Consider the following 72,089-nt stretch of genomic DNA (forward strand, 5'->3'; position numbering starts at 1 on the left):
CTGTACTAGCCGTTGAACTAGCGGAATTAATTACAACAGAGATAAACCTAGAGATTCGAGACACCAAGTTTTATGCAGGGAGTGCAGAATTATTAGGCAAGTTGTATTTTTGAGGATTAATTTTATTATTGAACAACAACCATGTTCTCAATGAACCCAAAAAACTCATTAATATCAAAGCTGAATATTTTTGGAAGTAGTTTTTAGTTTTTTTAAGTTTTAGCTATTTTAGGGGGATATCTGTGTGTGCAGGTGACTATTACTGTGCATAATTATTAGGCAACTTAACAAAAAACAAATATATACCCATTTCAATTATTTATTTTTACCAGTGAAACCAATATAACATCTCAACATTCACAAATATACATTTCTGACATTCAAAAACAAAACAAAAACAAATCAGTGACCAATATAGCCACCTTTCTTTGCAAGGACACTCAAAAGCCTGCCATCCATGGATTCTGTCAGTGTTTTGATCTGTTCATCATCAACATTGCGTGCAGCAGCAACCACAGCCTCCCAGACACTGTTCAGAGAGGTGTACTGTTTTTCCTCCTTGTAAATCTCACATTTGATGATGGACCACAGGTTCTCAATGGGGTTCAGATCAGGTGAACAAGGAGGCCATGTCATTAGTTTTTCTTCTTTTATACCCTTTCTTGCCAGCCACGCTGTGGAGTACTTGGACGCGTGTGATGGAGCATTGTCCTGCATGAAAATCATGTTTTCTTGAAGGATGCAGACTCCTTCCTGTACCACTGCTTGAAGAAGGTGTCTTCCAGAAACTGGCAGTAGGACTGGGAGTTAAGCTTGACTCCATCCTCAACCTGAAAAGGCCCCACAAGCTCATCTTTGATGATACCAGCCCAAACCAGTACTCCACCTCCACCTTGCTGGCGTCTGAGTCGGACTGGAGCTCTCTGCCATTTACCAATCCAGCCACGGGCCCATCCATCTGGCCCATCAAGACTCACTCTCATTTCATCAGTCCATAAAACCTTAGAAAAATCAGTCTTGAGATATTTCTTGGCCCAGTCTTGACGTTTCAGCTTGTGTGTCTTGTTCAGTGGTGGTCGTCTTTCAGCCTTTCTTACCTTGGCCATGTCTGAGTATTGCACACCTTGTGCTTTTGGGCACTCCAGTGATGTTGCAGCTCTGAAATATGGCCAAACTGGTGGCAAGTGGCATCTTGGCAGCTGCACGTTTGACTTTTCTCAGTTCATGGGCAGTTATTTTGCCCCTTGGTTTTTCCACACGCTTCTTGCGACCCTGTTGACTATTTTGAATGAAACGCTTGATTGTTCGATGATCACGCTTCAGAAGCTTTGCAATTTTAAGAGTGCTGCATCCCTCTGCAAGATATCTCACTATTTTTGCCTTTTCTGAGCCTGTCAAGTCCTTCTTTTGACCCATTTTGCCAAAGGAAAGGAAGTTGCCTAATAATTATGCACACCTGATATAGGGTGTTGATGTCATTAGACCACACCCCTTCTCATTACAGAGATGCACATCACCTAATATGCTTAATTGGTAGTAGGCTTTCAAGCCTATACAGCTTGGAGTAAGAAAACATGCATAAAGAGGATAATGTGGTCAAAATACTCATTTGCCTAATAATTCTGCACTCCCTGTACAGACTGTAAAGTGGTCCTGGGCTACATTTACAACCAAACTAGGCGTTTTTACGTTTACGTTAACAACCGAGTGTTAAGAATCAGGAGGTCCACTATCCCAAAGCAATGGCACTTTGTACCTACTGACCATAACCCAGCAGACTTAGCAACCAGGTCAGTTGCTGCCAGTCACCTTAAGGACACAGTTTGGTTCACGGGTCCTGCTTTTCTATACAACTCAGAACATTCTTCTGCCTGTGACTCATATGAGCTGTTAGATGCAGATTCTGACAAAGAAATCCGCCCCCAGGTATCTGTACTACTCACTGTAAATTCATACAATCAGCTTGGTAGCTACCGTTTCACCTGGAAGTCACTTGTGCGAGCTATCACCTGCTTAGCACACGTAGCCCGTTCCTTCAAGCATGCCCCATTTGTTATGGAATGTAACTGCAAAGGTTGGCACCATTGTAAGAACGGATACTCAGTAAGTGAGCTAGAACAATCGAAAAATCTAATTATTTGTTCCATGCAACAAGAGACATTCGCTAAGGAACTCTACTGCATCAACAACAAAAAACCTGTGTCAAAAGACAGTGTGTTAGTGAAGCTCGATCCAGTCCTTGATGAGAATGGTCTGCTAAGAGTGGGAGGGCGGCTTAAAGAGTCCAAATTAGGGTTTAATGAGAAACATCCTATCATAATACCTGGTCATCATCATTTAGCTTCCTTGCTTGTACAGCACTACCACAGTAAGATAAAACACCAGGGCCGACTATTCACCGAAGGGGCGTTACGTGCTGCTGGGCTGTGGGTCGTTGGTGTAAAAAGGTGTATTAACAAATGTATATTCAAATGTATCACTTGCCGCAAGCTACGTGGGGGTTTACAAACGCAAAAAATTGCCAATCTCCCACCCGACAGGGTTAACATGGACCCTCCATTTACTAATGTGGGCCATGACGTGTTTGGTCCCTGGTCCGTTATCACACGTCAAACTAGAAGTAGCCACGCTAGCTCCAAGCGATGAGCAGTCATTTTCAGTTGTATGTCAATTCGAGCCGTCCACATTGAAGTTATTGAGTCTCAGGCGCTTTATTGCAATCAGAGGTCCTGTAAAACAAATCCGTTCTGACAGAGGCACAAACTTCATTGGAGCTGCTAATGAGCTAAAGATTCTCTCCAACTTGGATAATAACAGTGTAAAAAGATTCCTTAGTGAGCAAGGATGCACTTGGATTTTCAATTCCCCTCATTCTTCTCACATGGGAGGAGCCTGGGAAAGAATGATTGGCATAGCCAGCAGAATCTTGAACTCTATCTTCCTACAAGTGGGTAATGCTAGACTCTCTCATGAATGCCTTACAACCTTTATGGCCGAAGTCTCAGCCATTATCTATGCCAGACCCTTGGCTCCGATATCAAATGACCCAGGAGATCCAATACTGCTTACGCCTGCCTCTCTACTTACCCAAAAGACTGGTATAGTGAGTGCTCCTTCTGGAGAGTTTGGCACCAAAGATCTCTACAAACGCCAATGGAGACAAGTGCAAGGCCTTGCCGATACCTTCTGGAATAGGTGGAAGAAGCAATATCTTCCCACTTTACAGACAAGAACCAAATGGCACACAGTTAAGCCCAACCTAAAACCTGATGACATTGTTCTTGTTAAAGACTCTCAGGCTCAAAGAAATCATTGGCCTTTGGGCCTCATTACTAAAGTGTTCCCAAGTGAAGACGGACATGTCCGTAAAGTTGAGGTCAAGATTTTCAAACAAAATGAGACCAAACTGTTTATCAGACCTACTTCCGAACTAATCCTATTGTTATCTGTTGAGGACTCTAGTAGTGACATCGGCTGATGTCAAGCGAGGAGTGTACTGTCTTCTCTGCATAGTTGTTAATGTGAGTGCTCATGTGTGTGCCTTCAGCACCATCTAGTGACCTTTAGCTGTAAGTGCATCTTCTGCCTTTTTAAGTTATGCATATTCATTAGGTCACCTGACTTCCTGCTCACAGTGCTTTCTGGGAAAGAGACAAGCTCCTGCTTCCTTTTCTCCTCACCTCATGGAAGGAGCAGCTGCACATTGTGTGTCTCTTACTAAAGCATCGTCGGTAAGGGATTTATTTATGTTTTTGTATTGGTTTTGTGTACATTGTGCTGTATACTCAGTTATTGTATGTTCATTTTCCTATAGTTTACCTTATCTACTGCCGGTTAATAAAAACCACAGACTACAGAAACAAGTCTCATCTTATTAACTAGTAGAATGGTGATATCTGCCTGTTGAACTGCATACAGACCCCAGGGGTACATGTTGTGAGAACAGGACACGGTAAGAGCAGTGAGACTATGGAACTCTCTGCCTGAGGAGGTGGTGATGGTGAGTAAAATAAAGGAATTCAAGAGGGGCCTGGATGAATTTCTGGAGTGTAATAATATTACAGGTTTTAGCTAATAGAGATTAGCTGTTGATCCAGGGAGTTATTCTAATTGCCTGATTAGAGTCGAGAAGGAATTTTTTCCCCTTAAGTGAGGAAGATTGGCTTCTACCTCACATTTTTTATTTTTATTTTGCCTTCCTCTGGATCAACTTGCAGGATAACAGGCCAAACTGGATGGACAAATGTCTTTTTTCTGCTTTATATACTATGTTCCTATAATACTATGTATGGGGTTTGCACCCCCTCCCGTGCTGTGGTGAAAGGGGGCAGATTACTGTTATGGCAGCCCGAGATGCCTTACACAGGCATCTAACCTTGCCAGCTACTGAAGCCAATGAGGTTGGGTCTCATAAGCACACTGTCGTTGTAAGGGCCCATTCACACGACCGTATGGCCATGATGCTCGTATTGTAGACTGCAAATTGTGGTCCACAATACACGGGCACTGACCGTGTGAACTCAATGCTGCAGATGTGGCCCCATTGACTTAAATGGGTCCATGGTCCGCAAAATACGGCAAAAGCTAGTACATGCCTTATCTTTTGCTTAGTGAAGGCACGGATCAGAAGTCCATGGAAACACTCGGAAGCAATTCTGTGGGCTTTCGGGCCCATGCCTCAGCACCACAAAATGGACATGTTCTATCTTTTGCCATATTTTTCAGATCGCGGACCCATTCAAGTCAACGGATCGGCACCGCAATATGGGATTCATATGGCTGGTGCCTATGTATTGCAGTCCACAACACAGGCACAACGACCATATGGTCATGTGTGTGAGCCCTAATGCTGACAGGCAAAGCATTCCAATACACAATGTAGTGTAATGCATTGTAAAGGGGATCAGAGACCCAAAAGTTGAAGTCCCATAGTGGGTCAAAAATAAAAAGTAAAATAAAATGGAAAAAAAAGTGTTTTGCAAAATAAAAAAATAAGTTTCAAGTAAAAAAATAAAAAAAAACAAAAAAAAACCACAAACACCCCTTTCCTATAATCAAGTCACATAAAATTGTAAAAAGTAGGGATGATCATCAATATCAGATCAGTTTGTCGGACTCAGTATTAAAATCCCAGAAAATCCCTTTCTCAAAAAAAAAAAAAAAAAAAAAAAAAGATATGTTAGGCATTGCTGCGTACATAACGATCAGTTCTGTAAAAATATCACATTATCCATCATCTATCCCATAAGGTGAACACTGTAAAAAAAAAAAAAAAAAAAACAGAACCTCACAATATGCATTATATTGAGCGATAAAAAATGACTATGTACAGTCGTGGCCAAAAGTTTTGAGAATGACACAAATATTAGTTTTCACAAAGTTTGCTGCTAAACTGCTTTTAGATCTTTATTTCAGTTGTTTCTGTGATGTAGTGAAATATAATTACACGCACTTCATACGTTTCAAAGGCTTTTATCAACAATTACATGACATTTATGCAAAGAGTCAGTATTTGCAGTGTTGGCCCTTCTTTTTCAAGACCTCTGCAATTCGACTGGGCATGCTCTCAATCAACTTCTGGGCCAATTCCTGACTGATAGCAACCCATTCTTTCATAATCACTTCTTGGAGTTTGTCAGAATTAGTGGGTTTTTATTTGTCCACCCGCCTCTTGAGGATTGACCACAAGTGTTCAATGGGATTAAGATCTGGGGAGTTTCCAGGCCATGGACCCAAATTTGGATTTTTTTTTTTACTGTAGGCCAGTGCAAACCCCAAAAATTAGGCATTCACCTGGCAGAAAAGAACTTGTGATGATGTGGCTGGAGGTTCATTAGGTGGTCACTGGATACAAATTTTACTGTAGGCCAGTACAGGAACCAGAAATTAGGCATTCACCTGATTGAAAATAACTTGTGAAGATGTAGCGGGAGGTACATTAGGCAGTCACTGGAATTTTTTTTTTTACTGTAGGCCAGTGTAGGCCCCAAAAATTAGGCATTCATCTGACAGAAAAGAACTTGTTATGATGTGGCTGGAGGTACATTAGGTGGTCACTGGATACAAATTTAACTGTAGGCCACTAGAGTAGAGGCCCCAAAAATTCACCTGACAGAAAAGGCATTTTATGCCGCTGTATATACATACTGTAAGACAAGGACCATTATTTGTTCCGGGTGGTGGCGGATATGTGTGGGCTGGCATGAGGAAATTTAATTACTTGTGGTCGTCACAGGTGTTGAATTCCTCCAAGATCCATGCCTCATTCACTTTTAGAAATGTGAGGTAGTCCACACTGTTGTGGGCTAAGCGAGTGTGCTTATTGGTCACGATCCCCCTTGCTGCGCTGAATGTCCTTTCAGACAGGAAACTTGACGAAGGGCAAGCCAAGAGTTCCATGGCAAATTGTGCCATCTCTGGCCACAGGTCAAGCCTGCACACCCAGTAGTCCAGGCAGTGGCGTACACACAATCCATGAGACCCCGGTGCGAAACTGATCCATGGGCACCCCCCCGGTCTCGGGAGGGGAATTTCCCCGGGCAATAGGAGATTATGAGGCCCCTGTGTCCCCACCCGCTCTCAAACCACACCCACACACAGCCCCAACCATAAATCGCGCCTGTACCTCTTACATTCATTGACGTCTCCTTCGATGTAGATGTTCTCTGTCCTCGTCTTCTCTTTTCAGACCAGAGTACCATTACACCATTTTTAATCTCTGCAGTTTGATAAAAAAATATATATTAGTTTACTACTTTTCCATCATCCTACCATCTTCTGGACAAAACATCCTACTACCCCAATACTGTGCCCTGTGGTCCCCAATAGTGCCCCCAATATTGTGCCAGTATCAAGTGCCAACCGCCCCGTGTGCCAGTATCAAGTGCCAACTCCCCCCCCCCTCATTTTCCAGTATCAAGTGCCAACCTTTACCCCCCTCATTTTCCAGTATCAAGTGCCAACCTTTCCCCTCCTCATTTTCCAGTATCAAGTGCCCCTTCCCCCCCTCATTTTCCAGTATCAAGTGCCAACCTCCCCCCCTTATTTTCCAGTATCAAGTGCCCCTTCCCCCCTCATTTTCCAGTATCAAGTGTCAACCTCCCCCCCCCCCCTTATTTTCCAGTATCAAGTGCCAACCTTCCCCCCCTCATTTTCCAGTATCAAGTGCCAACCTCTTCTGGCCTGTGTCCCGCGCTATACGGCTCAGGCGGTGCGATGACATCATTGCGCCGCCTGCACCGCTTTGATAGGAGGGACAGGGAAGGGAGAAGCCTCCCTCGCCTGCCCGGCTGCAGCACAGCAATCTGTATTGCTGTCCTGAGGACGGCGATACAGATCACTATGGAGATGAGCGCTTCCACAATGGAAGCGTTCATCTCCCTGTCACCTGCCGCGGGCCCACACCTGAGTCTGAGTGGCACTACTGCAGGGGCCAGGGGTCCACAGGCGGCCAGGCCCCCTGGAGTGCCGGGCCCGGTCGCAACTGCGACCCCTGTATGTACGCCACTGAGTCCAGGGGTTCCTCACTTCTCAAAGCGTCCACATCGGCCGTTAACCCGATGTAGTTAGACACCTGTCGGTCTAGTCATTCCCTGAGGCTGGATCCGGAGGGTGACTGTCGATTGGTTGCAAGAATTATCTTGTATCCGAAGTGACCAACACATCTTCAAACTGCCCTCTTACAGGTGTGGTAGGATTGGTACCCGCACTTGTTTCGCTGTGGGTGGAAATTTCTCTGCCAGTGCCCGCAACAGCAGAATGCAGTATCTCTCGCAGCAAGGCCTGAAAATGCTGAATTATGCCAGCCCTCTGTGATGCTGGTAACATGTCCACCATTTTGTGTTTGTACCAGGGGTTTAAGTACGTTGCTGCCCAGTACTGGTCCTTGCCCTTTATGCTTTTTATATGGGGGTCCCTCTTCAAACACTTGAGCATAAAGGCCCCCATTTGCACTGAATTAGAAGCGGTGGAGCACCCTGGCTCCTGCTCATCGCCCAGGAGAATGTTGTCCTCGGTCTCCTCCCCCCAGCCACGGACAACACCAAGGATCCCCTAAAAAGTTAAAAGTCCCCCTCAAAGCCTGCTCTTCTTGCTCCTTCTCCCCCCAGCCACTATCCTCCTCTGACTCCTCTTCAGACTCCTGCTGACTTGTCTCAGATGGAGTAACCCCCTCTGGGAATTTAATTCAGCATTTCGACTTCCTCATCTTCCAGCTCCTGCTCCTCGACAGCTTGATCAATGACATGATGCAATGCACGCTCCAGAAAGAAGGCTTAAGGTACGATGTCAGTGATGGCGCCCTGGCTGCGACTGACCAGTTTGGTGATCTCATCAAATGGCCATAGAAGTCTGCATGCGTCGTGCATGAGCAGCCACTGGCGCAGTGAAAAGAAACCAAGCTCCCCAGAACCTGTCCTGCTGCAGAGTTCGTACAGGTAGTCGTTAACGACAGGCTGCTCCAGCAGCAACGTATCAAGCATATACAAGGTGGAGTTCCAGTGCGTCAGTTGTCACAAATCAGACATCTGACAGGCAAGTGGTGTCGCCGCTGAACATTAGCAAGGCGAGCCATGGCCGTGCAAGATCTTCTAAAATGGCCAGAGATTTTCCTGGCCTATCGCAAGACGTCCTGGACCCCGGGGTATTTGGCAACAAATCGCCGCACGACTAAGTTCAGGACGTGTACCATGCATGGCACGTGTTTCATTTTGCCCTGTTTCAGCACGCTCAGCAGATTGGCACTATTGTCGCGCACCACTTTACCAACTGTCAAATTGAGCAGGGTTAGCTACTGATCGGCCTGTGACCCCAGAGCTGAAAGCAGTGCAGGACCAGTTTGGCTCTTGGCTTCCAGGCACAACAGCCGCAGCACAGCATGTCAATGTCTCACCTGGGATGTCGAATAGGTTCTGGGGAGCTTGGGGGGTGCAGTGGAAAAGGAGGAGTCAGCCGAGGAGGAGACGGAGTAGGAGGAGAAGAAGAGGCAGGCCTGCATGCAATCCTTGGCGGTAACACCAAATCCACACGGGAGCCACGGGTTACATGCTTGACGGCCATCAGAAGGTTCACCCAGTGGGCAGTAAAAGTTATGTACCTTCCTTGCCTGTGTTTGCTAGACCACATGTCTGTGCCAGAGATATATTCACTTGCCACTGAACGTGGCCCGTTAGCTCTGGGATGCCCTTCTTGGAGAAATATTTCCTTCCGAGGACCTTCTATTGCGGTGTGCCAATGGCCACAAATTTTCTAAAGGCCTCCTTGTCCACCAGTTTATATGGCAGTACTTGGCCGGCTAGCAGTTACAACAAGCTAGCGGTTAGCCATTGGGCAAGAGGGTTATTCGGTGTCATTAACTTTTTACGCTCAAACATTTGGGCCACAGAAGCCTGCCTTCTGCCAGATGAACACGACGACGGCATGGTGGAAGGTGGAGTGGAGGACAAATGGGAGGAGAGAGAAGAGGCAGGACTTGGAGCTCCGGGAGTGTGGGTTCTGATGGCGTTGCTCCCACTGGGCTCGGTGATGGGAGGCTAGGTGCCTTCTTAAGGCGGTTGTCCCTAGGTGAGTGTTGGGCTTACCGTGACTTATATATTGCCAGCACAGGCTGCATATGGCAACACTATTGTCAGCAGCTAACACGTTAAAAAAAGCCCACACTGTAGAGCCATGTGCCGGCATCCTGGGAGCACCAGAAGTGACTGTGCATGTTGGATGGCTCGCTCCAGATACATTTGCAGTCTGCTTTTCGCCTACTGTGTCCTGCGAGCTCTGCCTGCTTTTCCTCCTTCTCTTATGCACCGTCTCTCCCTCTGAACTCCCCTCCTCTTCCTCTGTTGTGGGCACCCACATGACGTCCATCGACACGTCATCATCGTCACCTTCACCACCACTGACATTTGAGATCTCGGAGTAGGCAGCAACAGCGGGGACCTCCCTCCTTGGGCTTATCTGGGTACTGTTTTCAGACTGCTGGGTGGCGGCCGTTGCTACCTCCTCTTCCTCATCCAATGTCAACAATGGCAAAAACATCCTTTCCACATTTATTCTTCCTAAACTACTATATATAATACAAGTATTGCCCATTGATGTCCCACTTTCTTCTTTTTCGAAAGTGCACACATTGTTTAGAAGATTTCTATGGAATAACAAAAAAGCAAGACTGTCCTTGCTACACCTCTCTCAAAAACCAGCTGGTGGAGGCATTGGCCTACCCAATCTACAGCTATATTTCCAAGCTTCCCAATTAGCTCGATGGACACTATTAGCCAACCCCATTTTGAAAGTCCCGTACCTAGAGATTGAGAGACAGACTATATCACCTGATTATAGACTTTAGCCATGGCTTAAATACCCCCCTTTGAATCCCACAACTGTTCCTAGTAATTTAAAGTGAGGAATGCTGAAAGTTTGCAGGAAACACACTTCTTTGTCAATACATGGAGATTTGATCTCCCCCTTAGCACCTATAAATACATTACCTTCTGTGATAGCACATAAACATGTGTCCACCTGGTGGAATACATTACCTGACATAAAAATGGCTGAAGTTCTAGGTGCTAATACTAATAATGCTGCTTTGTTCAAAATCTCCAAAAGCTCAGGACAGTCACTTTCTAGTCTACAAAGATTTGATATCCTCTCAACGCTTCGTCGTTTCGAGGGTCAGAAGGCGGGACATACATTTGACCCCACCTGGTTAGAAAATTACACACTTCTCGATACGCCACCAGCCAAAATTCTCTCTAAGATTTATAGTACTCTTCTCAAAAACCGCTCTGTCCATTAACCAGCGTTCATTGCCTTATGGGAGAAGGAACTTGGCTGCACATTTATGAAGGAAGAGACTTCCACCATACTTGCACGCTCTCATGGGTTCTCCAAGTGTGTGATAATTCAGGAAAACACCTGATGGATGTGTCATGGGTCAAAGTTCGCCACAATGCAAAAGAATATGGCACCGACGGACATCGACATATGTTTGCATGTTCAGCAAATCGCAAACGCGCAAAGTTCCGTGAAACAAACGCCAGGAGAACCGCAAGGCCATCTCTACTTATAAAGGTATAAGCCAGACAGGAACCAGGTTTTGCTAAACAGCTTTATTATACAACAGGCTGTCTGGTCATGCTCCCAAATGTTATCTTCAAAATATTAAAGTTAACTAATTTCTGCAGGGAAAACAGCCAAGCATGCTTATCCATTGCCTCCCACAAACTATAATGGAGAGTGCTTTTGCATGCATGGCCAACTTGGGATTGGTGGGGTTTCCATCCATCAGATATTTACTCTCTACTATCACTCTCTACTGTTGCACCATCCCTGTGCTGTGTGCATGATACTCTGCTGAGTGCACAAGGCCTTTCACACTACAGTCTTCTCTCAGTGAATAATCAGAATGGAAATGTAACCAGCTTTACTTGTTTGTACAAGCTTTACTGTTCTTTTAGAGAATAAGTCATTGTAAAAACAGTGGATTTGTATTACTATAAAGGCTGACAGTCATGTAGCGTGGCATCACACTTTACATCTCGGGAATGTATCACAACAAAATAAACATTTTATTCAAGTCATTACATCTAAAACACACTTGTAAGAATTGTGTAACCTAAATCCCATCACAGGACTCTTGACCGTGTGCAGATCAACCCACATGCAGAGTCATCACACCGAACATACTTAAAAATTCCAGTTGAACAATTATATACACCCTGGTCAGCTGACCCACAAGAAAGGTCCTCTGTGACTGGCAGCAGTCCTGAGTTCTATCGCCTGCAGGATCTTCATCCTCCTGACTCATGTGATGCCCTGTTTCCATCCTGAAGATTGGGCCATGCTCTTTACTTTCTCCTTCTGATTATCCTTTTTTGCATGCTTTGAAATTATTGCTGCCCTGTAAACAGACAATAATTTTACAATGTCAAAAAATATTAATTTAATAGTAATACAGTCAGTCCAGTCTGTACATATACCGTACATATAGATATTTATATAACCAACCATTTTTTTGCAGGATGGCGAGGGGGGAGGGATATGGCAAACCCAGCTTCCTGACGATGTGTCCTCACTCCTTCTCCTCCCAGCCTGCTGCTGTCCCTCATTGAAAACATCTGATTTGATACTGCCTGCAGCGACCTGCTCCCCTTACATCATGACAAGTGGTCATATGATGCTAGGGGATCTGGTCAACACAAATCGGTTGTTTTCAATTAGGGAACATAGCGGAGCATCACAGGCAGAAGGAAAAGGAGCGGGAGCCAGTGCCGGGAGGCAGGTAAGTAAGCTTCCCTTTACCCCCCCCCACCCCCCACCCCCATCTCCTTTCTTGCACCTTTAGGGCTTCCTGTACATGACTTACAATTTTATATGTGTGCTATCCACATTTTTTACAGACAGCACACTAACCCATTCATTTCCATGGGGCCATGCTGCAAATTAAACAGTTCATGTCCTATTCTGGACTGCATTGCAGATAAGAATAGTCATTTATATTGATGGGAGAGGGAAAAATGCAGAGTGCACATGAAAGGCATCTGTATTTTGCAGATCCATTTATAGATCAAAATACAGACACAGTCGTGTACATAAGGCCTTATAGTAAGGGTGCATGCACACTGTCTTTTGCAGTGTACATTTGCTGCATGCACTAGGAAAAGGACACATGCACATAGGAGAAACTTATCCATAGGCTCCCTTCACCCAATGGAGGCAAAAAGAGTGTCCTTTTGGCCTCCATTGGGCTGTTATATGCAGTGTACCAACTCCTCTATTTTATTAGAGTCTGGCTCCGACTCCTTCATAAACGGCCAATAATTAGAAATACATTTCCTGTAGTAAAATGGTAATATCAAGCTTTTTCTCACCATTATATCAATAAGCAGGCTGCTTTGATAGAACATAAAGCAGATTTGTTGGAATACAATTTCTGAACAAATAACTTAAAGGATAACTGTCACATTTAGACCCTAATTTCAATTTTCATATATGTAGTTACTAATAACATGATATTCCAGAATCAGTTACTATTAGACTGACTTACCCCACATTTAATAAGATTCAGCCCTTAGCAACCAGTCTGCATAAAACTGCAATTTCACTATTCGGTTAAGATGGCCGCCACTGCCCTCACCCTGAGGCTAATCCCGCCTGCCCTCACTAGCCAGTAACAATAGCCCCCCAAAGTGTCAGTAACCAGAGCCCTCCCCCCTAAAGGGTTAATCTACTGCAGCACAAAGGGGTCCTCTTACCACATGTTGCTTTCATTTATACACTGAGCAGATGGCAGTTTTCCCTTCCCTGGTCTGCGGTGCTTCAACTCTACTTCTCCAGCTCTGCTGAGTGAGGGAGCGTCTGCCAAGCGCAGGGACAGGGAGAAGTGCACACAGCCCAGGCACTGGTATAAGCTGCTGGGGAGGACCTGGCTTTAATCATTTACTTACAGTCCCTGGCTGTCTGTAATGTGACCTTGCACGCTGCGTACTTCTGCGTCCTCCGTCCTTCAATAGTGGTGTCCTGAACTATTCGCTGGCGAACATAGCTTGTTCGCGTTCGCCGCGGCGGGCGAACATATGCGATGTTCGGTCCGCCCCCTATACATCATAATTGAGTAAACTTTGACCCTGTACCTCACAGTCAGCAGATACATTCCAGCCAATCAGCAGCAGACCCTCCTACCTCCTGGACAGCATCCATTTTAGATTCATTTGGAAGCTGCATTCTCAGTGAGAGGAGGGACAGTGCTGCTGCTGCTGCTGATTCAATTGGGAAAGCGTTAGCTAGGGCAGTGTTCTGTGTCCACAGACTCATCTGCTGTAAGGACAGCGTCCTGACAGCATCCCAAAAAGCCCTGAAACATCAGTCTGCTTATTTTTTTTATTTTTTATTTATATATATATATTGCAGTTGCCTGGCTGCCCGTGTGTGAGAGGCTGCAGGCTCAGTTACAGACAGCACTGTGTGCACACCATTCATACAGGGTGTGACAGAAAATACCTTGCAGATAAAAAAAAAATTCTATTTAATATTTTTCTGTGATATAATCACAGTTGCAAGCCCGTGTGTGTCAGGCCTACACAGACTGTATTGTGGCCACTGGCTAGTGGCTAGGCCTCCACTCATACCGTTACAGGGTGTCACTCACTCAAATACCTTGCAGATAAAAAAAAATCTATTTTTAATTTTTTTGTCATATAATCACATTTGCAAGCCAGTGTGTGTCAGGCCCACACAGACTGTACTGTGCCCACTGCCCACCACTTATATAGGGTGGCACAGTAACTTGCACGCATAGTACCACTTATCTAAAAAAAATTGACAGGCAGAGGGAGGCCATCCCGCAGGGGCCATCGTGGTCCTGGTGCTGTGATTTCCACTGGCCCTGTATAATAATGCCCAGTGTTCAGAGGCCACGTACCCTGAACCCCAAAAATTCTGAGAAAATAGTTGACTGGCTTACACAGGACACCCAATCTTCAACAGCTTCCGCTAAGAACCTTGACGCTCCATCCTCCTCCAGCTCAGCTTTGGTCATCTGCTCTCAAGTTACCACTCTCCCGCCTGCCGCCACCACCACCACAGCCGCTTCACTTGATACCTCAGAGGAGTTATTTACACATCAGTTGGATGAAATTAGTGATGCACAACCATTATTGCCAGAGGATGTAGATAACAGGGATATGTCTCAGTCAGGCAGCATTACACGCATGGACGTACAGTGTGATGATGATGTTGTACCCGCTGCTGCTTCCTTTGCTGAGGTGTCAGATACAAGTGAAGTGGTTGATGATGACGATGTGTCCGTGGATGCCACGTGGGTGCCTGCTTGAAGAGAAGAAGAAGAGGGGGAAAGTTCAGAAGGGGAGACAGAGAGAAGGAGGAGACGAGTTGGAAGCAGGGGGAGGTCGTCGCAAGGAGCTAGTGGCACAGTCAGACAGCATGTATCGGCACCCAGGGTCAGCCAGACAGCACGCCAATCAACGCATGCTGTTGCCACCACCAGAATGCCATCATTGCAAAGCTCAGCAGTGTGGCATTTTTTTTGTGTGTCTGCCTCTGATAACAGCAATGCCATTTGCAACCTGTGCCAAAAGAAACTGAGTCGTGGGAAGTTCAACACCCACCTCGGTACAACAGCTTTGTAAAGGCACATGATCTCACATCACAAACGCCAATGGGATCAACACATGAGTACAAGCAGCACACAAACTCAAAGCCACCATCCTCCTCCTGGTCCAGCATCTTCAGCCACGTCAACCACTGCTGTCCTCCTTGCCCCCTCTCAACCACCCGCCACTCCGCCTCTCACCTTCAGCAGTTCCATCTCATCTGCCCACAGTCAGGTGTCTGTAAAGGAAATGTTTGAGCGTAAGAAGCCAATGTCACAGAGTCACCCCCTTGCCCGGCGTCTGACAGCTGGCTTGACGGAACTCTTAGCCCGCCAGCTTTTACCATACCAGATGGTGGAGTCTGAGGCCTTCCAAAAATTTGTCGCTATTGGGCCACCACAGTGGAAGGTACCTGGACGAATTTTCAAAAAAGGCAATCCCAAACCTCTACTCAGTGATTGAAAAGGAAGTCATAGCATCTCTGGCATACAGTCTTGGGGCAAGGGTCCATCTGACCACTGACACCTGGTCTACAAAGCACGGTCAGGGCAGGTATATCACCTACACTGCGCATTGGGTCAACCTGCTGACAGCTGCCAAGCATGGAATGCGTGGCTCTGCAGCGGAGTTGGTGACACCGCCACGACTTGCAGGCACGCCTACTGCCACCTCCTCTACTCCTCCTACTCCATCCTCTTCCATAACCTCCTCGGCTGAGTCCTCTTCTGCTGCGGCGTCTGGCTGCACATCAACTGAATCCCCCCAGCTCCCCAGGGGCTATTCCACATCATCCCGGATACGACAGTGTCACGATGTCTTGGGGTTGACTTGCCTGAAAGCAGAGAGCCACACTGGACCAGTACTCCTGTCCGCCCTGAATGCACAGGTGGATCAGTGGCTGACCCCGCACCAACTGGAGATTGGCAAAGTGGTGTGTGACAATGGAAGCAATTTGTTGGCGGCATTGAATTTGGGCAAGTTGTCACATGTGCCGTGCGAATCTCATCGTACAACGCTTTGTGTCTAAGTACCCAGGCTTACAGGACGTCCTCAAGCAGGCCAGGAAGGTGTGTGGCCATTTCAGGGGTTCCTACACGGCCATGGCGCACTTTTCAGACATTCAGCGCCGAAACAACATGCCAGTGAGGCGCTTGATTTGCAACAGCCCGACACGTTGGAATTCAACACTCCTAATGTTTGACCACCTGCTCCAACAAGAAAAAGCCGTCAACGAGTATTTGTATGACTGGGGTGCTAGGACAGCCTCTGCGGAGCTGGGAATTTTTTTGCCATGTTACTGGACACTCATGTGCAATGCCTGTAGGCTCATGCGTCCTTTTGAGGAGGTGACAAACCTAGTCAGTCGCACCTAAGGCACCATCAGCGACCTCATCCCATTTGTTTTCTTCCTGGAGCGTGCCCTGCAAAGAGTGCTGGATCAGGCTGTAGATGAGCGTGAAGAGAAAGAGGAAGAGTTGTGGTCACCATCACCACCAGAAACAGCCTTGTCATCATCACTTGAAGCTTGAACGCTGGAAGAGGAGTATGAGGAAAAGGAGTTAGAGGAGGAATGTGGCTTTGAGGAGGAGGAAGACCAACCACAGCAGGCATCCCAGGGTGCTCGTTGTTGTCACCTATCTGGGACCCATGGTGTTGTACGTGGCTGGGGGGAAGAACAGACCGTCAATGACATCAGTGAGGATAAGGAACGGGAAATGAGTAGCTCGGCATCCAACCTTGTGCAAATGGGGTCTTTCATACTGTCATGTCTGTTGAGGGACCCTCGTATAAAAAGGATGAAGGAGAACGACCTGTACTGGGTGGCCACGCTACTAGACCCCCAGTATAAGCAGAAAGTGGCAGAATTTTTACCAAATTACCGAAAGTCAGAAAGGATGCAGCAGTTCAAAACCAAACTAAAAAATATGCTTTACACAGCTTATAAGAGGGATGTCACAGCACAACGGGAATCTAACAGAGGAAGAGGTGAAAGTAATCCTCCTTCTACCACGACCACAGCGGCAAGGACAGGACGCTTTACAGATGTGTTGTTGATGGATGACTTTTTCAGTCCTACACATCGCCACAGCCCTTCGGGATCCAGCCTTAGAGAACGACTCGACCGACAGGTAGAAGACTACCTCGCCTTAACTGCAGATATCGACACTCTGAGGAGCGATGAACCCCTTGACTACTGGGTGTGCAGACTTGACCTGTGGCCTGAACTATCCCAGTTTGTGATAGAACTTCTGGCCTGCCCCGCTTCAAGTGTCCTGTCAGAAAGGACCTTCAGTGTAGCTGGAGGCATTGTCACTGACAAAAGATGTTGCCTTGGTCAAAGAAGTGTTGATTACCTCACCTTCATTAAGATGAATGAGGCATGGATCCCGAAGGGACTGACAGTGGGGGATACGTTTGACTAAGAAAAGGCCTGATGACATGCCTTAGCCTCAAAATCGTCCCCAGCGGCTGCAACAATACCTAGTTTTTCAGGCATCTGTACATTCCTAAAAAGAAGGGACATACATGTGTCAATTCCCCTTCGTGATCGGTACCTTGTTGTGGTGAAGGGGCTTGCGTATCACAATGAAGCGATCATAACCTCTATGAGTGTGTTGGCAATGTTTCCACACCCCAGATAAGGCCGTTGCTTCATTAGGATCAGACTAAAAGCGATCGGCTGGATAATTTTTCATAGAAAAAACATTATTTTTCATATTTTTTTTAAGTTGTATGGGTTTTTAATACATAAAAGAAAAACAATCAAAATAAAGTCTCTTAATAGTCTATTAGAAATAATGCCGACAATTTAAAAAATCCCCATCAATTCCAATACAAAGCAAGTACAGAGCTCAGAACAAAATTATTTCAGGATGTCGTTAATTCGACAATGATTAATCAATTCGACACACGTCCCCAGATAGGGGACGTAACAGGGATTAAACTGATAGGAATAGTACTAGTTAAGACACCACTCATATAGGGTGTCACAGCACATTGCTCCGTGCACGCGCAGTGCCCCAACTTGGGAGTAAGAGGACCGACCAAGCTGCTTTTTCCATCTCCCTGTTCCTAAAATCAATTCAGTTTGGTGTATCAGAGTTTGGTCTATCACTGTGAAGGCAGTCGAAGGTACCTGGCCAAAATTTTTCACAAAAGGCAATCCCTGATATGGGACGTAACAGCGATTAAACTGATGAGAATAGTACTACAGAAAATACCACTCATATCGGGTGTGACAGTAAATTGCATGGCGCAGACGCAGTGACCGTGGCGTGGATTCAAACAAAGGGGAGGGAGCCAGCATTTTTTTTAACCATCTCCCCGTTCGAAAAATCTATTTAATAAATGGACCCCAGAAGTTCGGGCTTGGGATCGGTGTTCTGTAGATTGTATTATTTTTCCTTATAACATAGTTATAAGTGAAAATTATAGCATTCTGAATACAGAATGCATAGTAAAATAGCGCTGGAGGGGTTAAAAAAAATTGCGCATCCGGCATCTCCTTCTGTCTTCATCTTAGCTGTGTGCAGTAACAGGACCTGTGGTGATGTCACTCCGGTCATCACATGATCCATCACATGATCTTTTACCATGGTGATGGATCATGTGATGACTGGAGTGACGTCACCACAGGTCCTGTTACTGCACACAGCTAAGATGAAGATAGAAGGAGATGCCGGCTGCGCGATCAAGTGGATTAAGGTGAGTTCATTATTATTTTTTTAACCCCTCAAGCGCTATTTTACTATGCATTCTGTATTCAGAATGCTATTATTTTCCCTTCCAACCATGTTATAAGGGAAAATAATAATGATCGGGTCTCCATCCCGATCGTCTGCTTAAGGATGCTTGCGATTTTCACTCAACCCCATTAATTTCTATGGGGCCTGCGTTACGTGAAAAACTCAGAATATAGAGCATGCTGCGATTTTCACACAAAGCACAAGTGATGCGCGAAAATCACCACTCATGTGAACAGTCCCATAAAAATGAATTGGTCGGGATTCAGTGTGGGTGCAAGGCGTTCAACTGACACATCGCATCCGCGCGGAATACTCGCCCATGTGAAAGGGGCCTTAAAGGGTTATTCCCATATTGAAAAAAATGGATGCAGGAATGTCTCCGGCCCCTTCATCCCACCCGGGAGGCCGGAGAAAGCCAAAGCCCCGGAAGCTATGCTGTTGACAAAACTCTCTAGGGCCTCCTGGTGCCCTTTGTCAGAACAAAGAGGCCGGAGAGACCCCAGCAGACATGTTTTTTCACTCTTTAAGTGCCCCGGCCCAACACCTCTGTTGGCATTGCTACACCACACATCTTCTCCCTTCATGATTGATAGACAGAGCTCTCCGAGCCCTGGTGAAAATCTGTGCATGCACCATTAGTGACAGACAGATACAGCTTGTCAGTGACTGTGCGCAGTAAGAGCGGGTCGAGAGCAAGCGGTGTCCAGGGCACATCAGTGTCTCATTAAACACCTCTTTGACCCGTCACAGCGCCAATAAAGATAATTTTTTAGAAGGTCGCAGCAATCGGCAAGTACAATTAAGGTATGTATAGAAGCTATGTAGCCATGTGACTAGTTTTGTACGTGTTTTCTAGGTGATAGTTTCCCTTTAAATCCCTGTAAGTAAATATGCACTAACTGGCAAACTTTGTTATGCTTTTAATAATAAGACATCTATGTATTTACCCTCAGAAAAAGAATTGCCTTAGGGCTCATGCACACGACCGTATGTATTTTGACCGTGTGACATCTGTATTGCATCATTTTATTTATTTTTTTCAGATCCATTGTAACAATGCCTCTCCTTGTCCGCAAAATGGACAAGAATAGGACATGCTCTACCTTTTTAGGACAAAAAATACATTTGTGTGCATGAGCAAGTCCGTTCTGTAAAAAAATAGTCCTATTCTTGTCCATGGTTGTGTGCATGAGCTCTTCATGGATGCCTTGAGAGCAGAGAATAACCTCTCTACTACATTCTGTTGGTGGTAAAGCATTGACCACATGGGCAACATCTCTGACAATCAAATAAGAGCCTTAGGCTACATGCACATCATGCGTATGCAAAATGTGGATCCGCAACAGTGTGACATCCGTGTTGAATCCATTTTTTTGGGGCGGATCCGTTGTAAAAATGCCTATCCTTGTCCACAAAACGGACAAGAATAGGACATGCTCTATATTTTTTGCGGGATTACGGAATGGACAAACGGATGCGGATAGCACACGGTGTGCTGTCCGCATTTTTTGCAGACCCATTGAAATGAATGGGTCCACATCCTATCCGCAAAAATAACCCGGAACGGACACAGAAACAAAATACGTTCGTGTGCGTGAGGCCTTAGATTGATAGAACATAAATATATTTTATTATTAACATTTCTAAAGTTCCGAAGAATGTTAAATTAATTATACAATATTAATAAGAGATTTTTTTTTTAAAGCTAGAGTCGAAGTTGGTACCTTTATTTTCCTGACTACAGCCAAAAATAGCCCGACTCCACAATTCCGACTCCACAGCCCTGACTATATGTTTTTATACCTTTTTTCCTGTCTGGAATAGAGCAGTCTGCTGTGCAATCCCATACAGAGCCATCCAAGTAAAAAGTATACCCTGTGGTATACATTTTTTTTTTTTTATGAGAGCTAATGGAATGGGCAGCAGGTCACAAAAACATTGACCCATATTTTATTCACAGTTGATCACAGAAAACTGAAAGTGAGACATTTCACCATTTTATGAAAAAAATTAACTCTTTTAGAATTTGATGGCAGCAATTCATCTCAAAAAGGCTACCATTAGGTAGTATCCCCTCTTATTTTAACAAGTCTGCAAACGTCTGGGAAGTGAGGAAATTAATTGCTGGAGTTTTGAGAGAAGACTGATGGAGGATTCTAGCTGCTCTACAGTTCTGGGTGTTCTCCATTGGTGAACGCTCTGGAGTGTAGGCAGGCAAGTTCAACACCCGGACTCTTCTTCTGCAAAGCCATGCTGATGGGTGCAGTATGTAGTTTAGGCTACTTTCACACTGGCGTTTCTAGGTCTGCTTGTGAGATCCGTTTCAGGGCTCTCACAAGCGGTCCAAAACGGATCCGTTTAGCCCCGATGCATTCTGAATGTTTAAGGATCCGTACAGAATGCATCAGTTTGGCTCCGTTCCACCCCCATTCCGCTCTGGAGGCGGACACCAAAACGCTGCTTGCAGCATTTTGATGTCCGCTTGACGATGCAGAGCCAAACGGATCCGTCCTGACTTATAATATAAGTCAATGGGGACGGATCCGTTTTCATTGACACAATATGGTGCCATTGAAAACGGATCCGCCTCCCATTGACTTTCAGTGTAAGTCAAAACTGATCCGTTTGCATAATTATGAAATGGTAATGAAAACGTATCCGTTCTGAACGCATACAAGCGTTTTCATTATAGGTGCGGATCCGTCTGTGCAGATACCAGACGGATCCGCACCTAACGCAGGTGTGAAAGTAGCCTTAGCATTGTTTTGCTGAAATATGCAAGGCCTTCCCGGATAGAGATGCCATCTGGATGGGAGCTTATGTTCTAAAACCTCTACATGCTGTTCAGCATTGATAGTGCATTTCCAGATGTGTAAGCTGCCCACACCATAGGCACTAATGAAGCTCCGTACCCTAAGAGATGCAGGCTTTTCCAATTGTATGCTGATAACCAGCTGGATGGTCCCTCTCCTCTTGAGTCTCTAGTACAGGCATCCTCAAACTGACGCCCTCCAGCTGTTGCAAAACTACAACTCCCAGCATGCCCGAACAGCCTACAGGTATCAGCCTACAGCAGGACATTGTGGGAGTTATAGTTTTACACAGAGCTTTTTTTTCTCAGAGAAAAGGTGGTGGAACTCACCCCCCCCCCTCCCCTGGCCACGCCCCTACCCACCCCTAGGACCGCCCCCTAAAACCGCCCCTTTAGAGAACAGGGATGCAAGCAAAATTTGGGGGGGCTATAAAAGTCCAGCCCAGCAAAGAAACCCCCCAGATGGGGATGGCACTGTTAATGGGGGATCTGGGGATGGCACTGTTAATGGGGGATCTGGGGATGGCACTGTTAATGGGGGATCTGGGGATGGCACTGTTAATGGGGATGCCACTGTTATGGGGTGGAGGATCTGAGGATGGCACTGTTATGGGGTGGAGGATCTGGGGATAGCACTGTTATGGGGTGAAGGATCTGTGGATGGCACTGTTATGCGGGATCTGTGGATGGCATCCACAGATCACCCATCCTATAACAGTGCCATCCAAAGACCCCCCCATCCTATAACAGTGCCATCCACAGACCCCCCCACACCCCATAACAGTGCCATCCACAGACCCCCCCCCCACCCCATAACAGTGCCATCCACAGACCCCCCCACCCCATAACAGTGCCATCCACAGACCCCCCCACCCCATAACAGTGCCATCCACAGACCCCCCACCCCATAACAGTGCCATCCACAGACCCCCCCCACCCCATAACAGTGTCATCCACAGACCCCCCTATCCTATAATAGTGCCATCCACAGACCCCCCCCACCCCATAACAGTGACATCCACAGACCCCACCACCCTATAACAGTGCCATCCACAGACCCCCACCCCATAACAGTGCCATCCACAGACCCCCCCACCCCATAACAGTGCCATCCACAGACCCCCCCCACCCCATAACAGTGTCATCCACAGACCCCCCCACCCCATAACAGTGCCACCCACAGACCCCCACCCCATAACAGTGTCATATACAGACCCCCCCCACCCCATAACAGTGCCACCCACAGACCCCCCATTGCCGCTCCAGTACAGTTATAAAATGTGTAATTAAATTAATAATGATTCATGCTGCCCCCTCTGTAGTATAACATTCAATATATTGTACTCACACAGGGCTACTGTTATCGTAATGCAGGCCGGCTGGGCAGACGAGCGGCAGCGTCACTGATTGACGTCACGTGCCTGCCCGGCCTACTTTATGAATGAAGCAGGCGGCGCAGGCACGTGACGTCAGTCAGTGACGCTGCCGCTCGTCTGCCCGGCCGGCCTGCATTACGATAACAGTAGCCCTGTGAGTAGATATATTGAATGTTCTACTACAGAGGGGGCAGCATGAATCATTATTAATTTAATTACACATTGTATAACTGTACTGGAGCTGGGGGCCGGAGCACAGTGAACGCACCGGCCCCCAGCTCCTCCTCCCAGTCCGTCCCCGCTGATACATCGCAGCCTGCGATACTGGAGCATGGCAGGCTGCGATGTCAAAAGGTGGCGGAACGCAGTTCCGGTGCGTTCCGCCAGAAAAAAAGCCCTGGTTTTACAACAGCTGGAGGGCCGCAGTTTGAGGATGCCTGCTCTAGTACATGGTGATAGTGGTTACCCAAAATAATTTTACATTATTATTCATCTGACCACAGAACAGTTTTTTCATTTTGTCTCAGTCCATTTTAAATGACGTTTGGCCTAGACAAGATGGCTGCGGTTCTGGACCGTGTTTATATATGGCTTCTTCTTTACATGATACAGCTTTAACTTGCATTTGTGGTGTTGCACGGCAAACTGTGTTCACAGACAATGATTTCTAGAAGTGTTCCTGAGCCTATGCAGTGAAGTTTGTTTTATTGCAGTTTAGCACCCGGATCAGGTGGCTAGGGTCCACAGCACTCAGCTGTGTGACCCTAGACCACCCAGGGGTGCTGCAGCTTGCCCCCCGGCCCCCACATTTTTTTGGGGTGCAAGTGTTTTTTTTCTTATTTTTTTTTCTTTGCATGTACTCTTAGCGTCCGGCCACTGTTAGCACATCGCCCACCCCACCACTGATCAGCTTCGTACCGCTGATCATCACGTTTGAATCTTTATTTATTTTTTTTGGGGGGGGGGGGGGGGCAATTTTACATTTTTGTTATTTATTATTTTTTTCTGTTAGGTATAGGGCAAAGTCCGTGAACACCCGTCCCCCACACACATTCACACTAAATAAAGTTTTCCACGCACACGCGCGCACACACACACACTCCCCTATGGCCCACCAGATGTTCTCGGCCGAGGAGGCATACACCCTGCTTGCCTCAGAATCCGAGAGTCCCAGTGAGGACGAGAATGACTCCACTTTCATCTTGTCATCCACGTCCTCCTCATCATCTAGCAATGATGATGAGCCCCCAAGGCGGTGGAGACGACCATGCCTCACAAAAATGTTATATAGAGCAACCAAAAATCATATGTACCCTAAAAATAGTCCCAACAAAACTACCACCTTATCCCGTAGTTTCCAAAATAGGGTCACTTTTATGGAGTTTGTATTCTAGGGGTGCATCAGGGGGGCTTCAAATGGGACATGGTGTAAATAAACCAGTCCAGCAAAATCTGCCTTCCAAAAATCCCACGGCGCACCTTTCCTTCCACGCCCTACCGTGTGCCCGTACAGTAGTTTACGGCCACATATGGGGTGTTTCTGCAAACTATAGAATCAGGGCAATAAATATTGAGTTTTGTTTGGTTGTTAACCCTTGCTTTGTTACTGGAAAAAATGGATTAAAATGGAAAATTTGCCCAAAAATTGAAATTCTGAAATTTCACCTCCATTTGCCAATAACTCTTGTGGAACACCTAAAGGGTTAACGATGTTTGTAAAAATCCGTTTTGAATACCTTGAGGGGTGTAGTTTCTTAGATGGGGTCACTTTTATAGAGTTTCTATTCTAGGGGTGCATCAGGGGTCTTCATATGGGACATGGTGCATATAAACCAGTCCAGCAAAATCTGCCTTCCAAAACCACAGGGCGCACCTTTCCCTCTACGCCCTACCGTGTGCCCGTACAGTAGTTTGCGGCCACATATGGGGTGTTTCTGAAAACTACAGAATCAAGGCAATAAATAATGAGTTATTTTTGGCTGTTAACCCTTGCTTTGTTACTTGAAAAAATTGATTAAAATAGAAAATTTGCCAAAAAATCTAAATTCTGAAATTTTATCTCCATTTGCCATTAACTCTTGTGGAACACCTAAAAGGTTAATGACGTTTTTAAAATCGGTTTTGAATACCTTGAGGGGTGTAGTTTCTATTATGTGAGCCTCACAAAGTGGCTTCAGACCTGAACTGGTCCTTAAATTTCAAGATTTGCTTCTAAACTTCTAAGCCTTCTAACGTCCCCAAAAAATAAAATGTAACTCCCAAAATGATCCAACCATGAAGTAGACATATGGGGAATGTAAAGTAATAACTATTTTTGTAGGTACTACTATGTATTATAGAAGTAGAGATATTGAAACTTGGAAACTTGCAAATTTTTCAAAATATTTGGTAAATTTGGTATTTTTTTATAAATAAAAATGAATTTTTTGGACTCCGATTTACCAATGTCATGAAGTACAATATGTGACAAAAAAACATTCTCAGAATGGTCTGGATAAGTCAAAGCTTTTTTAAGTTATCACCACATAAAGTGATACTGTTAAAATTTTGCAAAAAAATGGCCCGGTCCTTAAGGAGTTAAAGGGGTTGTCCGGGTTCAGAGCTGAACCCAGACATACCCTTATTTTCACCCCGGCAGCCCCCTGATGTTGGCATCAGAGCATCTCATTGTCCGATGCACTCCCTTGCCCTGCGCTAAATTGCACTGGCTCTTGTTTTCAATAACACACTGCCTGGTGGAAATTTCCACCCGGCAGTATGTTCGGTGACGTCACCGGTTCTCATGGGCGGGCTTTAGCACCGTTTTACTGGCTAGGGCAGCACTAAATCCCGCCCATCAGTGCCGGTGACGTCAGCGGGGTTCCTGGCAGCCCCATGGAGAGCCTCGGTACGTCACCGGATCTCCAAAAAATGCCTTTGCTAAATCGCGCAGGGCAAAGAAGAGCATCAGAGCATGAACTGCTCCGATGCTAATGTCAGGGGGGCTGCCGGGGTGAAAATGGAGGTATGTCCGGGTTCAGCTCTGTACCCGGACAACCCCTTTAAGCCGAAGGGTAGCTGAGCTGGATAGCAACAAATATGTGTAGGGGACCTAATGTGCCCTTTTTATAATCAGTCATGTGACTTAGGCTACTTTCACACTAGCGTTCGATCGGATCCGTTCTGAACGGATCCGCTCATATTAATGCAGACGGTGGCTCCGTTCAGAACGGATCCGTTTGCATTACCATGAACAAAAAATAAAAAATATTTTTTTTTTTGTTCATGATAGTGCAAACGGATCAGTTTTGACTTTACATTGAAAGTCAATGGGGGACGGATCCGTTTGAAAATTGAGCCATACTGTGTCAACTTCAAACGGATCCGTCCCCATTGACTTACATTGTAAGTCTGGACGGATCCGTTTGCCTCCGCACGGCCAGGCGGACACCCGAACGCTGCAAGCAGCGTTCAGGTGTCCGCCTGCTGAGCGGAGCGGAGGCTGAACAGTGCCAGACTGATACATTCTGAGCGGATCCGCATCCACTCAGAATGCATTAGGGCTGGAGGGATCCGTTCGGGGCCGCTTGTGAGAGCCTTCAAACGGAACTCACAAGCGGAGCCCCGAACGCAAGTGTGAAAGTAGCCTTAGTTGCAAATTACACATCCAGCTATTTTTTTTTATTAGTTCCACTTACCTTTTCCAGACTTTTGTTGCCCCTGTACCAACTTTTTATTTTAGATGCGATGCTGCCAATTTCTAAATGAGTTAATTTTTCTTATTGAAATTTTATTCGGAGTCCCAGCTTTTTGGGAATTTGGGGTTGTACATGAGTGATTCAATGTCTTACCTTTAGGTATCTCCTCTTCTGGCTCCTCATATTCCTCTATATCCTCCTCTTCTTCCTCATATTCACAGCCTGCATGAGATGTATTAATAAACGAAACAGAGCCCCAATGTAGTATTCTCACCCACCATACCTTTTTTTTGCCACACTTACATGTACTAAAATCAAGCCTTTTCAAGCATTCAATGACATACTCAATGTCCAAAGTAAATTGGTCCATATTTTCAAAACCCGGTTCTGTCTTCTCAAGCTGGGAACCTTTAGAGGCTTCCAAGATTCTACAAGAGGAGAAATGGATGATCAATATTATTACAAAAGACAAAATGGCTGCACACCATTATATATAGAAACAATAGAGCTCTATTGTTTGTATATACGGTGTGCAGCCATTTTGTTTTTTGTAATTATGTTCGCTTCATGGATATGCACCTGTGATTTTGAAGGTTCTAGTCTAAATTTTCTTGCTGATCAATATTATTGTCATGCTTTAATATACTGTATACAGGATGTTATGTATTTAATTTGGCCCAAACTATTTGCATGGTAAATGTAATTGTGCAAACTTAATGCATATTTCCTGTATTCTGTTTTGATCATATCTGGCTCCTTTATGCCTAGATCTATTTTATATATACCATGGCTCTTATTGAATCTTGCAGACTGGGATCCTAAGTTTGAATCCAACCATGGGGAACATCTGAATGGAGTATGCTCTACCTGTGTTTGTGTGGGTTTCCCTCTAGGTACTCCGGTTTCATCTCATACTCCAAAGACATACTGATAGAGAATTTAGATTGTGAGCCCCACTGGGGACAGCTAGTGAGAATGTCTGTAAAGCGCAATAGAATATGTAAGTTAGTAAAATAAATATCTACATCTTTTACACTGTCTTTCCCATGTCTGCAGCAATAATTGTCCAGGAATGCTTCTAGATTTTGGATCTCTCTGCTGTCCCTTCCAGCCTTGGCTTATCTGATACTGCTCACTCACTAGTAGAGTGACCTGAGGAATGTCATCTGTCTGTGGAACACAGCCAAGCCAAGTCAAGGGAAGCTGGTAAATGCTGCCCACCTGTGAAGATTCCACCCTTTACATGACGACAAAAAAGCTATTGTTCAAGCTATGCTGTTGGGTAGTAAGTGGCTCATGGTACCTTACTATTCTAGAATATTGTAAAAGTAAAACTTCTAGATGAGTCGCAAATAGGATAGCAGTGTCACCCTCAACTGAGTGCTTGCTTTTCCTATTGCCTCGGCTGCCCTACTAAATAAACAGCCTGATTGTTTTTCTTATAGCATGCATATGACTAAACTGCACTGCAAAATTGGTACAAGTACTTCATTTCAGTTTTCATTGATTTCTTTATATGAATATATTTAAACATGCTTGTATAAAATTCTGAAAACACTCACCTTTTCATTAGCTGCTTGGACGTCTGTAAAAACAAAAACATTGGAAAGTAAAAAATACCATAAAAGATACTAATGGCACATACTGTACACACTAAGGGTCCATTCACACGTCCATAGAATGGGTCTGGATCCGTTCTGCAACGTTGCGGAACGAATTTGGACCCATTCATTCTCTATGGGGCCGGAAGAGATGCAGACAAAACACAGTGTGCTGTCCGCATCCGCATTTCCGGAGCGTGGCCCTGATCTTCCGGTCCGCGGCTCCCGAAAAGAATAAAACATGTTCTATTCTTGTCCACAATTGCGGACAAGAATAGGGAGTTCTATGGGGGTGCCAGCCGGGTGTATTGCAGATCCGCAATACACCACGGACTTGTGAATGGATCCTTAGGGGGCTGAAATACACTTAAATTAAACTCACCGCTATCTGCGACTTCACCCCACTCACGACGGGTCTAAAATTGTGCATGTAGCGTGGGTGGGGAAAGGGAGGGGCCGGAAGGCCCATCTCACTCATCATATTCTGCGCCTGGTTTAGGCATAGAAAATGGTCTAAATGTAAGCTAGAAAGCTGTCTTACATTTAGAACTAGAGCTGGATGTGCCAAAGTTATGGAGAGCCCTGTGCTATGGGGCTTTATTAAGACCAGCGCCTAAAACGACGGTCTTAATAAATGTGACCCTAAGAGCTAAAGAATCTTTTGTGTTAGTGGTTCTGATGGTATATAAAATCACTGCTCTCTAGTGTTAGCTTTTATCATCACTATATCAGGTGATAATATGGTCTGCAATAACTTACCAGAAGGAAAGTAGCATGACCAGTCTGTTCCACCATTTCAAGTGCACTTTGCAATAGATTAGATGCGGTTTGAAGTTGCTCCTGGTATTTAACAACGAGGGAACGTGCAAAACTCAGCTTTTCTTCCTCAGCTTCAGATATCCGCTGTATAAGATCTGCCCTTTTCTCCTCCATCACTTTGTTCAGTTCCACAAATAATTCATTGACAGATTCCCTCTTCCTTTGACTGCTGTCCTGTGCATTAATTAAAGAGAAATCTTTTAATTCCTGAAAATTCAAAGTACTTCTAGGCCAAGCATATCTTCTGCTCAGCTGAACTCAATGTGGAAAATTAGGACCACACCTCAAAAAAAAAAACTAACTCCCCCCCCAAAAAAAAAAAAGAAATCCAACTTCCAAACATGAACTCAGTAATGAGAAGCTCCACCGTTATTGTTTATCACTTCCAAAATTTGTTTCGGCATGCTTGATGCAAGCGTTTCCATGAGGTGAGTGGGAACATTTCTCCAAGTGGTGAAGACAGCTGCACAAAGGCCATCTACTGTATGGAACTGTTGTCCATTTTTGTAAACTTCCCTTGCCATCCATCCCCAAAGGTTCTCAATTGGATTTAGATCAGGGGAACGCGCAGGATGGGCCAAAAGAGTGATGTTATTATCCATTACCCAGTTGTTACCACATAGATGAGGGCCCTCAGTCATGAGGAATGCTCTCTGCAACATCTGGACATAGCCAGCGGCTGTTTGACACCCCTGCACTTCCTGAAGCTCCATTGTTCTACTTAAGGAAAAAGCACCGCAGACCATTATGGCGCCCCCTCCACTGTGGCACGTAGAAAACATCTCAGGTGGGATCTGCTTGTCATGCCAGTAACGTTGGAAACCATCAGGACCATCAAGGTTAAATAAAAATAAATAAAAACTTTCTTGCACCTTTGAATGTCCCATGTTTGGTGCTCTCTTGCAAAGTCCAAACGAGCAGTTCTGTGGCGTTCAGAGACAATGTCTTTGAAGAAGTTTTTTGTTTTTTAAGCCCTTCAATCTCAGATGCCGTCTGATGGTTATGGGGCTGCAGTCAGCACCAGTAAGTGCCTTAATTTGGGTTGAAGATCGTCCAGTGTCTTGACGGACAGCCAATTGGATCCTCCGACTGAAATTTTTTTGGGTCTTCCACTTGACTTTTTTGTTCCATAACCCTCAGGATCATTTAAGAAATTCCAAATGACTGTCTTACTGCGTCCCACCTCAGCAGCGATGGCGCGCTGCTGTGAGAGACCCTGCTTATGCAGTTCAACAACCCAACCACGTTCAAAAAGGGAGAGTTTTTTTGCCATCACAACATGTGACTGACTACCTGACAGAAAATGACAATGAATCCACATCTTTGCACAGATTTGGCCTTTTAAAAGGCATGTGGTCCTAAAATATGGATCAGCTGAAAAACAGCCTGTTTCAGTTTAATCGTTATTTTCAATTAATTGAATGCTCAAAAAAGGTTTTGTCTCACTCTCATTTCTTCTTGTTGCATGTTGAAGCTCTACTTGGAACCTTGTTAAGATCCTAACAATGTAAAATATGATCTTTTTGCCATTTTTCAAGTGGTCTTAAACTTTTGATCAGGACTGTGTATATATATATATATATATATATATATATATATATATATATATATTAAAAGGACGTATGTGTGTGAAAACTCCAACTCAAAAACCCAATCATCAATTTCAACGAAACTTGGTATACACATCCCTTGCTACCTGGAAAGAAATCTTGCGTGCAGGGTCTCAGCTCTCTAGGACATACTGTTCCCGAGATATTCCCAAAAAATACACACGGTCACATGTCCCTTATCAGCCAATAGAAGCTTGCAGGTCCTACTCCAGGTTGACATAACAACTGATCACAGGTTTTAGCAGTTCACAGGTCCTGAAATATTCAGTCATATGACATATGACGGCACAACTACACTGATACATGCATGGGGGGCAAGGGCCACTATTAAACAGACGAGCGCTGTGGAGTTCACTGTTAAAGGGGAGGTCACTGTTAAAGGGGGGCCACTGTGAAAGTCACTGTTAAAGGGGGGCCACTGTGAAAGTCACTGTTAAAAGGGTGGTCACTGTTAAAGGGGTGGCCATTGTCAAAGTTACTGTTAAAGGAGCGGCCACCGTGAAAGTCACTGTTAAAAGGCGGCCACCGTGAAAGTCACTGTTAAAGGGCAGTTACCGTTAAAGGGGCGGCCACCATGAAAGTCACTGTTAAAGGGGCGGTCACTGTTAAAGGGGCAGCCACTGTGAAAGTAATTTATTTATTATAAAATTGCAATAAATAAATACCCGAGCAACGCCGGGTCATCAGCTAATATATATATATATGTGTGTGTGTGTATATATGTGTGTATTTATTTTTATTTTTTTGCTGCAGAAATATAGATGAAAGCGATTTTTTCAATTTTTTTTTATAACTCGATAATTAAATTATTCAGGTTAGTACAGTAGTGTGGATATTTTTTTCATTTAATGTCGGCACAATAAAATGTATTTCACACTAAATAATGGTGATTTTTTTTTTTGGGGGGGGGGGGAGTTAGGTAATTGCAATTAAAAATGTATTCTGTTTTATAAATCTTACTATGGGATTACTATTTTATACGTTTAATGCTTCTCATGATAATACATTATACTCAGTGTGTCCTAACACTAATGCGTCTTAACACCAGGCTTGCATAGACAGTCTGAGTGGGCCCATCATAGGTCCTTTGAACTTATATCTCACCATCCACTACAGCTTCGAACATGAGACTACCATTATTTTATAGACAATCATCTTGGCTATCTCATACATAAATTGGACTTGCAGATTCTTGTTATGTAACTGCATTGTTACTGGTTTTCTCCTGGAGGTGGAACAATCTTTTTCTTCTTGTATACTACAAATTACAACCTGTTCTCAAATTCCCTAATAGCTCAGTCTGTTATTAGGTTGATTCCCAAGCAAAAGGTCTCTGGTTCGTATTGAGGAGCAACCACGAAGAAGATTTCCTAAGAAAAGAGAAACCGCCTCATCCAGCTCATCGATAGTGGTATCTCACCAATAAAATAGCCAAACGGCATCATGTGAGATGTGATGCCATGACATTTGGAAGAATATGAAATTAAATCCATTCATCCATTCCAAAGCCAAGAGGTGGACGTCCAGGTAAAATATCAAAGTCAACAAGTCAACATCGCAAGGTCTATCAGTTCTGGTGCGACAAACACGGCAGTGGAGGTGGCTTGTATGCTTCGTAATAGTGAGATCACAGACGTTCATGCAAGTACCGTGTGATACGCATTACACAAGTCTGGAATGATGGCCCGAAAACAGATGAAGAAGCCTTAACTTCAATATCATTATAAGAAGTGTTGTTGCAAAAAATTACAAACAGTGGACAGTAGAAGAGTGGAAACTGGTGAATTGGAGCGATGAGACAAAAGTCAATAGACTGGGTTCTGATGGGTGCAAAAGGGTCTGCAAGCAATAAGGGAAAAGGGGGCTAATAGATTGAGAAATTAAAGGAACTGTCAAGTTCAGTGGAGGAAGCATGATGATATGGGTTTGTTTCACAGCCAAAAGCATTGGGTACTTGACCAGGATCAATGTGGTCTCAATGCTGAGTTATATGTGAGTATCCTACAAAATGATTTACTTCGTACACTGTACTGCGTACTATGGGTATGAAAAGTATGACATAGTGTTCCAGCAACCAAACTAAAGCATACGTTGAGATTGGCAATGAAATGGTTCAATGACAATGAAGTAAAGGTGTTCGATTGGCCCCCACAGTGCCCAGACCTAAAACCAATCGAACACTTGTGGGTAGAATAGAAGAAAAAGCTGTATTTGTACCCAAGTTAGTCAACCAGTATGGGAACTGATTTAGGTCGAGACATACTTGAATCTGATCAAGAGCATGCCCAGAAGGATTCAGGCAGTGTTAAAAGCCAAAGGGGGATTTACAAAATAATAAAAAATAAAATGTAGAATTTTAGGAGCAAAGCAGTAACAATGCAGTTACATGACAATAATCTGCATAACTACTCATATGCTAAATAGTTGCAAGTTCAATTTATGTATGAGATAGCCAAGAGGATTCTCTATAAAAGCTCGAAGCTGTTGTGGATGGTGAGATATGGAGCCTGAAAGTCAAAAGTTCAAAACATTGTTACCCTTTTGCTCGGCAGTGTATATGGATTTTTTTTTCTAATGAGAATCAGTGAAGATCTAAACCTAGCCTATTTCTAAATAAAACACAGGGACATATGTTTAAGAATCCTGATGTACAGCTATGCTGTATGACCATCCCAGTCAGGAACTGCATATGTCATTTAACATACATAATATGCTATAGCAGATATTTTGTCATTTCTACCTTTATTGTTTTACAGGAGTCCTCCAGTTGGCTTGTTATAGTCTGAATTCTGTCGTTTCCAGCTACCAGCATTGATATACAGCCATTGAGTTCTGTCTGTGAACCAAATAAAAGTAAAAATTAAGTTAATCTACATGCAAGAGAGTCAAAACATATATAATGTGGGCTTGAAAGTACAGGGAAATTACTGGAGACATGATGGGCACATGAATTCTTGTGCTGCTATGTTGAAATCAGTTCTATGGTAGTAAATTGTATTGAAAATGAATGAGCCGCAGATTCTTTCCAAAAAGGTTTGAATGTTCTACAAACCGGATTCCCAAAAAGTTGGGACACTAAACAAATTGTGAATAAAAACTAAATGCAATGATGTGGAGATGGCAAATGTCAATATTTTATTTGTAATAGAACGTAGATGACAGATCAAATGTTTAATCCGAGTAAATGTATCATTTTAAAGGAAAAATACGTTGATTCAAATTTTCATGGTGTCAACAAATCCCAAAAAAGTTGGGACAAGTAGCAATAAGAGGCTGGAAAAAGTAAATTTGAGCATAATGAAGAGCTGGAAGACCAATTAACACTAATTAGGTCAATTGGCAACATGATTGGGTATAAAAAGAGCTTCTCAGAGTGGCAGTGTCTCTCAGAAGCCAAGATAGGTAGAGGATCACCAATTCCCACAATGTTGCGCAGAGAGATAGTAGAGCAATATTAGAAAGGTGTTAACCAGCGAAAAATTGCAAAGACTTTGCATCTATCATCATCAACTGTGCATAACATCATCCGAAGATTCCGAGAATCTGGAACAATCTCTGTGCGTAAGGGTCAAGGCCGCAAAACCATACTGGATGCCCGTGTTCTCCGGGCCCTTAAACGACACTGCACCACAAACAGGAATGCCACTGTAAAGGAAATCACAGAATGGGCTCAGGAATACTTCCAGAAACCATTGTCAGTGAACACAATCCACCGTGCCATCCGCCGTTGCCAGCTGAAACTCTACAGTGCAAAGAAGAAGCCATTTCTAAGCAAGATCCACAAGCTCAGGCGTTTTCACTGGGCCAGGGATCATTTAAAATGGAGTGTGGCAAAATGGAAGACTGTTCTGTGGTCAGACGAGTCACGATTCGAAGTTCTTTTTGGAAATCTGGGACGCCATGTTATCCGGACCAAAGAGGACAAGGACAACCCAAGTTGTTATCAACACTCAGTTCAGAAGCCTGCATCTCTAATAGTATGGGGTTGCATGAGTACGTGTGGCATTGGCAGCTTGCATGTCTGGAAAGGCGCCATCAATGCAGAAAAATATATTCAGGTTCTAGAACAACATATGCTCCCATCCAGACGTCATCTCTTTCAGGGAAGACCCTGCATTTTTCAACAAGATAATGCCAGACCACATTCTGCATCAATCACAACATCATGGCTGCGTAGGAGAAGGATCCGGGTACTGAAATGGCCAGTCTGCAGTCCAGATCTTTCACCTATAGAGAACATTTGGCGCATCATAAAGAGGAAGGTGCAACAAAGAAGGCCCAAGACGATTGAACAGTTAGAGGCCTGTATTAGACAAGAATAGGAGAGCATTCCTATATCTAAACTTGAGAAACTGGTCTCCTCGGTCCCCAGATGTCTGTTGAGTGTTGTAAGAAGAAGGGGAGATGCCACACAGTGGTGAAAATGGCCTTGTCCCAACTTTTTGGGGATTTGTTGACACCATGAAATTCTGATTCAACATATTTTCCCCTTAAAATGGTACATTTTCTCAGTTTAAACTTTTGTTCCGTGATTTATGTTCTATTCTGAATGAAATATTAGAAGTTGGCACCTCCACATCATTGCATTCAGTTTTTATTTGTATAGTATCCCAACTTTTTTTTATTTGTATAGTGTCCCAACTTTTTGGGAATCCGGTTTGTACATAACATAATAGCCGTTTCAATTTTGAACCTAGCAGAGGGTCTGATCCTGGAACCCTACAGATGTCACTATGACATGTCAGAGGATTTCCTTTTAATTTTTTTCAGTTTAACACAATTAAATGCATTTGCCTTTTTAAACAAATATAGAGGGGAAAAAATATCCTGCACATAACCAAAGAATCGACTGATCAGTCATAATCATTTAACAATGTTATGCACATGGTATTTTGATAAGTATTAGAAAAAAATCCAACAAAGCCAATTACCTTTTAAATAGGCATAAATCAAATGTCATCCACTAAGAATGCTCCAAGGTAGGAGACTTTAAAGAGGGATTATGTCAGGAAGCAGGGGGTGTTACCCCTACTCTGGGACCACGGGCACGGCGCAGGGCACGGGTTCCCCTTCAGCTCGGTAGAACACCTGGTGCCTGAGGTGCGGGTGCACGGCGTGTGCGCAGTACACAGGCTGCTCGCACATTTCCGGGTGCATAGAGTTCCTGCATTATCCGGCTGTCAGGTGTGAGCCTTGCTGAGGGAGATTCCCAGTACACACCTTCCACCTTCCTCGCCTGCCATTGGTTCCTGGGGAGGGGGGTTCCTACCTTCCCTGGCTATAAAGACCTGGCCTGAGCTCTGGTTCATTGCTGAGTTATTCCACCTTATGGTGAACACCTAGCCTCCCTGCAGATCCTTCTATTGCCTGTTGTTTCTTTGTATCCTTCCTGGCTACTGACCCCTGGACTGTCTTCCGCCTTGAACCTTCGCTGCCTGCCTCGACCCGGATTGGACATTGACTACCCCTCTTGGATTATCCCTAAACTTGTACCGCATTCTGGGCTGTCAGCTGCTTACTGCCAGTGGGTTCCTCATCCCACTACTGGCTCCCTGGGAGGTTCTGACAGATTATCACCAGAAATGCACTGTTAATTGAAAACTCATTAGCCAGCCTTCATAAAAAATAAAATAAATGATGTAAATACATTTCATTAATAATGTTAAAAAAAACATTGAGTCTTGTCTTCAGTATTCAGTATGCGTTCAGGACAGACTTACTGCAGGAGTCAGGTCTAGACTTCCTGGTTTGGAGATCATGACGGTTACAGGCGACAGGGATTTCTCTGTTCCCTTCTTCCTGCCTGTTTACTGGTATTGTTGGGGTAGTTGTTATGCAACTGCCTTGTACCTGATATTTGGTCAGGTGATTCTTCTTGCTTAGCCTGATTAATTTAGGGAAGAGTTTTGATTGGTTAACCTTCCCTTAAATGCTCATGTTTTCTGCTCTTTTGTTTCTGGGTGCAGCGCGTTTGTATCCAGAATCCTTGGATCGTTTTCTGGTTTCTTTATGTGGTGTCTGTGTAACTTAGGATCTGTAGTGTTCCTGTATTTCATTGCTGCTAGCATTGAGGTTATTGATAGTTGTTTATTGTCTGTTTGCTAAGTTTGTCTTTGTTTTATTACTTTACTGATCAGGATCAGTGTCTGTTCTTTGTCTATTGTTATATCTTTGTTTCTGTTCACCTTTTTTCATCCTCTCTCAATCAGTATTCCTTTACCATCTCCCATGTATTTCATTGACGGTCTACCATCTCCTTCATCCATATTCCCATCATCATTTGGTTCCTTTCATCTATCGGTCCGTTTACTTCTTTGTAGAAACTGCTGCATGCCAGTGTTGATACATTCTACATAATGTTATTGCGACCATCCAATTGTTATCCATTTCATCTCTACCATCTGTTTACCAGAAGATAGTACATGGGAAAGACGACTTCTCTAGGTGAAGTTCAGTTCTGGAGTCTTGAGAACAACCAGCATTGCTACAATGATATGCCTAGCTTATTCCCACAACAGCATACAGAGTCAGAACGAGTGTTGTCTCCTGCATCAATACAGCAGTTATAATCATCATCGGCTCTACACTAGGCATGCTACTGTAGAAAATCTAAACCACGAACTTCAGACCCGACTCCTGCAGTCATTTGCATTCTGAATGCAGACCTTGTACAAAAGTTGTTGTTTTTTATGACTTCTATTTCCAAAGTTTTTTTTATATTTTTTTTTTTTTAGGGGAGTGTTAATTTTTCAATTAAAACAGATATTGCATGCCTGGTGATAACTCTTCTTTAATGTGTAAGGCTGGCTGGATAGCTGTCAGTTATCCGCCAACACATATCTCTGCACACCTCCGCCCCCATGCAAATGTTCGTGGATGCTGAACAGATACATTTTCCCAAGAATCAAAGCACTGGGTAGTTAAAATCCAACTGCCTAATACTTATCTCCCCTGCCAGGGGAAAGTTGGGTTCAGCCAAGATTTATTGAATACGTAGGGCCATCTTAAAGGGGTTGTCTGAGTTATGAAAATGAAATATATAGCACTGTAAATCTGATGGGTAGCAATATATAAAGGCTACTTTCACACTCGCGTTTTGGCTTTCCGTTTGTGAGATCCATCATGGGCTCTCACAAACTGTCCAAAACAGATCATTTTTGCCCTAATGCATTCTGAATGGAAAAGGATCCACTCATAATGCATCAGTTTGCCTCCGATCAGTCTCCATTCTGCTCTGGAGGCGAACACCAAAACGCTGCCTGCTTGATTAAACTGAGCCAAACAGATCTGTCCTGGCACACAAGGTAAATCAATAGGGACGGATCAGTTTTCTCTGACACAATCTGGCACAATAGAAAACAAATTTGTCTCCCATTGACTTTCAATGGAGTTCAAGACGGATCCGTCTTGGCTATGTTACAAATAATATAAATGGATCAGTTCATGACGGATGCATGCGGTTGTATTATTGTAACAGATCCATTTTTGCAGATCCATGACGGATCTGCCCAAAATGTGAGTTTGAAAGTAGCCTAAGCTAAGCAAGTTTTAGGGGGAAAAAAAAATCTATATTTCCTCATTTCCCTTGTTCTCTTCTGGTCCTTTGTTTACCTGCAATAACAACAATCTCTGACCCTCCCCTGCTCTGCTAAGGTAGTGGATACAAGAGCTGCCCTGAGTGACATGACTCAGCAGCATGTTGTATTTGTAGGACTACAGTCCCAGCTGTACAATGACACTGCTGATACACACAGGATCTCCCCCCTACCTGTTCTTGTGCAATGCTCTGCAGAACTCCTCTGTCAGCTCCTGTGCCCAGCATTTGTCGCCTCACTGCCTGCAGCTACTCAGTAAAGCCTTCAGCTTTTTCCTCAAGAATCCAGGGAATGAGCAATAAGCAGCAGCCGGCAGTGCAGGGGAGCGTGGCCAGCACAGTGACAAGATAAGTGAAAAGATTGAGACATATATCTCAAACAATCTGTTAAGAAAAGATTCTGGGGGAGAATTTATCAAAAATGTGCCACTCTTTGCTCGTTTAGGCTACACTCACCACTTTTATAGTAGGTAGGAGGTATGAAATGCCAGTCTTAATGAGTTCCCCTCTCAGTGTCATTTGTGGTTTTTTTCCATTTACATTCCTGCTTTTTCTATGTTTAGGAGTCAAATGGGTGGTCCCACTCATTGACTGACAGCCTTCCAAGTATAAGTGTTTAAGTAGAGATAGCTGTGAAGCACTGACAAGATAAATTTGCTGGACTACTAAACTCAGAATTAGGGCTCATGCACACAACCGTGTGCACCCTGTGCCATGGACTGCAGATAGCGGTCACCGCTATCTTGGGCACCGGCCATGTGTCCGCCATTTGCAAATACGGAGCCATTCATCTGAATGGGTCAGCGGTCCACAAGATTCAGTCTGCATCGCAAAAAAAAAAGAACACATTCTATTTATTTGCGGTGTGGAGGCATGGACCGGAATCCCATGGGAGCGCTCCATAGCGCTTCTGTTGGCTTCCGCTCCATGCCTCTGCTCTGTATCCATCTCTCCGTATCAACTGAATGGATATGGAGCACACACGGCCGGCGCCCGTATATTGTGGACCCACTCTTTGCAAGCCGCAATATGGGCATGGTTCGCACAAGTGTGTATGAGCCCTTAGCAAGGATTTAAATCAATGAACTACTTGTTACACCAAATATTTTCTTTAAAAATGAATATCAATCTGCTTAGTTTATTCTGCTCTAGAAACCGCTGTCTGCGGATTGGTTACCATGTTCCATATAACAGGTTCCCTCTAAATTAAGTTTAAAAATGGAGAAAGCAATGCAACAGTCTTCAGCTTCAGAGTATCTGCATGTTTTAAAAGTTAGTACACTGATTGTACCCATTTTTATTCGTTTTAAAATAAATTATTTGGGGGATAGCTCCAAAAGAATATTTGATATTAATGCTGTATAACCATTAACGGCTTTCATCTAAAATGTCCCTCTTCAACCTGTTCTGCTTCCCACCCCCGCACAGCTGTGTCCCCTGTGAGACCTGGCTGCAGTCTCAAATCTTTCTAAAAATAATAGGTGACTTGGCTGGGATCTGCTTCTACGAGGCCTCTATTGAAACATTGCAAGAGCTCTCTATAGCACTGTCAGTAGTACAGCAAGACTAAATGCATTTGTATGTACGTGCTACATCATACTGTGCATCATACGTCTAGACCGTTATGGGTCACTAACCTTCTGAGTTTGATATATGTTCTGGAGGGGAGAAACTTCGCAGTCTTTATGAGCCCCAAATACTTTGCACATGGAGCAGGTTGCTACTTCGCAAGTTATGCAGTAAATATTTATCCTCTCATCTTCATGCTTTTCGCACATCGGATGATTTTCCTTTTTTTTCTCAGGTCGACTAGTCATTTGTAAAGGAGAACAAAGGCGTTGTTAACAGACATAGAAATGGGATAATACAAAATGTTATGTTAAAAGCATACAGAAATAACAGCTTAGCTTTTGTGTATAATATTCTTGGGATGCTTACCTATTGCAGTCTTGTTTGTAGATATCTATTATGTTCTCTACAAGCAGGTTTCTCTGAAGCCCATAAACTCCATGACGGTCTAAAATGACCTCATGACGACACGTAGGGCAGCGAAATTTTCCACCAGACACAGAAGATCGTGTAGGCCAGTATGGGTTTCCAGCCTACAGTGATAGAACAAGTCAGTGTTAAAAAACAAATCTGTGTGAAAATCTCTATATCATGATAAAACAAAAACAGTATAAATTGCTGTTTGATATCTAAAAGGTAACAATATGTGCATCTGCACAGTGTATAAAAAAGCTATACACAAGGACAAAAGTCAAAACTGTGGTTCACATGACGCATTCATAAAACACATGAAATCTATGATCTATAGAGGATCCATTTTGGTACTAACAGGTCACATATCTCCTTACCTGAAATACATCATTGGCACATTTCCGACACAGGTTGTGTTGGCATGGCAAGATCACCACAGGTTTGTTGAACATTTCAAGGCATATAGGGCAAATTAGCTGTTTCTCCAAACTGTCCATAGGATTATTGTCCCGGATAATGTCTGCATTGTAATCCATAGTCCTTTATAATCCTACAAAGTCTATAGACTTGAAACTTTTTTCTTACTCTGATTTCTGTTTCTCCAGACCTGTGAAGATGTTTCTTCTCCGTATGTGACTTTTGTCGCAGAAGTCCTTCCTATGAATGTCTCTTACTCCAGGGTTAGCTTGTGTTTTCTCTGTTCCCCACTGTGACCATCCTATATATAACTTGTGTGCTGGTCACATGCATATGGTGGGGAAGGACATGTCACACATTCCTTTGTCTGTCCTGTGGGTTCAAGTTTCTTGTGGTCCCTGACAGTTCTCCGAGCTGTCACATGAAGCAATGAGTAATCTGTGGGAGCACATTCTGTAAACAGGATCGCCCTGCATTATGTGAACCTGTTTTTCCTTGCCAAGCATACAAACAGTTCCACAAAGGTCTAGATTTATGGCAACTGCATCCATGATCTTTCCAGCTTCTGATAAGACTGAAAATATATCAATCATTTTAATGAAATCAGTGTTTATATCTCCTGGAAGCAAACCTACATAGCAATTTAGTTTAGCTTTAAGTAGAAATCCCGAATAGTCTTTGTGTCACGATAGGTAGGTAAGCGGGGAAATAACCAAACACAGGAAAACAAACAGAACAAATGACTAGGGCCAAAAGCTAGGGAGAAAAGGGTCACCTCCTAGTGATCCCTAAAAGTTTTTCCTAAACTGCTGTGCCCATGTGCATACCCTAATGGTGGATATGCACATGCCCTCGTACCTAAACCTATAAACCCTGGGCAAACCCTAAGCTGTAGGAAAAAGGGAAGAGGCAACTTGCTTCTTCAAACCCAGAAGAAGCAAGTGTCTCCCTAGAGGCCTAGATAAAAGACCCAATGGGAAATAACAGAGAGGACTTATCTAGAGCAGAGCTGGAGCAGACGATCCACAACACATCCAGAGCTCACAGGAAAGAACTATAACCCACACAGGCCACTGAGGGAAGGAGGGATTAATAGCCTCACTAACAAAAACCCAGTACACCTAAGGGAAGGTGTATCTGTTATGGACTATTGATACAAAATGGATACTTGCTTGTTGAGGACTATGTTTAGCTAAGATGGTGGCCAGGCATTCAGCCAACACCTATAAACTAGAATCTTACTTTGTGTTTTTATCATGTGTTTCTTTGTGGTTTCCGTTCAGCTCAAGCAAGCAGTTACAAAGAAAGAAGAAGTAACGGTTTCACCCAGGAGCAAGGGGGGAGGGAGGAGGAATTTCCTCTGGCCGTCAAGGTTACAGAAAAGTATAGAATTCATAGCCAATAGAAAAGATAACCAGAGATACTGATTAACTCCATGTAGTGGGTTGTCTGTCTGATCTCTCCGTGCACGTATCTTAATTAATTTGGAGCAGTACATCAACCGAACTGGCAGCTTGGCCAGAACCAGAACAATTTTGGCGCCCAATCGTGGGGCTCGAGGATTGGACCCTCTGTTCCCGTACCCCCAGAGACCAGACGAGGAGAGGCGCACTAACAGACACCGGGATCGTAACCCGTGATATGAGGTAAGAAAATTGAGTCATCTTGCCCATAAAGTGTCCCCTGGTGTAGCCTCTTGGTGTTCGTCTGAGGGAGGGGTGCGGAAACAGTCTGGGACGTCCTCGAGGGCATGAAAGTAAGAACCCCATATGTTTTCTTAAAGTCTTGATGTACTGTGTTGTGCCTATAAGTTGTGAAGACCCTGTTGACAAGTATCATTGACTGAGACACTGAGTTCTCCTGTGTACCTGTATCGGAGTTCAGCCCGGTGTCTGACTCGAATCTCCATAAAGGGGACGATCACAGATGGGTGGAGAGCGGTTCGCGGTAGCCCAGAGTGTGCTGACCGGGACTCAAAGGTCTTCACGTCCAGTGATTACTCTATGCAGAGGTCTTAAGGCGGCTTCAGTAGGTACGAGAGATAATGGGAAATGAGGAAAGTGTCCCGAAGGGCTACTGTTCACCTGAACAGTACGTGGCAGACAGGAGAGGCAAACGTTTCATAAAAGGATTAACTAAGTTGGAGAAGAGTTATAGTGTCTGTAAAGGAGGCATCCTATGTAGTGCTACCTGGCAAGTGTTGTTAAACGAGAAGAGGGGGAAGTTAGAAGATGATAAATTGATAGACATGGTCCGTGTGTGGTTGGACTGTAGTAAAGAATTTGAACGGACCGGGGGGGGGGACTAAATTTTGATGAGAAAAGACAGAGATATTTCTGTAAGCCTGGTGTTGCATTGATACATGACTTGCCACCACCCTATAATGGCGCCGGGAAGAAAGCAGGTGGGTGGACCTGCAAAACATGTGGTCAACAGAATCCCTCCTCCCGTGATACGTGCCTTCCCTGTGGGGTTCCCCACCCACAAAACCACACCTTGGTAACTACTCCCCGGCACGTCCCATCACTTCCCGTGTTAGCTACAGCGCCATCTTGTCCCCAGGCAACGCCGATGAACGGACCTTTAATATCATTCGGTCCGGACCCCCCCGTCACTCCTATGTCACCCTTGCCCCTTCCTACTACCTTGTACCCCATGGTTAACCCGGACGGCACATTCATGCTACCCCACTCACCTGCCACCCTTACTCCTATAATGGTAGGGGGGCAACCTGATGAAGCAGAACAGGGGGATGCAGACGGTGCTGCAGAATCCACAATGGGCATACAAAATGCACCGGGTAATATGCAGACTCCTTTGCGGGGTACCCTGACAGACTACGGGGATCCGCCAACTTTATCCCTGGCACCACAGTGGACTGTACCCATGACCGTGCGCCCATCACGACGTTCACAAGATCAAATACTGCAGGGTCAGATTACAGAGTTACAAAAGAACTTACAGAAAATTGAGCAGGGAAACCTTGAGACACTGAAAGAAGCCCTAGCACTTAACCGGCCACAGGGACCACCAAAATATGTGTCTTTCACCCCACAACAGTTATTCACCATAGTGAATTTACTGCCTGACCCTGAGACCCATCCCATGCCCTTTTTCAGGAAACTGTCCCAAGTGCATCAAACCTATGGGTGCACATGGTTGGACCTGCAAAGTATAGTGGAAAACAAGACAGATGAATACTCCTCACTGATAATGGATCAAATCCACATCCCTGAACTTAAAGGTGCTAACTTTGACCCCTGGGATCATGAGTCTGGAGAATTCTTTATAGAACAACTACAGAAATGGGCGAAAGCAAGATTAGCAGACCAATCCATGACATTACAGGATATGACACAGGAAAAAGTTGAAACTGTCGAGAAATTTGCTCAGAGGATTAAACAAAATTACAAAGACATGGGTTTTAGTCAGAATGAGCCTGTTCATCTCAGACTCTTGGCCCGCTCGTTTGTCGATGGTCTACAACCAGAGATAAACAAAGCCCTTGTGACCTGTCGCCCTGAGTGGAAATCCTTGACACTAGATATGTTGGAGCAGATTGCAAAGGGTCTAGAGAGTAACACAAAGAAAACCCGTGCTGCTGTGATAGCCGTAATGTCAGGAGAAGATGGTGGAGAACACCCACCCCCTTATGTCTGTTATGGGTGCGGCAAGCCCGGACACATAAAACGGCACTGCCGTAGCAAACATCTGTGGCCAACCAATCAACGGCGACAGGGGGGCACTCAGCCCCCTTCATCGCAATAGGATGCTGGCAAACCAGTGCAGGGAGGGGACATTCCATATATGACAGTCTCTACCCCTCCTACCGGTCCCACCCCTCGAGTGACTTTCGAGGTTCAGGGAAGGAACTTTCATTTCTTGTGGACACTGGTGCAGCCCGCAGTGTATTATGTGAGACTGCCGTACCTCATTCTTGGCTCACTGACATTCAATTACCTTGTTCTGGACTGGAGGGGGTTGTGCAACATAACTCCGTGACCAAGCCACTCACAGTCACTCCCCCTAGATTCTCCCGGACTAAAAACCCCCAACTCCACCCCCCTGCTGGAGTCATGTCGCAGTTTGTTGTCAGCCAAACATGCCCCTTCAATCTGTTAGGCTCTGATTTTCTTCAGAAAATCCAGGCTAACATACAGTTCAAAGAGGATGGAACAGTCACCCTCGGTACAGCCCTACACCCGGAGGATACTTGCCTCCTTATGGCATTAACCACACTTCAGGACGCTGACTCATATGAACAAGGGGATTCGCTGCAAACCATTTTGCACCTCATCCCCGATACTCTCTGGACCAAAGGACCCCAGGATATCGGACGCCTCAATGTCCCACCGGTCACTGTGACCCTGAAGGATCCCAAGGTTCTGCCATACAAAGCGCAATATCCGCTTTCTATCTCACAACAGGATGCTATTACCCTCCAGGTGCAGGCCCTCCTGCAGAATGGGGCAATCAAGATCACTACTTCTCCCTGTAACTCACCCCTTTACCCAGTACGGAAGAAAAGGGAGAAAGGACAGCCTCCAACGTACCGCATGGTGCAGGACCTCCGAGCTGTCAATGAGGCTACTGTTCTTGAGACACCTATTGTCCCCAATCCGCACACACTCCTTGCTGGCATTCCACCCACTGCCACTACTTTCACTGTCATTGATCTGGCCAATGCATTCTTTTCTGTTCCCTTACATGAGAAATGTCAGTTTCTTTTTGCTTTCACATCATGCAGGCAAACAGTACACCTGGACTGTTATGCCTCAAGGGGCTCAAAACAGCCCTTCCTGCTTCAGCAAGGCTATGTCCTCTGTTCTGCAACCCTGGCAAGCAGATCACCCGGATGTGGAACTCCTCCAGTATGTGGATGACCTTCTCCTCTGTGCGGTCTCTCCCCAAATCTGCATGACAAAATCTGTCTCACTTCTCCAGTTTTTAGCCTCTGCTGGATGTCGAGTCTCACAAGCCAAACTACAACTGTGTCTCCCCAAAGTTGTCTTCCTAGGTCATTGCATCTCTCAAGGTCACAAGCACCTAACTGAGGCGAGGAAGAAGGCTATCTCTGACATCCAACTCCCGGACACTCCTCATCAGCTGCAAACCTTTCTGGGACTCATCTCCTACTGCAGGCCTTGGATATCTGATGCTTCTGTCCTCATGCAGCCCTTATATGACTGTATACCTCGTAATGCTGCTACTCCTTTCCAGATGACAATGGAGGCCGGAGAGGCTTTTCAGTCATTAAAGGCCGCCATTGCATCTGCCCCTGCGCTTGGCATCCCCAACTACAACCTTCCTTTCCGGCTGTATGTCATGGAACGCCAAGGTCACGCTACTGGAGTCCTCACTCAAACTCATGGTGGCCGCAATCGACCCTTGGGTTACTATTCTAAGCGTCTTGACCCGGTAGCCAGAGCCGCCCCTTCCTGTGTCAGAGCTATCCATGCTGCCAGCTCTCTTCTAAACGTCACATCTGACGTTGTGCTGGGTCATCCCCTCACTATTCTGGCTCCCCATGACATTTCTGCCATCCTCCAGCAGACTCAACCTAAACACCTCACTGCACAGCGCCACCTCCGGCTTCAGTGTAGTTTGCTTCTGCCAGATAATGTCACCATTCAGAGGTGCCACATCCTCAATCCTGCTGCACTCCTTCCTCTTCCAAGGGGGGAGTATAATGGAGATTCTGAAGATTTTATTGATCTACATGCTGAAGAGGATCTTCAGGAAGAAGAACTATGGGCCTCAACCGACTCTCTTTACAAGGAACAAGAACATGATTGCATCACAATGATGGAAGCTGAAGTAGGGACACCACCATCAGTCCAAGACACTCCTCTGACAAACCCTCATTGGATTCTCTTTGTGGACGGCTCAAGGTATGCCGATGACAAGGGGAAGTTCCATACAGGCATGGCAGTCACAAGTGAGCATGAAGTGCTGTGTGCAAGACAATTGCGCCCAGACCAGTCAGCACAAGAAGCTGAACTCATTGCCCTCACTGAAGCCTGCCTCATGGCAAAAGACTCTACCGCCAATATCTACACAGATTCTAGATATGCCTTTGGAGTGGTTCATGACTTTGGACTAATATGGAAGGCCCGGGATTACATTACAGCTGCAGGAACCCCGATTAAGAATGCTGCAGCAGTAGCAGCCCTAATGGCAGCAGTACTCCTGCCCAACCAAGTGGCAGTGATCAAAGTAAAGGCCCATACTCGAGCTGACACCCCTGAGGCCAGAGGAAACGCCCTAGCTGACCAAGCGGCCAAGGAAGCAGCAGTGAAAGAGGAAAGAGTTCCAGTCAGACCAGATTATGATAACACAGGAAGACCTGGAACAAGAAGAAATCACATGGGACCTCCTGAAACAAATGCAGAAACAGGCCACTCTCAGGGAAAAGGAAATCTGGCTGAAAGAATCAGCCCTCGAAGAAGAATCTGGACTCTGGACACAAGGAAAGAGAGTCTGCCTACCCAGAGCTCTTTATCCCCTAATAGCCTCAGTGGCCCATGGGCCCACCCACCAATCCAAAACCATCATGAAAGAACTAATTGACAAAATATGGGTGGCCCCAGGGATAACCCCTGTCCTGGTGAGACATACTCAAGCGTGTCTCATCTGTGCAGAGTGTAACCCCGGCAGAACCGAGCCCACTCCCAGAAAATGTCTCCCGAAAGCCTTATATCCCTTTCAGAGGATACAAATCGATCATATCCAGATGCCAATGTGCCAAGGGTTTCAATATGTGCTAGTAGTGATAGACTTGTTCTCTGGGTGGCCAGAAGCCTACCCCGTCCGAAACCAGACAGCAACCACTACTGCAAAAAAACTGATGCAGGAGCTTGTCTGTAGGTTCGGAGTACCTGAGGTCATTGAGAGTGATCAGGGCCCAGCATTCACTGCTAGTCTAACCCAAGAGGTCTGGAAGATGGTAGGGTCACACCTGGCGTATCATACCCCATACAGGCCCCAAAGCAGCGGCAAAGTCGAAAGATTGAACGGGGTGTTAAAATCTAAAATGCTGAAGATGACCAGGGAGACAGGGCTTAATTGGGTTCAGTGTTTGCCTATAACCCTCTTTTCAGTTAGGCATACACCAAGGCCCCCACACAAACTAACCCCATATGAGATCTTATTTGGAACAGGGCCAAGAATGGGACAGTATTTCCCACAACAGTTACAAATGCATTATGAATCTGTTGCAAAATATGTGATAGCCTTGAGCAAGCAATTGTCTAATATACATGCACAAGTTTTCTCTTCCATTCCAGATCCTAACTCCCTAGAGGGAAGCCACACTCTCAAACCTGGAGAGTGGGTGGTGGTCAAGAAACACGTCAGAAGCACCCTCGAACCACGATACGAGGGACCTTACCAGGTGTTGCTGACCACTCCAACCTCTGTGAAACTCGAAGGGAGACCCACCTGGATCCACGCTTCTACATTGTAAAAGAGTGAAGGCTGTCCCATCGTCCCAGGAACCATAAGCCATGAGGATTCACATACTGATCATGACTTTGACAGTGGGCATATCTGCAGTATTCACGCCACTGGGTGATGAATGGGACAATTCACTGATACGGCACCATCAAATTTTAGTCCAGGGGTTGAAGGAGACTGAAACTCTGAGAGATTGTTGGATCTGTACCCACAGTCCCGTGAGTTCAACCAGTATGCCTTATTTTGCAATACCCCTGGACCTTTCTGAACTGATTGACCTGTCTAATTCTACCATCTTTCTCACTAGTATACACCAAGTTAAATCCAGTACAAACAAGGACAGGGAAGTAGCCTTACCTGTTGCAGGGTGGGCAGATGCCCCATGGCTCATGATAAACAGATCAGGACCCTCAGGTAGATTATAGCTCTACTCCTTGGCAAGAGGGACACTGGGCTAATGTCACATGTTTTCCTAGCTGGACACACTGTTATTGTCTCCAAGTACAAACCAAAGGTATGACATTTAGTCCACACATACACTCAGGTTGCAATGATTCAAAAACAGACAGCCACGTGCAGTGTATTGGTGTAGATGCTGAGAACGGAAAGGATCTGCCCTGTAACAACCGTACTGTACAGGATCTCCTGACAGGTATATTAGCTAACGACACCGAAAGTCAGTCAAAAGGATATGAGTTGGCGAAAGGGACACAATTAGCCAAACTAATTACCCGATTATTCAATGGCACAGCTAGTAGCAGTTCCAGACGACATATACTTAGTTTGTGGACACAAAGCATACAAATGGTTATCCGAGAATGTCACAGGACTGTGTACCATCGCCAGGCTTACTCCTGCTACCTTTATAGTACCACACTCTGAAATTGACATAAATGCAGTACCTAAACACACCTTGTATCGTAGGGCCAAAGATAACACACCCAGACCAAATGGCAAGCCACATGTAGTAGAGATGAGCATTACCAACAAAATTGTTAGTTCCATCTTCATATATCCCATGATAGCGCAGATGTGGGATCATCTGGTAGTAGCAACAGACTACCTGGATGACCAAATATGGGAAGTGATGAGACTTATAAATACCTCAAACATTGTGCAAAATCAGTTAATCATTGTCACCAACCAACACACATTAGTTCTAGATTATGTTACAGCTAAAGATGGAGGTATGTGCCAGATTGTGGGAGCCTCTTGTTGCCATTACATAGACCCGCAGGGTAATTTGCAAGTTAAGGTGGATATAGAGAAGATGGCGGATTTAAGAGATAAATGGCTGGATGCACATAAAGCTGATAAAGATACATGGTGGTCTGATACCTTCTCTTCCCTTAAGGCCTCATGCACACGACAGTTTTTTTTCACGGCCCGCAAAAACGGGGTCCGTGGGTCCGTGATCCGTGACCGTTTTTCCGTCCGTGGGTCTTCCTTGATTTTTGGAGGATCCACGGACATGAAAAAAAAGTCATTTTGGTGTCCGCCTGGCCGTGCGGAGCCAAACGGATCCGTCCTGAATTACAATGCAAGTCAATGGGGACGGATCCGTTTGATGTTGACACAATATGGTGCCATTTCAAACGGATCCGTCCCCATTGACTTTCAATGTAAAGTCTGGAGTTCTGTTATACCATCGGATTGGAGTTTTCTCCAATCCGATGGTATATTTTAACTTGTAGCGTCCCCATCACCATGGGAACGCCTCTATGTTAGAATATACTGTCGGATATGAGCTACATCGTGAAACTCATTTCCGACAGTATATTCTAACACAGAGGCGTTCCCATGGTGATGGAGACGCTTCAGGTTAGAATATACAAAAAAACTGTGTACATGACTGCCCCCTGCTGCCTGGCAGGTGCTGCCAGGCAGCAGGGGGCAGACCCCCCCCCCCTGTTTTTAACTCATTGATGGCCAGTGGGCCCCCCCCCCCTGTTGTTAACTCGTTGGTGGCCAGTGTGCGCACCCCCCTCCCTCCCTCCCTCTATTGTTTTAATACATTGGGGCCAGTGTGCGCGCGCCCCCCAACCCCCCCTCTATTATTTTAATACATTGGGGCCAGTGTGCGCGCGCCCCCCCCACCCCCCCCCCCCCTCCCTCCCTCTATTGTTTTAATACATTGGGGCCAGTGTGCGCGCGCCCCCCTCCCTCCCTCTCTCTATTGTTTTAATACATTGGGGCCAGTGTGCGCACCCCCCCACCCCCCTCCCTCCCCCCATTGTAATCATCATCGGTGGCAGCGGAGTAGAAGATTTTCATACTTACCTGGCTGCTGGCTGCTGCGATGTCTGCGTCCGGCCGGGAGCTCCTCCTACTGGTAAGTGACAGCAATGCGCCGCACAGACCTGTCACTTACCAGTAGGAGGAGCTCCCGGCCGGACGCAGACATCGCAGCAGCAAGAAGCAGGTAAGTATGAAAATCTTCTACTCCGCTGCCACCGATGATGATTACAATAGAGGGAGGGAGGGGGGGGGGGGTTGGGGGGGTGCGCACACTGGCCCCAATGTATTAAAACAATAGAGGGAGGGAGGGAGGGGGGGTTGGGGGGGCGCGCGCACACTGGCCCCAATGTATTAAAACAATAGAGGGAGGGAGGGGGGGGGGTTGGGGGGGGGCGCGCACACTGGCCCCAATGTATTAAAAGAATAGAGGGAGGGAGGGAGGGGGGTGCGCACACTGGCCACCAACGAGTTAACAACAGGGGAGGGGGGGGGGGGGCCGCACAATGATATTCAAACTGGGGAGGGGGGGGGGGGGGTCTGCCCCCTGCTGCCTGGCAGCCCTGATCTCTTACAGGGGGATATGATGGGGTTAATTGTACTATCATATCCCCCTGTAAGAGATCGGGTGCTGCCAGGCAGCAGGGGGCAGTCTTGTACAAAGTTTGCAGTGTATTCTAACTAGAAGCGTCCCCATCACCATGGGAACGCTTCTGTGTTAGAATATACTGTCGGAAATGAGTTTTCACGAAGTGAAAACTTAGATCAGAAAAAGCTTTTATGCAGACGGATCTTCGGATCCGTCTGTATGAAACTAAAACCTACGGCCACGGATCACGGACACGGATGCCAATCTTGTGTGCATCCGTGTTCTTTCACGGACCCATTGACTTGAATGGGCCCGTGAACCGTTGGCCGTGAAAAAAATAGGACAGGTCATATTTTTTTCACGGCCAGGAAACACGGCTCACGGATGCGGCTGCCAAACGGTGCATTTTCCGATTTTTCCACGGACCCATTGAAAGTCAATGGGTCCGTGAAAAAAAACGGAAAACGGCACAACGGCCACGGATGCACACAACGGTCGTGTGCATGAGGCCTAACCCCAATAACTGGTTCAAAGGTATTGGGGGTTGGCTCATGGGAATTGTCCAGGTAATATTGCAGGTAGCCCTAATAATATTGGTGATATATGTAGTGATTAAGCTCGTTCTTATTTGTGTGACCCGCTTTTCAAAAAGAATGAAGAAAACTGATGAACGACCTATTATGCTCCTCTACGATGAGGAAGGACAGAAGGAAACATCGTTCAACACAGCTCCCCCTCCTCACAATGATGCCTGGCTGAGATAGGGTGAGATGAATCCCAGGGTATTACCACAAGTCCGAGCAACCGGGAGCCTACCTATAAGGGGTAGGTTGTCGCCACTGCGGGTGAAGAGGATACGAATGGTATGCCCAGGGGATTCGCTAGGCGAAGGGAAAGTCTACAATCAAGTCTCCAAGGGGGGACTGTTATGGACTATTGATACAAAATGGATACTTGCTTGTTGAGGACTATGTTTAGCTAAGATGGTGGCCAGGCATTCAGCCAACACCTATAAACTAGAATCTTACTTTGTGTTTTTATCATGTGTTTCTTTGTGGTTTCCGTTCAGCTCAAGCAAGCAGTTACAAAGAAAGAAAAAGTAACGGTTTCACCCAGGAGCAAGGGGGGAGGGAGGAGGAATTTCCTCTGGCCGTCAAGGTTACAGAAAAGTATAGAATTCATAGCCAATAGAAAAGATATACTTTATCTTTTCTCCCCCCTTCCACTCCTTCCTCTCGTGAAACCCATGTATTGTCTGTTGTTTTCAGAAATAAACCAGAGATACTGATTAACTCCATGTAGTGGGTTGTCTGTCTGATCTCTCCGTGCACGTATCTTAATTAATTTGGAGCAGTACATCAACCGAACTGGCAGCTTGGCCAGAACCAGAACATATCCAGCTCAAACCCAAACAAACAGAGAAGTTAGACATGTGCAGCCAGTCTGACAGACCTCCGCACATTCACAGAGCAAGGCGTGACACTTTGTTTGGGACAGTAATTACTGTCTTTAGTGTATTATCAATGGAAATCTTTAAGGGTCTCTTATTTTTCTTTTTATGCAAATAAGATTTTAGTTGCACTGTAAGCAGGGGCTATCAAATGAGGGGGAGGCACGAGGTCGCAATTTGGTGTGGTTCACTGTGACACTGTGTTGCCGTGTAGGCTGCCTGCATGCACTCTTGCGTACTGGCTGCGGTTTACGTTTCCTTGTATGCTGGTTGCTTGTGTTTTGCGTACTGGCTGTGGTTTACCTTCCTTTGTATGCTAGTTGCTTTGGGTGGTATATCCTGGCTGTGGCTTTCTTAGTATGTGAACTTTGTCCTGTGAATATTGTGCTCCTTGTGTATATATTGCAGTGCAGTTTACTGTGACAGTGTTGCTGTGTAGGCTGGCTGCCTGTGCACTTGCATACTGGCTGCAGTTGAAATTCTTGTGTATGCTAGTTGCTTGTACACTGACGAGAAAAAGGGTAACAAATATACAATGTTTAGAATTTTTGACTTTCAGGCTCCATATCTCACCATTTTACTACAGCTTGGAACGTGAGACTACCATAATTTTATAGGCAAACATCTTGGCCATCTTATACATAAATTGGACTTGAAACTATTTAGCATATGATTAGTTATGCAGATTCTTGCCATGTAACTGCATTGTTACTGTTTTGCTCCTGGAGGTAGATTAATCTTTTTTTTCTTGTATACTACAATTTTCAACCTGTTCTCACATTCACTAAAAGCTCAGTCTGTTATTAGGTTGATTCTGAAGCAAAAGTCACTGTTTTGAATCAAGGAGCAGCCATGAAGAAGATTTCCCAAGAAAAGAGAAACTGCCTCATCCAGCTCATCGATAGCAGTATCTCGCCAAGAAAATTGTGAGTGAGTGCCTTGACAGTTGGAAGAATATGAAATGAAGTCCATCCATCCATTCCAAAGCCAAGAGGTGGATGTCCAGGCAAAATATCAGAGTCAACAAGTCGGCTCATCACAAGGTCTATGAGTTCTGGCATGACAAACACAACAGTAATAGTGAGATCACAAACATCCATGCAAGCACTGTGCGACTTGCATTACACAAGGCTGGAATGTTGAAAAAAAGCAGAAGAAGCCTCAAATTCAATATCGTCATAAAAAGCGTTGGCTCAAGTTTGCAAAAAAGTACTTACAGTGTCAAGTAAAAGATTGGAAACAGGTGATTTGGAGATATGAGACGAAAGTCAATATGGGTCTGGAAATGGGTCTGGGGTGCAAGGGAAAAGGGGGCTAATTGATCGAGAAATGGAAGGAACTGACAAGTTTGGTGAAGGAAGTCTGATGATATGGGGTTGTTTCACAGCCAAAGGCATTGGGTACTTGACCAAGATTGATGGTGGTCTCAATGCTGAGCTATATTTGAGTATCCTGCAAGACGAGTTATTTCATACACTTGAGTACTATGGGTATGAAAAGGACAACATATTGTTCCAGCAAGACAATGACCCGAAGCATACGTCAAGATTGGCAAAGAAATGGTTCAATGACAATGAAGTAGAGGTGCTGGATTGGCCCCCACAGTCCCCAGACCTTAACCCAATTAAACACTTGTGGGTAGAGTTGAAGAAAAAGCTGTATTTGTACCCAAATTAGTCAACCAGTATGCACCAACATTGAGAACACGTAGAAGAGACCTGGAAACAGATTTAGGTCAGACATACTTGAATCTGATCGAGACAATACCCAGAAGGATTCAGGCAGTGTTGAAAGCCAAAGGTTGATTTATGAAATTCCAACAAAATAATAAAAATCAAAATTTCTAATTTTAGGAGCATTAACATGACGAGAATTTGCAGAACTAATCATATGCTAAATAGTTGCAACTCTAATTTATGTATGAGATAGCCAAGATGATTGTCTATAAAATTATGGTAGTCTCACATTCAAAGCTGTAGTAGATGGTGAGATATGGAGCTTGAAAGTCAAAAGTTCAAAACATTGTTACCCTTTTGGTTGTCTGTGTATGCTGTGTACTGGTTACGGTTTATGTTCCTGTGCATGCTGGTTGCTTGTGTGGTGCATGCTGGCTGCGGTCTTCTATAGTGTGAATGGTACCCTGTGAATTGTGTTTTCTCTGTCTATGTAGGGTTAATGTTTCCCTGTGTTTGTGTCTGATTACCAGGTGGTCAGGATCCTTAATTGACCTGGCTATTTATACCTGTGTGTGGCATGCCTGTAGTTCAGTCAGTATGCTAAATGCAGGGTGCTTGCTGTCCTGAAAAGTGTGTTTTTGTCTCTGCTCTGACTTGTGTGGTCAGCCTGGTTATTCATCAATGTTTTCATGTCCTAGTCTGTCTAAGAATGCCATGCTCCCCATTCTGCATGGGTTCCAGGCTACAGTGGGATGCGAAAGTTTGGGCAACCTTGTTAATCGTCATGATTTTCCTGTATAAATCGTTGGTTGTTACGATAAAAAATGTCAGTTAAATATATCATATAGGAGACACACACAGTGATATTTGAGAAGTGAAATGAAGTTTATTGGATTTACAGAAAGTGTGCTATAATTGTTTAAACAAAATTAGGCAGGTGCATGCATTTGGGCACCACAAAGAAGAAATTAAATCAATATTTAGTAGATCTTCCTTTTGCAGAAATTACAGCCTCTAAACGCTTCCTGTAGGTTCCAATGAGAGTCTGGATTCTGGCTGAAGGTATTTTGGACCATTCCTCTTTACAAAACATCTTTAGTTCATTCAGGTTTGATGGCTTCAGAGCATGGACAGCTCTCTTTAAGTCACACCACAGATTTTCAATTATATTCAGGTCTGGGGACTGAGATGGCCATTCCAGAACGTTGTACTTGTTCCTCTGCATAAATGCCTTAGTGGATTTTGAGCAGTGTTTAGGGTCATTGTCTTGTTGAAAGATCCAGCCCCGGCGCAGCTTCAGCTTTGTTACTGATTCCTGGACATTGGTCTCCAGAATCTGCTGATACTGAGTGGAATCCATGCGTCCCTCAACTTTGACAAGATTCTCAGTCCCTGCACTGGCCACACAGCCCCACAGCATGATGGAACCACCACCATATTTTACTGTAGGTAGCAGGTGTTTTTCTTGGAATGCTGTGTTCTTTTTCCTCCATGCATAACGCCCCTTGTTATGGCCAAATAACTCAATTTTAGTTTCATCAGTCCACAGCACCTTATTCCAAAATGAAACTGGCTTGTCCAAATGTGCTTTAGCCGACCTCAAGCGGCACTTTTTGTGCTGTGAGCGGAGAAAAAGCTTCCTCTGCATCACTGTCGCATATAGCATTTCCTTGTGTAAAATGCGCCGAATGGTTGAACGATGCACAGTGACTCCATCTGCAGCAAGATGATGTTGTAGGTCTTTGGTGCCGGTCTGTGGGTTGACTCTGACTGTTCTCACCATTTGTCGCTTCTGTCTATCCGAGATTTTTCTTGGTCTGCCACTTCGAGCCTTAACTTGAACTGTGCCTATTGTCTTCCATTTCCTCAATATGTTCCTAACTGTGGAAACAGACAGCTGAAATCTCTGAGACAGCTTTCTGTATCCTTCCCCTAAACCATGATGGTGAACAATCTTCGTCTTCAGGTCATTTGAGAGTTGTTTTGAGACCCCCATGTTGCTACTCTTCACAGAAAATTAAAAGAGGAGGGAAACTTACAATTGACCCCCTTAAATACTCTTTCTCATAATTAGATTCACCTGGGTATGTAGGTCAGGGGTCACTGACCTTACCAAGCCAATTTGAGTTCCAATAATTAGTTCTAAAGGTTTTGGAATCAATAAAATGACAACAGTGCCCAAATTTATGCACCTGCCTAATTTTGTTTAAACAATTATAGCACACTTTCTGTAAATCCAATAAACTTCATTTTACTTCTCAAATATCACTGTGTGCGTCTCCTGTATGATATATTTAACTGAAATGTTTTATCGTAACAACCAACGATTTATACAGGAAACTCATGACAATTAACAAGGTTGCCCAAACTTTCGCATCCGACTGTATGTACCACATTTCTATTTTATATGTCTTTGTTTGTCCTGATCTGTTTGTGGGTGCCATGCATCAGTTCTGCATGAGTTCCAGGCAATGTAACATTGTATGTTTTGTGTATCCTGATTTTAATTGGTTCATGGCCACGTGGCTCTGTCTATTATCCAACGCGGATGAGAAGAAAATCAGACCTTTTCCAGCAGCGCTGATGTAGAGGAACTCAGGACCAAGATGGTGTAGGTAAAGGAGTTCTTTATTCAAAGGACTGTCAACGCGTTTCTGGGGCCCCCTTCATCAGGACAATAAAACTTACATATGTTTGTTACTGTTTTATTTATGGAATCATGAGCCTTCTCTGGAGGCTACTGAACCTATTGTATAGATTATCGGGTATGTGATCAATGGGAGTAATATTTAGCACATGTTTATTTTTTTGGGGTGTGGATACACAGTGCCTAGAGAAGGGAGGTATATTGGATTTACCAACTGGACACTCTGACCCCATATGGATTGAACTAGATTAGTGAGACCATCCTATAATCCATACAACTGAATAGAAGAAAAAAAATTCAGACAAAAGAATTTAAGCGCTGTATTCTCCAGATAAAATATTGGACACATAGATATCACGCAAATAGGGTCAGACTGTCCTGTCTACTACAGTTGACACTGCCAGTGTCATTTTCATACTGTACCAAAACTTATGGCAACTTAACGAGATATATTTAAAAAAAGTACATCATGACCCCCAGTATATCATGGAAAAAAATAATTAGGGGCATCACTAAGGCAACCAAGGGTAACGCCCAATGGTCACAGTAGTAGAAATCAGCCAAATATCCTATATCATAGGATAAAAAGAAAAAGCCCCCAGCTACTTCGCTGGTATCTCTTACATTTTATATTTTTTATATTTCCTTATATTGCTTATATTTTGATTTTAGTATAGCCTAGTATCATTCAGCTAATCCTGAACCCCTTTTATTCATTTATTTATTTATATTCAGCGCCTTTTTATGTTTTATTCTCTGTTCAAGAATCTGGATCTGCCTAATATTTATTTACTTATTGTTAGCATGCATCCAGATTTTAACTTTTGTCCCAAGAGTAGCGAAGTCCTGCATCCGCAGCTCAGGCTGTTACTCTGAGGCGCGTCATGCCGCTGGAACACCGCCCACAAACATCACAGCCGCACTTGGCACATTAGCGAAGGCTGCTCCCACGCTCCAGACACCTCCTATCACGCCCCCACCCTGGACCCCTCTCCCGCCCCCTCACTGGCCGTGCACATCACGCTCAAACAGAGTGCATAAATAAAACAGTAACAATCACATGTCTGTTATATGTACGTTTTATTGTCCTGATGAATGGGGCCGTTCGCCCCAGAAACGCGTTGACAGTCCTTTGAATAAAGAACTCTTTTACCTACACCATCTTGGTCCTGAGTTCCTCTGCATCAGCGCCGCTGTAAAAGGTCTGATTTTCTTATCATCTGCATTTCTTCCAATCCCGAAACTCCGCAACCAATGGAAAAAGGGCACAGACCGTGGCAGCAGATGCAGAAAAAACCCAAACGCTGGACGGGAATATACCAGCAAGGCGATTCACAGGCGTTGTGACTTCTCACAACCCTATATGGTAAGCATAAACTGTGATTTTTGCAATAACCAGACAGACGGTTCTACACACGAGGCGCTGCCTCCTGTTCTTTTCTTTTCCCCTGTATATATCTGTCTATAATCCTGTATCCTGGTCTGGTGTCTGAACAGTGTTCTATATTGTATGACCAGATTGCTGGTGCCTTGCACCAGCATCTCTGTTTCATTGCAGGTCAACTGCTAAGTGTACCGGGACCGTCACAGGAGGTAGCGGTCCGGTCATCCTCCTGCGTCATAAACCAGATCCCTGTTTAGGGGTTAAAGAATGTAAACCAGGGGGGCATCAAAATAACGCCCTTAGGATTTGGTCCAAAGTCAAACCAATCAATTGGCACAGTGGTTACACTAATCCGTATGGCTTGCTCTGCCATTAGATCCATTGTTCATCTTAGATGCGGTTCTTTCCAGGCCTGGTTTATTCTGATTATTTGTGTTTTGGGACTGATGTTTAACCCCTTCAGGATCAAACAATTTTTCACCTTAAAGGGGTTCTCCAGGAATTAAGAAAATACAATTACTAAAAATACTTAAATATTACTTTATTATAAACATATTCCCAAATACTTTTCATAAGGACAGGCTTTGTGTGCACTAATAGGATGCAGCCATTTTATGTCCCCTGATTGCTTCCTATACAATATGAGTCATTATAACTAAGCAAAGGTATTTGGGAATATATCTATAATAAAGTAATATTAAATATTTTATTTCCATAATTCCTGGAGAACCCTTTTAAAAACCCGGCAAAATTTAGCAAATATGACATGTCATTTTATGTGGTAATAACTTTGGAATGGTTTTACTCATCTAACGGATTCTCATGACACATCATGCTTCATTTAAAGCGGTTATCCGTGTTATGAAAAAAATAAAAAATAAAACTCATCAGGACTTACATATGCATTAGTTAAGCTTGATTTCTTAAGAAAGAAACACATATTTACACCTTTGCATGGTTCTGGTATTGCTGTGTTTACATGCTGAAGTACATGCTGAGGGGGCGTGTAACAACAATGCCTGAAATCTGCCTCATGAATATTTGTGGGCGTGAACAATCTGACCTTCCCCTCACTCTGCTCTGCACATCCTAACTTTGCATAAACCAGTCACATGATCATCTCCTAGCTCACACAGACAGATCATCTTGTCACATTGCAGAAACACAGGCTCTATGTATCTAAGCTCTATGGCATCTCTGTGTATCTAAGCTCTATGGCATCTCTGTGTATCTAAGCTCTATGGCAGCTCTGTATCTAAGCTCTATGGCAGCTCTGTGTATCTAAGCACTGTGTATCTAAGCTCTATGGCAGCTCAATGTATCTAAGCTCTGTGTATCTAAGCCCTGTGGCAGCTCTGTGTATCTAAGCCCTGTGGCAGCTTTGTGTATCTAAGCCCTGTGTATCTAAGCCCTGTGGTAGCTCTGTGTATCTAATATAGCTTAGATAAATATAGGTATCAGATAGCTTAGATACATAAAAGGTGTCATATATGACACCTATATCTATCTAAGCTATATTACAGCCTTATCTATGTTGATTATACACTATGTAGTCACTGCCCCCCCTCCCCCCATACACAATGCAGGGTCCCCAACCCCATACACACAATGCAGTGTCCCCTACCCCCTCTCCATACACACAATGCAGTGTCCCCTCCCACCCATACACACAATGCAGAGTCCCCCTCCCTCCCCCACCCCATACACACAATGCAGTGACCCCTTCCCCACCCCATACACACAATGCAGGGTCCCCCACCCCATACACACAATGCAGTGTCCCCCACCCCCACCCCATACACACAATGCAGTGTCCCCTCCCACCCATACACACAATACAGTATCCCCCTCCCTCCCCCACCCCATACACACAATGCAGTGACCCCTTCCCCACCCCATACACACAATATACACAATGCAGTGTCCCCCACCTTCCTCTTCCTGGGAAACCTAAAAGCCCGGGCAGAAGCACATGTCTTTACTCTCCGGTGTAAACTGCAGGGAGGGCGGGTATTTCATCTGATTGGCTGTCCTTCTCTTTTGTGTATGGTAAGGACAGCCCTGCTGCGCTATTGTTATCCTAATGAGATCACAGCAGCCAGATACAGGGAGAGAGGCGGCGGGCACCAAAGGCTTTGGTGTCTCGTTTATAGAGCTGGGCCACTCCCTCAAGCTGGGAGAAGCTTGTAAACAAGACGTCAGTGCCAGAGAAGGGTTGATGACGTCGGGGGTCACATGATCCAAATCAGCAGTGTGGAAACAGCACAAAATCAATAAAGTGAGTACATTATAAATGTATCTTTAATGATGTATAAAGCAGCCCTAACGCATATTCGTTTTAAGTCGGATAACCCCTTTAAGTGGTAAGTTTTACCTTAATGTATAAAAAAATCCGAAATTTACAAAAAATGTTGGAAAAATATGCAATTTTCTAAATTTGTAATGCTCTGTTTTTACGACAGATAGTAGTACCTCATAAAATAGTTATTACTTAACATTTCCCATATGTCTACTTTATGTTGGCATCATTTTGTAAATGTCATTTTATTTTTTAGGCCGTTAGAAGGTTTAGATGTTTAGAAGCAGAACATTTCCAAAACTCATTTTTCAAAGGACCAATTCAGTTTTGAATTTAATGAAAATAGAGAGAGACCTTTCAAAATGTCACCTTTTTTTTGCAAATTTTCCATTTCAAACCAATTTTCCTGTAAAACAGCAATGTTTTACTACCAAACAAACCTCAAAATATTTATTACCCTGATTCTGCATTTTACAGAAACACTCCATATGTCATTGTGAACTGCTGTATGGCCACACCGCATGGTTCAGCAGGGAAGGAGTGTCATATCATTTTTGGAGGGCAGATTAAACGGGAATAATTTTCTGGGCCCATGTTGCATTTGAAGACCCCCTAATGCACTCTTACAGTGCAAACCTACCCAAAAAGTGACCCCAAGGAATATTTCAAGGGAGGTAGTGAGCCTCTTGTTTCATAGAAAAAATAAACATTTGGCTGTGAAAATGAAAAAGTACATATTTTACAAGAATATTTAACTTTAGGCCCACATTTTTCATTTTAACAAGGAGTAACAGGAGAAAATGCACCCCAGTATTTGTTATCCATTTTCTCCTGTATATGGCAGCATCCCATATGTGGCCATAAACTGACGTATAAGCACACTGAAGGGTTTAGAATGAAAGGAGCACCATATGGCTTTTGAAAGGCAGATTTTGCTGCAATAGTTTTTGGATGCCATGTCCCATTTGAAGAGACTCTAAAGTACCCCTAGAAATGAAACCACCAAAAAGAGATGGCATTTTGGAAACTACACCTCTCAAGGCAATCGTTGAGGGGTGTAGTATGTGTATTGACCCAACAAGTGTTTCATAGAATATAGAAACACTTGGATGTAAAAATAAAACATGACATTTTTCTGAATAAAATGTTGCTTTAGCCCCAAGTTTTTCATTTCCACAAGGAGTAACAGGAGAAAATGCACCCACAACTTATTATACATTTTTTTCCCTGAATAAGGAAACACCCAATTAGTGATTGTAAACTGCTGTTTGGGGGCACAGCCGTGTTCAGAAGGGAAGGAGCAACATTTGGAATTTCTAGCATGGAATTTGCCTGAATTGTTATTAGGAGTCATAACTTTTTTTTTTTTTTTGATGACTGAGCTGCATGAGGGCTTGTTTTTAAGGATGAGCGAATTTCATATTTTGAAATTCGTTTTCGGTTCGTGTTGTGGTACTTACTTAACTGTATTATATATTCCATTACCAAGAACCATAAAGCAATTCTATTACGGAATGCATAAAGGCATTCCGTTACTCATTCCATCATAATAGAAGTCTATGGCCTGCATTGTCCGGTTTCCATTATGCTGCAGTCCTCTCCTGCATAAGGGAAACCGGGCGGATCTGTTATGCAGGCCATAGACTTCTATTATGAAGGAATTCTGCTTTCTGTCATGGAATTGCGTTATGGTGCTTTGTGACTGAATCCAGAACGCAATTCAGTAAATACCACAACACAAACCGAAAATGAATTTCAAAATTTGTTCATCTTTTTATTTTGTGAAAGAAGCTGTAGTTTTTGTATACCATTTTGGGGTACATGACTTTTTATCACTTTTTATACAATTTTTTAGGAGTTGAGTTGGGCAAAAATTGCAATTGTGTTGCAATTTTGGGGGGTTCTATATGTGGTATATAGTATATGATAAGGGGGAGAAATGGAAGAAGGGACTAGATGTCACCGCCAGATCTCTGAGAAGCTCTGACAGACATTCTTCAGTACCTCTTGCTTGAGGTTCTTTTGTTTTGGTTTCGTTTTGTCATCTCGTTTCCCTCTCTCAGCTGGTTCCTCAGATAAGTGTGTTCCTTTATTTGTGTTTTCCTGTTGGCTTGATCCTAGGTGACCCTGACTCCCTCCGTATTAAGTGTAGGGAGCCGGTGGTCGTGTCCCCTCACTATTATAGGGTTTTCAGGTGTCACACAGTCTAGGTACGAGGGCATGCAATTATCTATCATAAAGATCTTTGCGTGGGCTGAGCAGTCAGGGAGAGCTCTAGGATTTTTATAGGGCTCACCCTTATGTTCCTTAGTTTGGGATCAAGTCAGTCAGATCTTTATTTGTATCTTCTAGTTTTCTGCAACACCATCCGTGACATTATAAACCGCCAAAACCGTCTTAAGCATGGATCCGGTTTCACTGTTGACTGAACGCATGCAGGGTCTTTCACTGGAGGTAGCAGAGCTCCGTAAAACTGTATCTCACTTTCAGCCTAAGATCTCGCTCCCAGATACGTTCTCCGGGGGTAGTGAGAATTTAGTTTGTTTTAGAGAGGCTTGCAAACTCCATTTTCGCCTACTTCTCTATTCCTCTGGTGATGAGGAGCAGAGGGTGGGGATCATCATCTCGCTGCTCAGGGATAACGCTCAGTCTTGGGCCTTTTTGCTGCCGGTGGGGGCACGGCCCCTCCGATCGGTGGATGAATTTTTTGCAGCCCTGGGTCAGATATATGATGACTCGGATCGTATTGCTCTGGCTGAATTTAAACTGCGTCTTTTATGCCAGGGTAAACAGTCCGCTGAGATATATTGTTAAGAATTTTGGAGATGGGCAGCTGATACTGGTTGGAATGATGCTGCACTCTGAAGTCAATTTTGCTATGGTCTTTTGAAGGGATTGAAAGATGCATTTGCCTTTTATGAGAGACCTGCCTCCTTGCAGTCTGCCATGTTTCAGGCTGTTCGTATTATTAGGCGTCTTAGAGAGGGAGGAGAGATCACTCCTGCCTGTCATATTCAGTCCAAGGACAGTGGGGCGGTCTCATTCAGTGCACAGGGATCTCAGTCTCTCTCAATCCCCTCTGAGCAGGAAACCATGCAGATGGGCTTGCTTGCCTCTGATAGTAGAAGATTCGGCTCTCAGGGCAGAGTTTGTTTCTGTTTTGGAGGTATAAATCATTTGGCAAATGTTTGCCCCTCTAGAAGATTCAGGGAGAATTTTGAGGGTAATAAAGAAACTAAAAGAAAAAAATCCTCTAAAAACTTTCCATCTGTTACCATTGGCAAGGTTGATGCGGAAATTGAAGCTTTTCCGTTTGCTTGTAGTTCCCGTTTTATCCTGCCTGCCAGGGTGGCGCAAGAGAGCAAGAACATTTTTTGTGAGATTTTTGTAGATAGTGGAGTGGCTTTCAATCTCAGTAATAATCAATTTGCTATAACACATGGTTTCCAGGTATGCACTTTGGGAAAAGATATACCTGTTTTTGCTATCGATTCCGCTCCACTTTCTCAAAGTTAAAGGGAATAGTTCACAATATCCGTTTGACTGTGGGTGATGCTCATGTTGAGGATGTCTCATGTACTAAGCGGATTACCTACGCCTCTAGTGTTGGGGATACCCTGGCTCACTAAACATAATCCCACCATTGATTGCCAAGCAAAGCAAATAAATGATTGGAGTGACTTTTGCAGAGAGAATTGTCTCTCAGTGTCCCTTTCAGAGGTTTCTACCAAGACTCTACCATCTTTTCTCTCAGAATTTTTGGATGTGTTTTCAGAGAGTGGTGTCCAGGAGCTGCCCCCTCACCGGGAGTGCAATTGCTCTATTAATCTCATCCCAGGCGCCAAGCTGCCTAAATCTCGTTTATACAATCTCTCCCAACCTGAAAGGGTCGCTATGCGTACGTATATCTCTGAGAGCCTGAGAAAGGGACACATCCGACCCTCGAAGTCACCTGTTGCCGCTGTTTTTTTTTTTTTGTTAAGAAAAAAGATGGTTCTTTAAGACCCTGTCTGGATTTTAGGGAGCTGAACTCTGTCACAATTCGTGACCCTTATCCGCTTCCTCTGATCCCGGACCTGTTTAACCAGATTGTTGGGGCTAAAGTTTTTTCTAAGTTAGATTTGAGAGGGTCATACAACCTGGTCAGGGTCAGGGAAGGGGATGAATGGAAGACTGCCTTCAATACTCCTGAGGGCCATTTTGAGAATTTGGTTATGCCCTTTGGTTTGATGAATGCTCCAGCCGTCTTCCAACATTTTGTGAACAGCATTTTTTATCATGTAATGGGGAAATTTGTACTAGTGTATCTAGATGACATTTAGATTTTTTCTCCTGATTTCAAAACTCATAGGGACCACCTACATCAGGTCTTGCTCATTCTGCGGGAGAATAAATTGTACGCTAAACTCGAAAAATGTGTGTTTGCGGTACCAGAAATTCAATTTCTGGGTTTTCTTCTCTCCGCTTCTGGTTTTCGCATGGACCCTGAGAAGGTCCGCGACGTGCTTGATTGGGAGCTTCATGAGAATCAGAAGGCCCTGATGCGCTTTTTGGGTTTTGCCAATTACAGGAAGTTCATTTTGAATTATTCCTCTGTTGTTAAGCCACTCACTGATATGACTAGAAAGGGGGTGGATTTTTCCTCCTGGTCGGTAGATGCGCGTAAGGCCTTTTCTAGTATCAAAGAGAGTTTTGCTTCCGCTCCCATCTTGGTACAACCTGATGTCTCTCTACCTTTAATTGTTGAGGTCAGGCACAGACTGGCCCACAGGGGTACAGGGGAATCCCCCGGTGGGCCCCTGAGTAAGGTGGGCCCCTAGTCTTCCACCCCCTGCACAAGTGGCACATAACACAGTAGATTTACTGCTCTACAAACATGTATTCAATGCAGAGCACCTCAACCAGCCTATGTTCATATAAAAAAAAACTTGGCAAAATATTTATTATATTTGAATGTATCTGTACGGTGGGCCCCCCAATTTTTTTTTACTGGTGGGCCCTAGGTATCCCAGTCCGACACTGGTTGAGGTGGACACTTCAGAGGTGGGTGTGGGTGCGGTCTTGTCTCTGTCACGATTATGGTCATGGTCGTGACTCCTGAACCGCATGCTGTTGTCTGCGATCTGGTTTGGTTGTTCAACCACAGGTGAGGGCCGCTAGTTTGTTGCCTCACTTGTGGTTGCCGCTGGCAACATGTTGTTAGTCGCAGTATAGCAGCCTGAGCTGTTGCAAGGCAGCTTGCTGTGCAGTGCATGCGGTTGCACCTTGCAACCTGTCTTTGTAGGTGTGCCTTTTGTCTGTTTGGTGTGCACGGGATTTATGTATGTGTGCACTTTCCCTGTTTCATGATGTTATTTTATGTTTATGTGGTGTCTATATTTATTTCAGCTATGGTTCTGGGTTCCTGTGTGTTTATGTGTGTGTGCTGTGTCCTATTATGTTTGGGTGTGGACACCAGCTTGTGAGCACGGGATCCAGTCAGTGTGTCTGTGACAGGAAGGTGTGGAAGTTCTTTTCACCCTCCTGCCATATCCATAGGCTGTTGATGTTTTTTCTTCCCTTACAGCTTGGCCAGTTTAGACTCCTGTCCGTGCGTATCCAGGAGGAACAGGTTGTCTACCCAGCTCCTAGCTCAGGGATCTGCAGAGGGTTAGTAGGGATCTGAGGTTCCTGAGTAAGAGCCCTCCTACCATCAAGGTCGGCTCATACAGCTAGGAGTCAGGGTCAGATTAGGGATGCGCTAGGAGGTGACCTGCTCCCTAACTCTGTTGTCCTGGTCAAGCAGCTTCCACTTACAGTAACATCACATGGATTAGAGTTACCCCCATTCTAATCTGTGACAGTCTCAGGGTCCCTCTCCTGCCAAATGGCGACCGTGTGCCTTTTTCTCAAAGAAACTCTCCTCCACAGAGAGAAATTACGATGTGGGAGATAGGGAGTTGTTGGCAATCAAATTAGCTTTTGAGGAATAGCGCCATTGGCTAGAGGGAGCCAGACACTCTATTACCGTGTTTACCGACCATAAGAATCTGGCCTACTTGGAGTCAGCCAAGTGTCTGAACCCGAGAGAGGCCAGATGGTCTTTATTCTTTTTAAGGTTTAATTTTGTATGCACATTCCACCCTGGGGTTAAAAATGTGAAGGCTGATGCCCTGTCACGTTGTTTTCCGGGAACTTTGAAGACACGGGTCCCATTTTGGCTGAAGGGTTGGTCGTCTCTGCTCTTTACCCTGATTTGGAGGCAGTGGCTCCTGATCTTTGTCCTCCTGGGAGGTTGTTTGTGCCTCTTGCTTTACGACACAAGGTTTTTAAGGAGCATCACGATACTGTCCCTGCTGGGCACCCGGGGAGCAGAGCCACTGTGGATCTCATTGCTCGGAGATTCTGGTGGCCTGCTCTTCGTAAGACGGTTGAGGGTTTTGTGGCAGCCTGCGAGACCTGCGCTCATGCCAAGGTCCCTCATTCACGGCCATCGGGTCCTCTCCTCCCGTTACCCATTCCTTCCCGTCCTTGGACACATCTGTCCATGGACTTCATTACGGACTTGCCTCGTTCCTCGGGGAAGACTGTGATTTTGGTAGAGGTAGACCGTTTTAGCAAAATGGCGCATTTTATTCCTTTTCCTGGGTTACCCAATGCTGAAACGCTGGCACAGGCATTTGTTGATCACATTGTCAAACTGCATGGCATTCCTTCAGACATAGTCTCTGATAGGGGCACGCAGTTTGTTCTGGAAGGCCTTCTGTTCTCGCTTGGGGGTTCGGTTGTCGTTCTCTTCTGCTTTTCACCTGCAGTCGAATGGCCAGACAGAGCGCGTCAATCAGAATCTGGAGACATATCTGTGCTGTTTTGTGACTGAGAATCAAGAGGATTGGTGTTCTTTTTTGTCCCTTGCGGAGTTTGCTTTAAATAACCGTCGCCAGGAGTCCTTGGATAAGTCAAAATTTTTGGGTGCATATGGGTTTCATCCGCAGTTTGGGACATTCTCTGGAGAGGGGTCTTCTGGTTTACCTGATGAGGAGAGATTTTCCTCGTCTTTGTCATTTATTTGGCAAAAGATTCAGGGTTATCTGAAGAGGATGAGTGAGAGATATAAGCGTGTGGCGGATAAGAGACGTGTGCCTGGTCCGGACCTGAATGTGGGTGATCTGGTGTGGTTGTCTACTAAGAATATCAAATTGAAGGTTCCCTCCTGGAAGTTGGGTCCTATTTTTATTGGGCCTTACAAGATTCTGTCCGTGATCAATCCTGTTGCCTTTCGTCTTGATCTTCCTCAGACTTGGAAGATCCATAATGTTTTTCACAAGTCCCTGTTAAAACCTTATGTCCAACCCACTGTACCCTCCTCTTTGCCTCCTCCTCTGATTGTGCTTGATGGTAATCTTGAATTTCAGGTCTCTAGGATTGTGGATTCTCGCATTATCCGCGGTTCTCTCCAGTACCTCGTTCATTGGGAGGGTTATGGTCCTGAGGAGATGATGTGGGTCCCAGTGGCGGATATTAAGGCCACTCGTCTCATCAGGGCTTTCCATAGGTCCCATCCTGAGAAGGTGGGCTCTGAGTGTCCGGAGTCCACTCGTAGAAGGAGGGGTACTGTCACCACCAGATCTCTGAGAAGCTCTGACAGACGTTCTTCAGTACCTCTTGCTTGAGGTTCTTTTGTTTTGGTTTCGTTTTGTCATCTCGTTTCCCTCTCCCAGCTGTCATCTAGTTGCACTGATTGCATCCCTTTATATCCCTCCCATACTGCATCACTTTGCGGTTTATACAACTTCCTGGATTGTGCTCACTGCTAGATGCTGCAACTGCTGGTTCCTCAGTTAAGTGTGTTCCTTTATTTGTGTTTTCCTGTTGGATTGATCCTAGGTGACCCTGACTCCCTCCGTATTAAGTGTAGGGAGCCGGTGGTCATGTCCCCTCACTATTATAGGGTGTTCAGGTGTCACACAGTCTAGGTACGAGGGCATGCAATTATCTATCATAAAGATCTTTGCATGGTCTGAGCAGTCAGGGAGAGCTCAAGTCAGTCGGATCTTTATTTGCAACATGAGTGGCATAAACTGTAACTGCCCGACCTGGAAACACATGCTCCCTGCTGAGGTGGTCTGGTGCATGACAAAATCATTCACTGCTTTCTGCTGCTCATACAGACACTCTAACATGTGCAATGCTGAATTCCAATTAGTTTTGAATTCCAAAGAAGAGTAGCTTCAGACTGTTCTGTCGCTGCAACTCCAGGAGAGTATTCACCATGTAAGAATGGCTTAAATGCACAGTCTCTGGAATATTGCCAGCACCTTATGCAAACCAGTGCAATTTAAAAAAAATTGGTGTTGCCACGTCCATAACAATCTGATCTATAAAACAATCAGCTAATGGATCTTGCTGCCTGCCCTGTAGCTGTTGGGGACCCACAAGGAGAAACTCCTGTGGAGGATGTGAAGTTGGAGGAAGATGATGAGTAGTGATACCAGCCACGACACCCAATTGTCTTGAGTTGGAAAGAACTGGCTCTGGGCACGCTAGCCAGAATGGCGACCTGTATGCTCGCTTGTTTATGCACTGATAAATGTATCATTGACATCAAGCAGTCTGATGATTACTGAACAGTCATGTTTTTAGACCCTCGCTATCAAAGCAAAATGGGGGAATGTTTTCCTCGCTCCGAAAGGAAGACCAAATTATGTTATTACCAGGAAACACTGTGTATGCAGCTTGCCACAACTTTCGGCGAGCAGACACCTGCCGCCAGAATGTCTGAAATAGTCACCCACCTCCTGCCGCCACAAGCCTCAGAAGCCGAAGCAGCAGCCAGTTCAGTCTCCTCAACATGATGGAGCATTTTTTTTCATGTGCTGTGCCAGACTGAGGCAAATTAAAAAGCCAATACCTCCCACCTCAATGCCCAGGGTCATGCTTACCTAAACTCTGACCTGTCTCCAGCACATACTCTATTTCCTGACCCCCTGGACTTCTGGGCATGCAGAGTGGAACAGTAGCCTGAACTGGCACTCTGTCTTCTTTCTTGCCCAGCCTTCAATGTCATCTTTTGTTCAGCACCTTAGGGGGCATGGTGACCCTTAAACAGACCAAGTTGTCCTATTCCAGTGTCCCAAGCATCACTTTTATCAAAATGGACAAAGTCTGGATTTGGGAGCATTTTCACATTCCTCTCGCTGAGGTCGATGAATAGATTTTGCTGATGGTTCCCCATCTTGCCACTGTTGATGTCCGTCGACCTTAAATTATGTTGCCTGCCTACCATCATGTTGCATACAGTTGCTGCTGCCTAGATTATGTCACTGCCACCTGCCTGCAATCAATTCAATATGGCTGCTGCTGCCGCCTCCATCATGCCATTGCCGCCATCATACCACTGCTGCTGCTTGTCTACCATCAAGTGCTGTATGGCTGTTGCTGCCTCCATGATGCCACTGTCGCCATCTTGCTGCCACCTGTCTGACAAAATGTACCATATGGCTACTGCCACTAATATTAACGGTACACATCTGTCACTACTACTACCACCCCTAGACAGTTGATGTGCTGTCTTGTATGTTCCATACTATACTGTTTCTGCTGCCGCTACTATTGTGGCCACGTGCCTCTAATACCCCACCCTTTCCACATCCCCACTGTACTGCTGGTGTTCCAAATAGAAAAGAAGAATCTTTCTAGGCTCGTTCACAATGAGCCACTTTTTTTTTTCTTCTGAGAATTAAAACTTGTGCATGTCATATGGACAGGCATTCTGACCCAGTCAAGACATCATTTTTGGACTCTTGTTCCCCAAATAATCAATATTTTTTTTGTTTCCCATAACACGGTCCCCAATAAGGGACATTTTTTCTTTGGAGTATAAAAAGGCATAACGCATGTTCATTAATTGGGTCCATGTAGGCAAACTTCGTATCGCCTGAAGTTTCCGAGACTTCGGCGAATTAGTACGATATTCCTGAGTATTTAAAAACATTTTAAAATAGGATTCCTTAGTGGGCTTTGGCACCGAGGTACCATCCAGTACCAAAGCCCACTTTGGATTCCTATTTTAAAATGTTTTAAATACACAGATAGGAAAACTGTATTACCAGTCTTGGGCAACCCCTTTGTTTAAAAAATTTTTCCTGACCACACATGGTAATCAGATTAGGAAACTACTTAAAAAGATCTAGACCTTGTTTTAAACGCGAACACTATATTTTCCATGGTAGTTTCTTGTTGTAAGGCATTTTATTGTTTGACTACTCTAACAGTAAAAAAACGTTTTGTATACTGAAAATATTAATATAGCGCCAACATATTTTGCAGCATGTTAAAGTTGGGGAACCAGGGGTAATAAGCAAAATGACAAGTAGTCAACTTAAATGGCCCAACAATGAGAAAACAAGAGTGAGGTCACTGTCTGTTCATAATCAGGTATAGAGGAAGCCTAATAGCTTACAGTCTAGCTACCCCGAGCTACTTGAGAAACCTTGGCGTGGTGTTAGGGCTCAGACATGTCCTCCAAGTAGGATATGTTGGCTAATTCTCAATTTTACACCAGTACAAGAGTTAGTAAGACCGCAGAGTGCACCTGTCTTTGTTATATTATTCTTACAGTCTAGCTGGAATAAGAGGAATAACTCAATAGGTACAGAATGCAAATTTTGTCCAGTGGGCTAGCCCATTGTGTTAACAATGTGACCCATCCTGTTTCAGCAGTGTCGGACTGGCCCACCAGTGTAATTGATTCTGGGGGCCCACCTTAGGGCTCCTGTACACTAACTTATTTTTATTTTTTCATGTCTGTACCGTTCACTTCACTTCAATGGGGCTGCAAAAAATAAAAAATTCTGTGGGCTGGCAAGGGAGGGGTTAATAACAATAAGTGATGGATCATGGAGGATCATCATGGCCCTGGATAATGTTGCTCGGTCTTACTTTGCTGGTCTTTGCTTGGGGGTAAAATGCAAAGCTGTTTTCTGGATTATCCCACAGGGCCATGATCCTCCATCACTTATTGTTATTAACCCCACCCTTGCCAGCCCACCCAGCTCCATTTAGCTGTGTGTTCTGCAGCCGAACACACAGCTAAATGGGGCTGGCAAGGGAGGGGTTAATAACAATAAGTGATGGAGGATCATGGCCCTGTGGGATAATCCAGAAAACAGCTTTGCGTTTTACCCCCGAGCAAAGAACAACAAAGTAAGACCGAGCAACATTATCCAGGGCCATAATGATCCATCATGATCCATCACTTATTGTTATTAACCACTCCCTTGCAAGCCCACCCAGCCCCATTTAGCTCTGTGTTCTGCTTTGAAAAAAAAGTTTAGGCCATGAAGGGGTTAATTAAGTGTTGGAGGGGGTGGGGGGTGTTATTATTGTAAATGTAGTGGTGCTATAATGTGGCATGCCTGCATACTGCAATACTCTCGTATTTTGATATCTTATTTATATATACTTATTTAGTTTTTTTCAGTAGTATGATTAAGCAGTGAAAATGATTAGTGCCCCCCACCTTTTTGACTGTGGTATCTTATGTGCCCCACCTATATATTGTTCCTAGAGTCGCTACTGACCTGACTGACTGATTGCAATTTGTACTCAGTGCCGTCAATCAATCAGTCACACTCACACAC

At 44.6% G+C, this 72,089-nt stretch overlaps 1 protein-coding gene across 1 annotated transcript; it reads right to left on the reverse strand.

Annotated features, from left to right (window-relative positions):
- Positions 1–11,080: 11,080 nt before the first annotated feature.
- On the reverse strand, positions 11,081–41,016 carry LOC122932856 (E3 ubiquitin-protein ligase TRIM63-like). Its single transcript, XM_044287495.1, has 9 exons — positions 40,694–41,016; positions 40,275–40,438; positions 39,974–40,145; positions 33,483–33,578; positions 29,073–29,306; positions 28,275–28,297; positions 27,016–27,140; positions 26,866–26,934; positions 11,081–11,890 (listed from the first exon to the last, which is right to left on the reverse strand). The coding sequence occupies exons 1-9, from the start codon at positions 40,850–40,852 to the stop codon at positions 11,880–11,882; spliced, it is 1,053 nt and encodes a 350-aa protein (XP_044143430.1). The 5' UTR covers positions 40,853–41,016; the 3' UTR covers positions 11,081–11,879.
- Between the last annotated feature and the right edge of the window lie 31,073 nt (positions 41,017–72,089).

This window comes from Bufo gargarizans, chromosome 3, assembly GCF_014858855.1.
Source record: "Bufo gargarizans isolate SCDJY-AF-19 chromosome 3, ASM1485885v1, whole genome shotgun sequence".
Classification (NCBI taxonomy): Eukaryota; Metazoa; Chordata; class Amphibia; order Anura; family Bufonidae; genus Bufo; species Bufo gargarizans.

What these genes read in the sequence shown, in the direction of transcription:
- LOC122932856 (XM_044287495.1), bottom strand. Translation starts at nt 40,852, where the DNA reads ATGGATTACAATGCAGACATTATCCGGGACAATAATCCTATGGACAGT. An exon ending in GTGCCAATGATGTATTTCAG is followed by an intron (nt 40,439 to 40,693) that starts GTAAGGAGATAT and finishes CTATCACTGTAG; the next exon opens with GCTGGAAACCCATACTGGCC. An exon ending in ACTCCTGTAAAACAATAAAG is followed by an intron (nt 29,307 to 33,482) that starts GTAGAAATGACA and finishes ATTAATGCACAG; the next exon opens with GACAGCAGTCAAAGGAAGAG.